We start from the raw sequence: 72,089 nt of genomic DNA on the forward strand, positions 1-72,089 counted from the left end.
CATTCTGTGAAACTGCCTGGGATAAAAATAAAAAGAAACTGGAATTAATTGATGGACTGTCAACGGATGTGGAATCAACGGATGATGAAAGTTATCCGTTGAAGGAAGAAAAGGAACATCCGTTGAAGGTTCCTCAATTAAAACAGGCAGATGTTTCTAAAAGAGAAAATCTAAAGAAACTCAACAAAAAGTTTGGTTCAACTTCAAAGAACTTTGTCAAAGAAGGAGCAAGCACATCCAAAGATGTCAGAAAGGTGAATGTAGGGCACATGACCTTAGAACAGTTAAACAATAGGCTCAAGATGGTTGAGGATAAAAAGGAATCCAAAAGGAAATCCAACAGAAATGGGAAGGTAGGAGTTAACAAACATAACAATTACACACCTGACAAGTATGCTCCTAGAAAAAGCTGTGTGCATTGTAGTAGTGTTAATCATCTATCTGCTAACTGTAAATCTATTAAGAAATCTCCCATAACTGTACCCTCTTCCATGCCTAACATGTCTGTATCACCTCTACATGCTATGCCTGTTATGTCTCAACAAAATCCTTATGCACATTTTGCAAACATGCCATATTTTTTAACAATCCTTATCTTGCTGCATTCAGTATGCCTCAAATGCCATACAATATGCCAATGTGGAATAACATGTATGCACAATCCATGCCTAATAATTCTATAAATGTGATGGATAATGTTGTGACTAACCCTACACCTCAACCAACCACATCTAAGACCAAGGTTGACTCAAACTCACCTAAGTCTAAAGATGCAGGAGGAATGAAGTCTAGGAGAAAGGCTAACAAGAATGGACCCAAGGAAACTTGGGTACCAAAATCAAATTGATTGATTTTGTGGTGTGCAGGAAAATAGAAGAAATCTATGGTACTTGGACAGTGGCTGTTCAAGACACATGACTGGAGATTTCTCCCTGCTCACAGAGTTTAAAGAGAGAGCTGGCCCCAGCATAACCTTTGGAGATGACAGCAAAGGGTTTACTATGGGATATGGCTTGATTTCAACAAGGAATGTCATCATTGAAGAAGTTGCATTAGTTGATGGTCTCAAGCACAACTTACTGAGTATCAGTCAACTATGTGATAGAGGGAATACAGTTTCCTTCAATTCTGAAGCCTGTGTTGTCACTAGTAAGGAAGACAACAAAGTGGTTCTAACTGGAGTTAGAAAAGGAAATGTGTACTTAGCTGACTTCAACTCTACAGATGCAGAATCTATTACTTGTCTCTTCAGCAAAGCAAGTTCAGTTGAGAGTTGGCTATGGCACAAGAAGCTATCCCATTTGAATTTCAAAACAATGAATGATCTAGTCAAAAAGGACTTAGTAAGAGGAATTCCTCTTGTTGAATTCTCAAGGGATGGTCTGTGTGATGCTTGTCAGAAAGGCAAACAAAGGAAAGCATCATTTCAGAAGAAGCTTGAAACAACAATTGATGAACCATTACAGCTGCTACATATGGATTTGTTTGGACCAGTCAATGTATTGTCAATAGCAAGAAAAAGATATTGCTTAGTGATTGTAGATGATTTCTCTAAGTTCTCATGGGTCTGTTTTCTTGGATCAAAGGATGAAGCAAGTGAAATCATTATCAATCACATCAGGCAAGTCAACAATCATCCTGACTTGAAGGTTAGAAATATCAGGAGTGACAATGGAACTGAGTTCAAGAATTTGACATTAAGGCTGTTCTGTGAAGAAAATGGAATCATGCATGAGTTCTCAACTCCAAGAACACCTCAGAAAAATGGGGTTGTTGAAAGAAAGAACAGATCTTTAATTGAAGCTGCCAGAACAATGCTTGAAGAATCAAAGTTACCAACATATTTCTGGGCTGAAGCTGTTAATTGTGCCTGGTTCACTCAGAATATTTCTTTGATCAATCAAGCTAAAGGCATGACTCCTTATCAGTTGTTCAAGAGAAGAAAACCAACTCTAAACTTTCTTCATGTCTTTGGATGTAAATGCTTTATACTGAGGAATCAATCTGACCATAAAGGGAAGTTTGATGCAAAGGCTGATGAAGGAATATTTGTTGGTTATTCAGCTGGAAAATCTTATAGGGTCTACAATCTAAGAACCAACATTGTTATGGAATCTGTGCATGTTGTGTTTGATGATAAAAAGATTGATGGACTAACAGATGAGGGACATAATGAGAGACTCAAATTTGACAATATTGAGATATATTGTGATGATAGTGAAGAGGAGACTGATGGAGATGACACTTCAAAAGGGATTCAAAACATGCCCCTGGATAATGCACAAAATACTGCATCCATTGATAGAAGCAATGCAGTATCCGTTGAAAGACATAGTGCACCATCCGTTGAAGTACAAAATGAAGCATCCGTTGATCATAGTTCATCAACGGATAATCGATTTACATCATCAGTTGATAGAACTCCAAGTTCCCTGCAAAGGACCAACAACTCAGGGGGAGTTTCAACTAGTCAACACTCTGTCTCACATCATGACAATACTGAGGCCACCTCATCTAGAGCACATCTTCCACCACAAAGGAAATGGACCAAGAATCATCCCTTTGAACTGATCATTGGTGATGCATCATCTAAAGTGCAAACAAGAAGAGCTACTCAAGATGAATGTCTGTACAGTAGTTTTCTATCTCAGGAGGAACCTAAGAAAGTGGAAGAAGCTCTATTGGATCCAGATTGGATATTAGCTATGCAGGAAGAGCTAAACCAATTTGAGAGAAACCAAGTTTGGAAGCTGGTACCCAAACCAAAGAACAAGAGTCCTATTGACACAAAGTGGGTATTCAGAAACAAGATGGATGAAAATGGCATTATCATAAAGAATAAAGCCAGACTGGTTGCTAAAGGCTATTCTCAGCAAGAGGGAATAGATTTTGATGAAACATATGCTCCTGTTGCAAGACTTGAAGCCATCAGAATATTTCTAGCCCATGCAGCCCATGCCAATTTCAAAGTCTATCAAATGGATGTCAAGAGTGCATTTCTAAATGGGAAATTAGAGGAAGAAGTCTATGTAAGTCAACCTCCAGGATTTGAAGATCCAAATTTTCCAGACTATGTGTATTATCTGTTGAAAGCACTCTATGGACTGAAGCAAGCACCTAGAGCCTGGTATGAAACCTTATCAAAATTTCTTTTGGAGAATCACTTCACTAGAGGTACTGTTGATAAAACTCTCTTCTTTAGGGATGTTAATGGCTCTAGTATACTTGTTCAAATTTATGTAGATGACATAATATTTGGCTCTATAGATGATAAACTTTGCAAAAAGTTTGCTAAGCTAATGCAAAGTAAATATGAAATGAGCCTAATGGGAGAACTAACCTATTTTCTTGGTTTACAAGTTAAACAAGTTAGTGATGGAATTTTCATTAGTCAAACTAAATATATTTATGATCTTTTAAAGAAGTTTGACTTAATGGAATGCTCATCTGCAAAAACTCCCATGGCCACTGCCACCAAACTTGAATTAAATAAGACTGAAAGGTCTGTGGACATTACAAGTTATAGAGGCATGGTTGGTTCACTTTTATATTTAACTGCTAGCAGACCAGATATAATGTTTGCTACATGTCTGTGTGCTAGATTTCAAGCTGATCCTAGGGAGTCTCACTTAATTGCTATCAAGAGAATTTTCAGATATCTCAAGGGTACACCAAATTTAGGAATTTGGTATCCTAGAGAATCTGGATTTGATCTAATTGGTTATTCAGATGCAGACTATGTAGGTTGCAAAATAGACAGGAAAAGTACAACAGGCTCCTGCCAATTCCTGGGAAACAAGCTTGTATCATGGTTTAGCAAAAAGCAAAATTCAGTCTCTACTTCTACAGCTGAGGCTGAATACATTGCTGCTGGAAGTTGCTGTTCTCAAATGTTATGGATGAGGAATCAACTCCTTGATTATGGACTTCATGTTGATAGAATACCTATCTTTTGTGACAACACAAGTGCCATAGCCATAACAGAGAATCCTGTACAGCACTCAAGGACCAAGCACATTGATATCAAGTACCACTTCATTAGGGAGCATGTCATGAATGGTACAGTGGAACTACATTTTGTTCCAAGTGAACAACAAATTGCTGACATATTTACCAAGCCACTTGATGAATCAACATTGACAAGATTGGTAAGTGAGCTAGGTATGCTTAATTACTCTTAAAATTCATGTCTTCTTTGCAATTTGATGAGAAGCCTGAAATATATTAGTTGCTAGAACAAATTTGACTTTTAACAAAGTTTATTCCATCAACGGATGTTCCCTATCCGTTGAAAGTCAAAATTGCTCTATCAACGGATATTCATTATCCGTTGAAAGACAAGTATATCTCTGGAACTTTTATCCGTCAACGGATAAAGCTGAAGTACCTTTCAACGGATGACAATTTACATTATCCGTTGAAATGTCACATCAGACGTTTGAGGTGTTTCACAGCCGTTGATTCTATTTTCTTAACCGTTGATACCATACATACATCTGTATGTATTGGTTTTAAAGGTAGTTATTAGAATACTTACAGTTTATTCTTAAGCGGCTGAAATTCACTAACACCTACTTATTGATTAATCCTTTATTTATTTCTTTTTCTTTGAAAGCATATAAGCCCTTCTGATTGTTCATTATTACTTTACGCTTTCTTAGAATTTCAAGCATTTACCATTTTCTCTCTGCAAAACCTTCAAGTTATTCTCTGCAATTTCTACTCACAACAATGGCACCAGTCGTGAAGATTATGTCTCAATCTGGGTTCATCTACGAGAAGAACAATTTCATAGCTCTGGTAGAAAAGAATGAAGCCCACTCAGATTATCACAAAATGATGGACTTCATCAAAAACTGTAAACTTAGCTATGCAATGCTGGAAGCCCCAACGATTTTCTGTGAAGTAGTTGAGGAGATTTGGACAACTGCTGAGTTCAACTCCATGGATATGACTATCTCCTTCACTCTCAAAGGTAAAAATCACTGTATTAACTGTGATGACTTACAAGCATGTTTTAAATTACCTGAGAACAATGCCATGACACCACACACTGATAGTGATGTATCCAGCATGTTAGATTCCATAGGTTACTCTCTTAACTCTGCTAATTTAGGGGGTATTAGACGAAAAGGCCTTAGGAAAGAATGGAGTTTTCTTGGGGATGCCTTCATAAAGGTTTTCTCTGGGAAAATTAGTAATTTTGATGCCATAACTTCATCTCTTGTTAATATGTTCTATATGCTTGTTTCTGATAGGTACTTTAACTTTAGCAACTATGTGATGCTAGAATTAGGTACTAGATTAGGTAACAAAGCTAATAGACCTAATAACATCTATTATGCTAGATTCTTTATGTTATTGGCTAACCATGTTGATGAAGGTTTAGTCATAATCAATGAGAATAATAAACTCAAGTGCTGGGCACAAGAGAAAAGAGTTCTTGCAGACTTGAAGAGAATGGATCTAAACAGCAGTGTGCAATTGGTATATTTACCAATCATGAATGCACCCCAGGTAGGTGAGGTAATTGCTTCTACAACTCCTACTTCTTCCAACCCCTCTATTTCTTTATCTTCTAGTGTGGCCATGAAATCTGTGTCAATGCCCCAACAGATTTCTACCAAGGTCACCAAATCTAAACTTTCAAAATCCAAGACAAAGAAAACCACCTCTGTTGTTTCTCAAAAGACAACAGTTGTAACAACAACCATTAACCCTGAGGGAAGTGAACAGGGTGTGAGTGGTGAGGGGAGGGGTGAACATCAAAGAAACCCCCAGGATAAGGAAGGAGAGTTGAGTGCTTCCCAAGCTAGCCAAGCCCCAGTTTCTCAAAAAGCTGTGGTGGTTGAAAAGGTTTCTAGCACATCCCTAGTAGCATCCTCCCAAAAGGATGTTACTATTGAAAAGAGTTCCCAACCAGGAACACAGAACAAAAGAGGGAGGGACACTAAAGCCAAACACTCACCTACAAAAGCTTTTATTAGAAGGAAGAAGGCTAGAACCCAATCTTCTACACAGGGTGCACACACTGCACAGATACATCCATCTGTCTCTGTGCCTTCTCAAACTCAGTTTGATGTGACTCCAATAAATGTGGAGTCACAGCCCCATTCTCTCACAATAACTACACATCAATCACCAAATACTTCTTCACCATCTCTGGATGTGGATATGTTATTCCCATCAATTCCTGATTCTCCCTCTTTACAACTCAGGGAGGAGCCCCACTCAAATACAGGTGATCATCATCTTTTAGATGATTTGTTGGATCACCCGCAAATTCTTTCAGATATAATTGAAGGATCTGTATCAACACATATCAAATCAATCTATACAGATTCAACAATTATATCACTTTCAATTTCATCTTCTTTTCCCTCTTCAACGGATATCACTCATCCGTTGACAAGTGGTTGCTCTTCAACGGATAAGCCTAACAGCAGTTATCCGTTGATAACAACAGTTTCAACTTCAACGGATATTCCACATCCGTTGATAGTCTCTACACAAATAACTGAAATGATTCCAAGTGTAGAAGACATGAATACTGTGCAATCACTTTTAGGATTGAGGGCAGGGAGTGAAAATTTGAGTGAGAGGCTGGGTTGCTCCCAGGCAAAAGGAGAGATTGAGAGCACAAAAATGCATGCTATTTCTTCCAGCATGGCAAAAGTCAGTGAGTGGAGTACCACCTTAGAAGGTGAAGGTGAGGGAGTGAGATGTGTGAGCCAGGGGGAGCCCCTGATGCAAGAACATAGAGAAAAAGAGAGAAAAGCAGGTACAGTTGATACAAGGGTGGAACCAGCCATTGCTCATGAGTCAATGATTGTGGATGATACTGAAAAGGAAAGACAATTTCAGCAACATTACAAAGCTGTAATTGATAACATTTCCTTGGATGCTGACACTTTTACTCATCCTGTGACAGCCTATCAACTGTTGGCTGCTCAGGGCAATGAGGAGGCAGAGAGGACACTACATCTAGTGCACTCAACAGAATCTCTTCAAAGGGATAAAGCTGCTATTAACAGGATGCCTTCTACAGCTGGTGAGCCATCTGAGGAATTTGGAGTAAATTCTGATGATGATGACTCTATTTCTTCTAATGGAAGCATGAACATAGGGGGAGATGAAGACCCTAATTCCATTCCTAATCTACCTGAATGGGCCTTGACTAAGGAGCATAGAACAGGTGAATTCAATGTCCACTTGGTCAAACAAATCATCACTATTCAACAGGCCATTCAGAACACTTCAAATGCAAATATCAAGGCTATCCTCCAAGCTCACCTGGACTCACTGCATCTCATGAAGTTGCAGAAAGTAAAGCAAGATATGAGTCTAGATGATCTCAGGAAAGATATTGCTGACTTGAAATCCTTCACTTCAGAAAAATTGGATTCAGTCATGCCCTATGGTACTTTGCAGGACTTGGTTTCGAGATTGAAAAAGGAATCAGTTACTGAACAAAGGCTGGCCAAGTTGGAAGACAGAGTTCAAGGAATTGAAGATTCTGTGGCCACCCTTCTTCTCAACCAACAATCTCAAACCAATCTCCTAATGCAGCTGGCAAAAGCACAAGGCTTGACCCCTCTCCTTGATGATAACAAAAAGGGGGAGAATAAAAGGGAAGGGGAAGGAGAGCCCTCTACAAAGTTTCAGATATCTAAAGTGCTAGTTCCTTCCATCACTACCTCTCCAATCATTCAAATCAAGGGAAAACCTGATGGAATTGATTTGATTCAGCTAGCAGCAGCTGAAATACAAATGAAAGAACAATGGAGGAGAATTGATGAAAGGTTGCAATTGGTGTTTGGTTCTACACAAAATAAATCAACATCTGTGAAATTTAGCACAAAGATTGAACCAATCAACATGGAGCTCAAGCCAGTAGGGAGAAATAAGGTTGGAGAGACTTCTTTCAAGAATTTAAAACCTATGGTTCTAAAGCCTAACACTAGATCCAGTATGAACTCCACAAAGAATCCCCTAGACTTTGCTCAGATGCAGGAAGTAGACTTTCCTCTTCCAAAACCTGATGGAGACAAAGTTCTAAGTGCAAGCATCATAAAGAAGAAGGAGACCAAGGACAAGGGTGAGAGAATGGACATGGCCTTTATCTATAGAGAGGGAAAGAGTATCTGTGTGATGCAAGGACATCCCAAATTTCTAAAGGCCAAAAGGGAAGAAACCAGAAGGTTGAAGAAAGAAGCTGTAAAACTCAAGGCTGACAAAAGAGCACAAGCAAAGCTTGAAAAACAGCTAAAGTCAAGCCAAGTTGTAGAAATGAAAGGAATTGAAGTCAGGGGTGAAGAAAAGATTGCTAACTTAGATGAGGTTCTTGGGAGCATATTTGGTGAAAATATGGAAGAAAGAGAGGAATGGCAGAAGGGAAACAGAAGAAAGGCCAAGGCACACAGAAGGAGTGAAGATAACCCTGAAGATACCAAATCTATATCTAAACCACTACCTTCCATACCTAAACCTTTTGTTGCTGATCCCTCTATAAATATCCATGGTGAACCAATCATTCCAAAAGAGGAACCTATTGATTGGGACAACATCACATTGCCTACCTTTTTAACCACTCTACCACTACCAAAGAAACAGAAAAGAAAATCTAAATCTACACCTCCCCTAACCTCTAAGAAATTCACTCAAAAACAAAAACCTAACCCTAAGCCACCCATTTCTAAAGATGATTATGTTCACATCTGTGACATAAAAGAAGCTTCAGACATTAATCTCTATCTGGATGAGCTGGAGGAAGTAAGGGGAATAGCTGCCTACAGACAGCTACCAGAGAGATTGGTTTTCAGATATAAGGGAGCTGGGGAAAGAACATGGCCTCTCTACAGGATTCTAAATGAAGGCTACTCTACCTTGATCAGAGTCTTTTCAGCCATCAAAAAGGATTCTGGCTTTACCAGAACAGCCAAGACTGAAATTCTCAACAAGATTGCCAACATAAGGAAGACTTGGAGGGAACCAAATGCTTTGCCCAGAACCTTACTCATACAAGAAAGGGGAACTAAAATTCACAAATCACCTCATTGGTTGATGGAATTTAGAGATGACAAAGGAGTCAGAAGATTTTTCAGACTTGAAGACCAACTCAAGATTGCCAGCAATGAAACTCTCAAAGAAATGCAATCTAAGTTGGATATCAGTGATGAAGATGAAGCTGAATTCTTCAGACAACTCCAACTCCAATTTGAGGAAAATGACAAAGGGCTAGGAAAGAAAACCAGGGAACAAAGAAGAAAATAATGATTTGCTCAGGCTAGAGGAGCACCCTTGGAAATACTGTAAATCTTCAATTACCTCCTAGTACATACACTTTTGCAGCACTTTTATATTTCTACTTAGTTTCAATTCAAATATTTGTTAAGTGTTTTGTTATCATCAAGTTAACCCTGAATTTATGCCTACAATTCTTATAGACATAAACAGGGGGAGATTGTTAGGAATATATGTGCATTAGTTTGATGATATGTTTAACAAAATACTTAAGTAGAAATTTAGTGTCAGTAGCCTCAACGGATAAGACCACTTTGGCTATCCGTTGATGGTGTAGCTTTACTTAGAAATAAGTCTAGTATTGTAGCATATTTCAGTCTCTGTATTTAAAATGTAATTCTTAGAAGTTGAGAGAAACTATAAGTCATGTTGACTACTAGATGATATGCAGATAGGAAGGCCAATTGTAAATATTTCATGCCTTGTAATTTTGTATAAATGAAGTGGTATCAACGGATGACTTAAAGACCTTCAACGGATGAGAAGCTAAGCTTCAACGGATGTCTCTAAAGCTTCAACGGATAACATCCTTCAACGGATGAGAGCATCAACGGATAAATGCATCAACGGATGAAAGCTTCAACGGATAACATCCTTCAACGGATGAAGTCATTAACGGATGAAAGCTTCAACGGATGTTCTGCTAATTAGCCGTTGATAAGTGGTAGTTGTACCTACAGACAGAGGCACATGGGTTGACAGAGAAAACTGAGATGTGGTAGCCGAATTTCAGGATCAACAGAAAAAGCAGCCGTTCTTCTTTAGTACAAAGATGCAATAGTCAACAAAGTACTGGAGTGAACAGGAAAAGAAGCAAGTGAAGAACTTATTTTACTATTGTAATTTTATATTGTTTTTCACTTGTACACTTGGTAATATATAAACCAAGAAGAAGCTAGTAATTAGAGAGAGATTTTCCAGAGCTGTTAAGAAATATCTTGAGAGAAAATTCATCTAGTTTGTACTAGGATGCAGCTGTGATCAACATTGTTGAACACAGATTTTCTAATATACCATCTCTGGTGGAACAACAAATCCACCAGAAAAGTTTTTAAAGTTTGTTGTGTTCTTTACATTTTGTGTTTGAATATATATCTGTCTGCATTAGCTCAAAGCAATTCATACACTTGTTCATCTAGAACACACTGCTTTAATAAACTTCTCAAAACCTGAAAAAGTTTTGAGATTTACATTCAACCCCCCTTCTGTAAATCTCATTGTTAGTCCTATAGGAATAACAACTTCCTTGAGTGAACCAGGAATAGGAACAACTCCTGAAAGATTGAATCAACTGGAGTCTGTACAAATGGTTTACCACTCTGTATTGAAAGAAGATATTATGTTATATTTCATGACAGATGGGAGGGTATTCCAGATTAGAAAGAATGCTATTCGTTTGAAGTATTTTGAAGAATTACAACATGTGTTATTTCTACTTCAAGTGAAAAACACGTCAACAGATGGTGCTGCCAGTTACTTAAAATCTGATATTGAAAGGCAGAAGAAACTTTACTCTGTAAAGTCTAACAAACCATACTATCCTAAGTACAGAGCTCATAATGGTGATATAGTTGAGATGAAGCCTAATACCGCCAAAATAATCACTACATTTCTTGGTATTAAAGGTCTTGAATTCAATCTAAAGTCTGATAAAGCCTATATCATCAGACTAGATCAGGATATAAGGAAAGCAAAAATAAATGATCTCAGGGCTGCTATCTTTCAAATAGGTGAAGATACAGTTGAACTTAAAGATGCAAAAAGGAGGATGAAGAATGAACTTGAATATGCTGAGAGAAGTCTGTTGAAGAATTATCTCAGAACAACTCCTGATATTAAAGAGATTACATATTGAAGCCAAGTAAAGAACTACAACTGTTAAATTCTGAAGGATATACAGGTTAAAGCTGATATCAGACTTTAAGGATGGTAAAAGCTATAAAGACCGTGAGTTGTAGTTACTTAGTCAAATTCTCATATGCATTTGTACTTGATGTTTTTGACATCATCAAATATCTATTGAACTTGTATATTATGCTAATTTACAAGTTGGGGGAAATTGTTAGATATATTTGTGATGTCATGTCTAATAATGATTTGTGTTTAGTTTTCAGATCTTAACTAACAGGACAAATGAGGACTTAACTGGAAATCAATACTTATACTGGAGTCAGAACTTAAGATATCAGAACTTAAGTTATCAGAACTTAAGTTATCAGAAGATATTTATCAGGAGATAATATCAGGACTTAAGAAGACGTTCAGATAAGGAAGGTGACTGATTGAAGGAAAGAAGATTAAGGCAAACACAAGAAGAGATATGCATGGAGAAGAATTCTATGAAGAATAGAATACTTGAAAGAAAAGATAACTAGTTGATATATTTTAGGATGCAGACTTATGTTCGATATCAATTAGAAGATTATCTTGTAACCGTGTGTCTATATAAATACAACATAAGGTTTACACTATAAGTGTTATCTTAATCGAGAATATTATTCATTGTAACCCTAGTAGCTCTCGTGATATTTGTTCATTACTGAGAGAGAACGGTTCCATTGTAATACTGTTTTATTAATAAGATTATTATGTGTTTCATACTTGTGTTCTTAATTCGATTTGATTGTACTAGACACTGTATTCAACCCCTTTCTACAGTGTATGTGACCTAACACTAAATGTGCCTGTAACACAAGGATCCAAAATATTGTGATAGAAGTTTAATATAGCTAGTGTAATTTAAGAGATGCGTAAAATAAGAGTAAAGTTAACACTAGCAGATGAACTGAACTGCAGTTCTGATACAAGCTTAGAGACTTGAGGTTAACAAAATATAAAAGAAAAAGGACCAGACATACATGCATAACCAAAGCATTGTGAATATTAATCCAAAATGCAAGCTTCTCTTCATTTGTCATCTTCATTGGGTCAGCCTTTTCAAGATTGTTGATCAGTAGTCTGCACAAACAAAACAAAATGGAGAAGGATGTCTCAGATCTTCTTTGTGGACCAGTGTTTAAGATTCCTGGGGTTGTACGGTTCCAGAATGTCAAGTGACCTTACTGGTTTTTTTTTATTTTGAGTAAAGATAGGTATTTATACCCAAGTTTAGTTGCATTTCCACATATAATATTTTCATAAAACTCGTCTAAGAGCTTACAGTCTATAGGCTTTAGCTCTCAGCACAATACAATTGTTGAAGTCGGGACTAGCTATGAGTATGTATAACTGGAATAAGTAACCAAATTTTAAAGACAACACATTAGTAAATTTAAAATTTTTATTAGGCTTCTAAATTATTAGACTTTAAGTTACTAGACTTTAAAAGAGTACATTGCAAAGTCTATAAAATAAAAGTTGCAGGGTTATAAAGCTTTAAATATAGTATAAGTAAAAGAAATTTATACATGCGCATAGAAAAAAGGGATCAGCATATGCCTTGTGCAAAATAAAGAGAAATATCGCATTTAGTTGTGTCAATATTTGAATAAAGAGCAGTCGTGCCAACACGTTAAGAAAGATACTTTATTGAATTCTAACTAAGTGTAGTTGCTAATCACATTTAACAAAAGATGATTATAAAGTTGAAAGAATAGCCAATGCAGATTTTCTTAGCTGTTAACAATACTTAGATTTAGAACTAATTATTCAAACCTTGGATATATCATCTTCCAACTTCTGTATTAATAATTGTTGTTCACTAAGTTTTGTGGTAACATCTGTGATTTTCCCTTTAGCTGTCTCCAAATAAGACTTGGTTTCAGATAGCTTGACCTGAGATAGATGGGAAGTAGGAGTTACTATCTAATAAAAATTATTTAATAGATAGCTTGTTAGAAGTTTTTATCCTTAGGGGAGTGTACCTACAGATAGAGGTATTGCACTAGTAAATTGTACTATCTGTAACAAGATAATACAAAAATTAGATAACAGAGTATCACAATAAGTGATTTTTTCAATCTCAGAAGCTGCAGAAAATAGCAGAAAATATGTACAACATATTTGCACTAGTAAATTGTACTCCCTGCAACAAGTATCACAATCCTTATTCCCGTCTGCTTTCACTTGGCATGGTGTATCAATAACAGAAAATATGACAACATAGATACATCTTAATAACGAGCTGGCTAAGCCAAATAATGCAATTCATCAATAAAATAACATACACGACATAACTTAAATGTAGCCCAGAGTTTTCCTTGAAAAGATGACTTTTTAGACAAACAAGTATATGTTAAACATACAATGCAGCATTTGATTTCATCCAAGATTATAACAGATAAGTGACTAACCAAACTGTGTTGCAAGTATTTGCTATACATTTTAATACTACAAAATCATTAACAAGAAATAAAAACACACAAATCAAACCCAACTACATGAAAATAAGAGAAGAAAATAAGAGTATACCCGACTAAATATTGAACCCAACAAGAAGAAAACCCCAAATTACAAGCTCGATTAAGAAGAAAGCCCTAGTTATAAGCCCTAATCTCTGTTGAGGAAAACCCCCCAATTTTTTGAACCCAAATTCACTTCAAGTCTCTAAATACTGGAACCCTAATTTCTTCCAAGCTCATAATTACCCAAACCCGACCGAGAAGACTAAAAACACTGAACCCCGAAACTCCATCTTTTTTATTAGCTCTTGTTGTGTATGTTTTGTGTGTTTGTTTTGACGAGAGAATGAGTTTTGATATATTAGAGAGTTTTGTTAGTGTGTCAGATTTAGTTTTTAGGCAAATAATTGAGCGGGCTCTAATTTAGTTTTTGGCCGCGCAAATAATTGGTCAAACATTGACCGCCACAATCAACCGCCTAGATTTTGACCTTTATGGTAACACATATTCCTGCGTCAATCCTAACACTTTTTTATGTTACAGTAGTAATTTTCTCATGTCTATAGTAACATCGGCTAACCTCTACTATAACGCTAAAAAATGTGTTAGCTCAGATCAAATTTTAGTGATTTAAGGTAACATTTTTGCTTGTAACACCAAAAAAGTGTTGGTAGAGGCCATATATGGTGTAGTGGCTAAGGTAGTCAACATCTGGGCCGGTCAATCAAACTCTTCCCTGTAAACTACTTATTTATAATGAAAAGTGGCTAATGGTAGATGTAACACCCCCAAATCCGGGGTCAGAGGATTTGGTCGTCACTATAAAACCTCAATCCAAAATAATCTATTAAATCAATAAATAAATGCCAGCGGAAGATATTTAACATAAATGACCCCAAACTAATCCAAGATCTTTTAAGGTTACAGTTCTAGAAACAAGATATCCAAATTCCACAATAATTTTTTTTTCACTTTCTTTCAAAACTCTTTTCAATAATTCTCAATATCCAAACTTAACCCGCTAGTATAACTTCGAAATGAAGTATACTAGGCCTAAATAAAATACACAACTATAATATAATATAATATAAACAACTTTACATAATAAAACTTACACTAGTCCGCAAACCCTGGACCAACCACCTTCGAAAAGCTTCTTATTTGCTTCCTCGAATTACGCAGCTAAACAGCGCAAGCTAATCCTCACTGGAGGTTAAATTTGAAAACAGGCAAGTATGAGCGAAAGAAATGCTCAGCAAGTTAATTATAGCATATATAGGGTCGTTTTGATATAAAAAAAACTAACATCTGCATCAGTGCAGATCATTTAGAAATCATAATTGCTGAATCATAAAACTCTTTTGGATACTTTCCAGCGAAAGGCTTCAGCAATACTTTGAATCTTGACGAGAGCAAAGCTCGTAAAACAGTGTTTACGGAAATATCGTAAACAACAACAACAAGAAGCAATGATCATGGAATGAATCATAAACTTTACTCAAAACCGAACTTTTGAAATTAATACTTATTTTGTTGTTATATCAAATTAGATATAAATACGAACTTTGATGCTCACAACATTCCATACTGAAGTCAACATCAATCATCTATACTAATACCACCTTTGATATTTAACAACAACGTAAGTATCAGCATAAATCAAAATCTGAATCAAAACTGCATTTCACCGTTAATCCAAAACATTTACAGTTAATAAATCATTTATTCTATGAATATCAAAACAATATCATAATTTAGATATCTATTTAGATTGGAACCAATTATGCACTATGCTGTTCCTGATGATCAGTCACGAAACAACACAGGTATCCCGCAGCCATACCGTAAATATAGGTACTACCCGTATCCCGAAGACATACGGTACCTATAGGGCGCCAGAAAAAGGCATAACTAGCCTTGTAAGATATTACACTTCCGTATTGCACTTCTGTATAATAGCTCACGCTGGACCGGTGCCTCGGCCTCTTACGCTACCAGTAACCATCAAATCTCAAATCCTTTTATTGAAAAGGGGTCATAATACTCGACACCCGAAATAATTTTATTCCCCCATTAACTTGGGTAGGAATATTCACAACCAAATCACTTTTCTCAAAATCCAAAACATTTATAAATCCAGAAATTGGATAAGTAAAATCACTTGACTATTCTGAATATAGTATAGCAGATGAGTATTTGCATAAACAGAATTATTTAATTCAGCGATATGTAAAACATTTATCTATTCCGAACAGAGAATAGGGAAAACAATACTTGCATAATATAATTCGAAATAAACGTCACTTGAATGATAAGTGAAGTCAGGGGTACTTGCATAATATGATTAGAAATGAACGTCACTTGAACAATAAGTGAAGTTAGGGGTACTTGCATAATATGATTAGAAATGAACGTCACTTGAACAATAAGTGAAGTTAGGGGTACTTGCATAATATGATTAGGAATGAACGTCACTTGAACAATAAGTGAAGTTAGGGGTACTTGCCTTTGGGTTTTTAGCAGTTAGTCACACTCGCAAACACGCATCTATTCTGAAATTCTGTCTTAAAACATCACCGTCCTTCTTTTCAACACTTGACTGATATGTTGCTCCTGCGATTGCTAGAAGCCAGATACCCAATATCATTCCATCTCATTCTTTATCCAACGTCTTGTCCCGATCAACTCGAGAGATCCGCATCTATAATTAAAAGATACAACTTTAATTGTCTAAATGATAATCACTCGACGAATTACGCGTCAAAACCCTATCGTCTACCCATACGATAGCCCACACATAAAGGAAACAGTCAAACACAAGACTCTTGACCCACGCACACACATAATTCACATAGCACATAAGCACATAACTCATGTATCACTTAATTCATATCACATATGACTCAGTTCGTCAAAAGGGTCGACTCGATATGTTTAAAACTGAAATCAGGTCAAAATATGATTTTTCGATCAATAATCGACTCAGAATAACTTTTAAAACAAACGACCTTTCGAAACAAAAAGGATTTGGGTCTCGAAAGTATTTTTAATGAAAGCGGAATATTTTTCTGAGTCTGTACGCGTTTGTTTCGTATTAAACGGACGAACGGTTTATTTAATATGAATTTTTGAATATTTTTCGGAATTAAAACAAGTCTCCGAATCATTTATAACTAAATAATAGTGCTCGAACACTCGAAATAATTTTATAAGAATTATTGAGCCTGTAAAATAATTTAAAATAATATTTTCTTGGAAATTGGACAGCACCTCCTCTATTTCTCGGACTGCCAGTCGATATCATATCAACACAACCAACAACAATCAACACAATACTTTATATTTACGCGTATAAACACTCCAGAAATAAATAACACAGCTGCCAGAACCAAAACTCGGACCAAAAGTGACTTCTCCAACAATTTCTAAAAATTATGAAATAAATATATAAACACTAACATGCTATAATATACACAAGTACGAAGGCGGAATTTCGGAATCGTTATCCAAAATAAATTCTGATCACCCCGAAGAGAAAATCTGATGTCCGGAAAATATCTCCAGAAAAATCCGAAATTAATAGCGATAGATATATACACGCTGAGATGCCATGTGGAGTAATCACCACCTCCAAACTCTTTTTCCACGCCCCGAAAATAAATTAAAACGGAAATATAACGGAAATATGCCCCGCAAATTTTCTTCTCAAAACCTTGCAATATATATACCTATGCGTAGGTATCGAAGCGCTGATCGTTTATATATATAATAATTAAAATTTGGATGAACGGTTTGTAAGATATGAATTTTTGAAAATTAAAAATTATAAAATAGGGGAGACAGAACAGAGAAGAGCGTAAAGAGGGAGAAACAGATTGGGGAAGGGGGGTCGCGGTAAACAAATAAAAGGGGGGGTTGGTTTGCCAGGTGGGGTGGGTGGGGGGTGTACACGTTTTCTATATATATATATATATATATATATTTTAACCACTGTACTATTTCCGGTACTTATCAACATACAAGCCTAATTTTGTCCCGAAATTTAAAATTTAACGAGTAGACTTATGGGTACAATTAACCCGAAAATTACCAAATAAATTTTAAAATTCTCGGAATAATTAAAAACTAATACAATAAAATTTTCATAATTTTTAAAGCATTTTTGGCTTGCGCGTTATACCCGCATTACACATTTTAACGAACCGAGCTGCACTTGAAACAAATTCAGAAAATCACAAAAATAGTCTTAAAATATTACAAATATCCCGAAGTTTATAAAAACATAAATTTTGAAATTTTAAAATAATTTTTGAAACGCAATTTATACCCGCTTTTATCAATTAAACGATTCAACGCGCGGTTAAAATTAATCCTAAAAATTCCCAAAATAATTTTAAAATTCTCAGAATATTCCAAACTTAGATAAATATGAGTTTCATAATTTTTGAAGAATTTTGGAATTAAATATGGATTTTACAAATAAATGCAATCAGAAAATCATACAGGGCTAAATAATTGATGAAATATTGATTTCTAAATTTTATAAAATCCCAAAAATAATTATTGTAATTATAAAGTCATAAAAATATTTTTTAAAGATAATTTAAATATTTATGAAATTAGATTTTCAATAAAATCACTTTTAAAGACGAAAACAAAACGATACGACTCTGTAATTAATAATACAAATAATCCTCAATCACAACTGAGTCCCACACAATTAATATTACATATAACACATAGCAGACAAAATATCCATTCAATCCCTAATATTACTAAACGAACTCAATTTACCGATATCAATAAATGATCGGTTTTCAAATAAACTTTTGAAATTAATACATTTAAGGAAATATTTTCAGATATTAACAAGGACCGATATAACACTCAACAATTAGCACATTACCAATTAATAACACAAACTCGTCAAATAGAAATAAAATATCCACCATTTTATTCTTTCTAAATCAGAAAATCACATAAACATATTCAAATATTAATAATAATAATTCTGAAAATACGGGATATTACAATCTACCCTCCTTATAAGGATTCCGTCCTCGGAATCAGCAGAAGACAGCACTTAGGGTTTTCTAACCAACTTTCCATTTCCAAATAACCTCAATTTTCCATAATCTTAAACAAATCTTGTATTCCTGGTATAATAAAACTTTTATAGGAACTTTGTTGTGCACCACTGTTCCATTCACACCTCTTGATCAATTCTTCAATAGAATCACTTTTACTGATCGCGAGAAAGAAGAATAGAGAAAAAGATAGAGGGAAGATAAGAAAGAAAGATAGAGAGAAAAATAAAAGAAACAGATCGACTTCGTTGTATGCCACTGATATTATAATCGCATCGCAGTCCACTGTCTTCCTTGATAATTCCATCACATCGCCTTACTTTGACTTGAGATAACTCAGTTTAACTTAATTGACATACCTTCGAATATTTGGAATGATACAATCATGGAATTTCAAAAAGAAAAGTATTTGATATCATAACGGAACCAAAATCTGAATTTGAGAAAAAGTATTGTTGAAATAAAAGAATAACTGAGAGATCAATATGATCAAACGAACTTGGTATTGCGTGTCCAAATTAAGACACTACTAAAGGTTGTTAACCTTCATGTATTCACAACACACACAAGTGATGGCGTCCCATCCAACTCCTATCACACAGACAGGTATACCTTGTGTCCCCTACAGTTAGGGTTGTTCATCTCAGTCAAAATAAAAGAATATCAAAGTGATCGAAAATCAAATGAATAAAACTGAAAAGATTTCAAAGCTGATATTTCTGAAGGAATGAAATCCAGAGAAAAAAATTATGGCACCAAAATGAGCAAGTGGTGTCACATCATCAAGAAACTATCCACCAAATAAGAAAAGTGGAAGTTAAATTATCATAACTTGGCAGAGCTATCAAAACCTGAAAAATAGGCTTCATGACAGCCTCTGACACATTTAAAACACAGATAGGATTGAAAATGAGTGTTAGGGAATATATCCTCTAACAATCACTTCTTTTGAGAAATGTCAAAAGGAATTATAGAAAGAAAAGGTATTGCCAAAGTCTTAATATTTATCTTCAATTTGAACTCTCCAGTTGACTCGCCATCTGATTCTAGACGCTTCTTCATGTTCCAAGGATATCGATAATCTTCATCGTCGTCGAATCGTAGTAGCCTCGGAAGATTCTACAATAGAAGTTTGCAACTTCCCGGAGTTCCGTCCAGCTCAACACAACCATCTCGAACGAATACGCCTATCTTAACTTACTCGTTGGCACTATATCTGATAGTCCAACAGGAACTCGATATGAGCTCAAACGTCCTCACATAGCTATACACACTCCTACACACTCTCGTTTCTAGTTTACTATAACCTCAGCTCTGATACCAACTTGTAACACCCCCAAATCCGGGGTCAGAGGATTTGGTCGTCACTATAAAACCTCAATCCAAAATAATCTATTAAATCAATAAATAAATGCCAGCGGAAGATATTTAACATAAATGACCCCAAACTAATCCAAGATCTTTTAAGGTTACAGTTCTAGAAACAAGATATCCAAATTCCACAATAATTTTTTTTTCACTTTCTTTCAAAACTCTTTTCAATAATTCTCAATATCCAAACTTAACCCGCTAGTATAACTTCGAAATGAAGTATACTAGGCCTAAATAAAATACACAACTATAATATAATATAATATAAACAACTTTACATAATAAAACTTACACTAGTCCGCAAACCCTGGACCAACCACCTTCGAAAAGCTTCTTCTTTGCTTCCTCGAATTACGCAGCATATATAGGGTCGTTTTGATATAAAAAAAAACTAACATCTGCATCAGTGCAGATCATTTAGAAATCATAATTGCTGAATCATAAAACTCTTTTGGATACTTTCCAGCGAAAGGCTTCAGCAATACTTTGAATCTTGACGAGAGCAAAGCTCGTAAAACAGTGTTTACGGAAATATCGTAAACAACAACAACAAGAAGCAATGATCATGGAATGAATCATAAACTTTACTCAAAACCGAACTTTTGAAATTAATACTTATTTTGTTGTTATATCAAATTAGATATAAATACGAACTTTGATGCTCACAACATTCCATACTGAAGTCAACATCAATCATCTATACTAATACCACCTTTGATATTTAACAACAACGTAAGTATCAGCATAAATCAAAATCTGAATCAAAACTGCATTTCACCGTTAATCCAAAACATTTACAGTTAATAAATCATTTATTCTATGAATATCAAAACAATATCATAATTTAGATATCTATTTAGATTGGAACCAATTATACACTATGCTGTTCCTGATGATCAGTCACGAAACAACACAGGTATCCCGCAGCCATACCGTAAATATAGGTACTACCCGTATCCCGAAGACATACGGTACCTATAGGGCGCCAGAAAAAGGCATAACTAGCCTTGTAAGATATTACACTTCCGTATTGCACTTCTGTATAATAGCTCACGCTGGACCGGTGCCTCGGCCTCTTACGCTACCAGTAACCATCAAATCTCAAATCCTTTTATTGAAAAGGGGTCATAATACTCGACACCCGAAATAATTTTATTCCCCCATTAACTTGGGTAGGAATATTCACAACCAAATCACTTTTCTCAAAATCCAAAACATTTATAAATCCAGAAATTGGATAAGTAAAATCACTTGACTATTCTGAATATAGTATAGCAGATGAGTATTTGCATAAACAGAATTATTTAATTCAGCGATATGTAAAACATTTATCTATTCCGAACAGAGAATAGGGAAAACAATACTTGCATAATATAATTCGAAATAAACGTCACTTGAATGATAAGTGAAGTCAGGGGTACTTGCATAATATGATTAGAAATGAACGTCACTTGAACAATAAGTGAAGTTAGGGGTACTTGCATAATATGATTAGAAATGAACGTCACTTGAACAATAAGTGAAGTTAGGGGTACTTGCATAATATGATTAGAAATGAACGTCACTTGAACAATAAGTGAAGTTAGGGGTACTTGCCTTTGGGTTTTTAGCAGTTAGTCACACTCGCAAACACGCATCTATTCTGAAATTCTGTCTTAAAACATCACCGTCCTTCTTTTCAACACTTGACTGATATGCTGCTCCTGCGATTGCTAGAAGCCAGATACCCAATATCATTCCATCTCATTCTTTATCCAACGTCTTGTCCCGATCAACTCGAGAGATCCGCATCTATAATTAAAAGATACAACTTTAATTGTCTAAATGATAATCACTCGACGAATTACGCGTCAAAACCCTATCGTCTACCCATACGATAGCCCACACATAAAGGAAACAGTCAAACACAAGACTCTTGACCCACGCACACACATAATTCACATAGCACATAAGCACATAACTCATGTATCACTTAATTCATATCACATATGACTCAGTTCGTCAAAAGGGTCGACTCGATATGTTTAAAACTGAAATCAGGTCAAAATATGATTTTTCGATCAATAATCGACTCAGAATAACTTTTAAAACAAACGACCTTTCGAAACAAAAAGGATTTGGGTCTCGAAAGTATTTTTAATGAAAGCGGAATATTTTTCTGAGTTTGTACGCGTTTGTTTCGTATTAAACGGACGAACGGTTTATTTAATATGAATTTTTGAATATTTTTCGGAATTAAAACAAGTCTTCGAATCATTTATAACTAAATAATAGTGCTCGAACACTCGAAATAATTTTATAAGAATTATTGAGCCTGTAAAATAATTTAAAATAATATTTTCTTGGAAATTGGACAGCACCTCCTCTATTTCTCGGACTGCCAGTCGATATCATATCAACACAACCAACAACAATCAACACAATACTTTATATTTACGCGTATAAACACTCCAGAAATAAATAACACAGCTGCCAGAACCAAAACTCGGACCAAAAGTGACTTCTCCAACAATTTCTAAAAATTATGAAATAAATATATAAACACTAACATGCTATAATATACACAAGTACGAAGGCGGAATTTCGGAATCGTTACCCAAAATAAATTCTGATCACCCCGAAGAGAAAATCTGATGTCCGGAAAATATCTCCAGAAAAATCCGAAATTAATAGCGATAGATATATACACGCTGAGATGCCATGTGGAGTAATCACCACCTCCAAACTCTTTTTCCACGCCCCGAAAATAAATTAAAACGGAAATATAACGGAAATATGCCCCGCAAATTTTCTTCTCAAAACCTTGCAATATATATACCTATGCGTAGGTATCGAAACGCTGATCGTTTATATATATAATAATTAAAATTTGGATGAACGGTTTGTAAGATATGAATTTTTGAAAATTAAAAATTATAAAATAGGGGAGACAGAACAGAGAAGAGCGTAAAGAGGGAGAAACAGATTGGGGAAGGGGGGTCGCGGTAAACAAATAAAAGGGGGGGGTTGGTTTGCGGGGTGGGGTGGGGTGGGGTGGGGTGGGTGGGGGGTGTACACGTTTTCTATATATATATATATATATATATATATATATATATTTTTTTTTTTAACCACTGTACTATTTCCGGTACTTATCAACATACAAGCCTAATTTTGTCCCGAAATTTAAAATTTAACGAGTAGACTTATGGGTACAATTAACCCGAAAATTACCAAATAAATTTTAAAATTCTCGGAATAATTAAAAACTAATACAATAAAATTTTCATAATTTTTAAAGCATTTTTGACTTGCGCGTTATACCCGCATTACACATTTTAACGAACCGAGCTGCACTTGAAACAAATTCAGAAAATCACAAAAATAGTCTTAAAATATTACAAATATCCCGAAGTTTATAAAAACATAAATTTTGAAATTTTAAAATAATTTTTGAAACGCAATTTATACCCGCTTTTATCAATTAAACGATTCAACGCGCGGTTAAAATTAATCCTAAAAATTCCCAAAATAATTTTAAAATTCTCAGAATATTCCAAACTTAGATAAATATGAGTTTCATAATTTTTGAAGAATTTTGGAATTAAATATGGATTTTACAAATAAATGCAATCAGAAAATCATACAGGGCTAAATAATTGATGAAATATTGATTTCTAAATTTTATAAAATCCCAAAAATAATTATTGTAATTATAAAGTCATAAAAATATTTTTTAAAGATAATTTAAATATTTATGAAATTAGATTTTCAATAAAATCACTTTTAAAGACGAAAACAAAACGATACGACTCTGTAATTAATAATACAAATAATCCTCAATCACAACTGAGTCCCACACAATTAATATTACATATAACACATAGCAGACAAAATATCCATTCAATCCCTAATATTACTAAACGAACTCAATTTACCGATATCAATAAATGATCGGTTTTCAAATAAACTTTTGAAATTAATACATTTAAGGAAATATTTTCAGATATTAACAAGGACCGATATAACACTCAACAATTAGCACATTACCAATTAATAACACAAACTCGTCAAATAGGAATAAAATATCCACCATTTTATTCTTTCTAAATCAGAAAATCACATAAACATATTCAAATATTAATAATAATAATTCTGAAAATACGGGATATTACAGTAGACCTAAATATACTTCATATTCATCATTTTTTAAAGTGGGGGGAAGGGATCTTTTTTATGCAAAGGAAAAAACGGAGCAGATTTGACTCGGCACAACCTAACGATACATCCAATACCAAGATCATGATAGAGTCCCTATACTTGAGATTCTATTAGTTAATCTCTAGCGTCCTACAACTAGTATAACAGAGAAACCATCTTCGAATAACATATCGGACTCTACTAGGTCCAAAGCCCGTTGGTGATGCCCCTGTGACATGAGTAGTTTGCACCCTTCTGTATAAACTATTCACATTAGTGAAGGTATTTTCCATTTTGTTACAAATTCTCCTTGTGGCATCAATAGCTTATCCTGTCTGATCATATCACCGGTTCCGGCATCGGGAGTGGATTCGATAAGAGTCATAGCGGAGTCGAGAACTAACAACTACTGTTGGAAGATGGAATTGGGCAATCCTAATATTCAATATAGCTGGCTAACACTTCCCGACCGTTGATAGGGAAGGCGAGTGTCCCGATTAGTGAGCAAGCATCCAATCTCATAAGGAAAGCCTTAAGGCTTGGTTGCGAGGGAGAAGGACTCTAAAAAGAGCTAAGTTAAGCTCAAATCAAATTCTAGTTGGGTATTTTAGCTGCCTTTAACACGTGTTGCTCATCACTGTTATCGCGAGAGATGACTTGGTCAACATAATTTTATTTTTAGGTGTGATCGGTCTAATCCTTGGAATAATTAATTCTCTTTGAAATAATTAGGATTTTCTCTTTGAACTCCGCATACTCAAAACTAAGAGGGGATGCCGCTCTAGTTTTTTTTGGTACTTGGGAATCGAATTTGAAAGCAGTGTCTTTAACTTTTTCATCTATCGTTGCTCGCATATCAATTGCATCAGAGTAGTTTTTAGCTCGTAAGAGGGTCCCCTTGGCAATCTTAATATCTCCCTTCCTTTGGTCTCAATGGAGAGTGCTTTACATTCTCTTCAATGGTATAGAGAGGCACAACAAAACCATTCTTGTCAATCACAAGTAGAGTGCACCTGGTGCTTGTGAGTGACATAGATAAGTGCACGTCCAATTAAGAACTTTTTAGAATTCGAAAACTTGTTTCTGCCGCCATGCTTAACACATGCAACTTCTATTGTTTTCAGTCACAAATTAATTGAATCTCCCGCGACAGGGAATGAATCATTGGAAAGCGTTAGTGGTTGGGTACAAGAATAACATTTTTATTCCCACTGAATGCCTGTTTTGTAAAGCCAGTTAAAGGCCAGCAAATGAAATCTATGAGTATAAGTAAATTGCTTTTACTTTACAACGGTGTGAGACCCCCTTTTCTTCTTGACAAATTCAAGGATAAAGAAAAAGCACAAACATTGGGTTTTTCAACGAACCTAAACACCCTTTTTCTTTATCATTCGGAAGAGAATCGGAACAGACCAATTACCAGATCCACCTATCATCGCCGGTATAACCATAAAAAAGATCATTAAAAAAGCGTGAGCCTTATTAAAACATTATAAAGTTGATGATTCCCACCAAGAATTTGATCTCCCGGTCGTGCTAATTCCATACGAATCAGTACTGAGAAGCATGTGCCCATCACTCCGGCAATGGCACCAAAGATGAAATAGAGAGTCCCTATATCTTTGTGGTTAGTTGAGAACAGCCATCGGACCAGATTTGTCGTATAATTGAGATTCTTTTGTTTACTTCCTTATCAGAGAAGGGTCCCTCTTAGGGAGATGGGGCTTATTTTTTACAAAAAAAGGTACATTGGTGCGGGCAAAAGAGGAGAAAACTTGCTCACTCAAGAACTCATTCTTTGCCTTCTCTCTTTGAGCGGACTCTCACTTGCATAGACAAAGAAAAAAGAGTGCTCGGCCGGAACACCGGCCTTGCTACAAGTTACTCAATATTTGAAAGAAAAGACGTAGGACGTGGATCGATCATGACGAGAATGTACTTCTTCGTAATATAATAGACGAGTCACAATCCAGTTCCCCGGGCTTTTTCACGTGTTGTTGCTTGAAAGGGGTGGAATTCCGTACGGAAACCCTAATTTGATGAGCCAAGACGGTTTTATTGAAACCTTAACGGAATGGATCATTTTACCTAGAAAGGCATATTAAAGGCACTGGTTCTTTCCCACAAACTGAGACTCTTCTTCTATGTCACTTCCGGTTCTCAAGCAGCAGATTCTGGGCATTCATCTGCAAGGGTACCATTAACTTCCCCGCCATTCTTGTAACCACCCGGGAAGATATACGAGCGATATATGCAGTAGATGTAGCTACTTAGTCAGACCCATTTTCTTCTGCTTTAGATAATCTTTTGTTGTAATCTTACTTGGATTAAGTATCTAACCAACAACATTGCATTCTATACGCTATTTCTTTTATCGTTACTAATAGGGTCTGGTTAGGCATGGGACATATATGAAATGGAATAAAGATGGACCAAGCTACTTATGGATGTAACCACAATATGGAAATTTAGTGCCTAGCGTATAACCTGCTGCCCCATGATCACCAATAGCAAGTTCTATGGCTAATAGTTCGTAAGCTAGCAACAGAAGCAGAAGATCCTAAAGGAACGCTACTACGCTTGCTCGATTTGACCCCATAAGCGGGATGACTACCCAATAGAATGTTGCCTCCTTATTCTTCTACTCGCAGGCAGAATAACCTTTGTTGAAAGAAGGGCTGATGATATTAGTATTAGTTTGACAGCATAGAAACAGGCCTAACTATTCAAGATGAAAATGCCTTTTCTTGGCACGCCTCCCCTGGCTGTTCCCAAAAGGTCTCCCCGACTTCTTTTTATAACTACTTTACTTTAGGTCGAGGTTCTGAAAGAAGAGTAGAATCTTTTTTTTAAATAGTATTCGGATAATGTATTTCAAGTCCTGATTTGTGCAGTCTTTTAAGTCATCATCCATTTTTTTGGGTTTCTAGAGTCCTCTCCCAAGTCGGATAAGGGCGGGAGCGAAGAATATGCCATTTTATCCCGAATAGTTCTTTTTCTCTTCTTTCTTCATTTTTTTGTGTATCGCGCCTCACCGCAGGCACTGAATGAATGAAATGAGCGGGACTAATTCCTTCTGCCTTTCCTTTAGAGGCGCTTTGGCGGCGGATAGCAGAACCCGCTCCACCGGGTCTCCAGCAGCCCCTTTAGTTTATGAGCTTTTATGAGCGGTCCCCAGGATGTGATGAGTCGACATCGAGGTTCTAAACGACTTCAAAGACTTCTTTCTCCCGTGATATGAGATACTACCCCTTGATCACTTATACTTTTTATGAAGTGTGGGACAAATGGCGCCCTCTACTTCTACTTTTGTCAAATACTCGACAAGCCGCTACATTAGCGGCGCATAAACCATGTTCGCCAACCTTGTTCAGTGGTCGTAATTAGTGCATGTGCCTGCGCTTGTGCTTGTGCCTGCGCCTGCACCGGTCATTCTTTTACCACCAGTAGCGGATAGGAGTACCAGCGCTTTTACACCTCGGTAGAGGAGCCGTAGGGAACACACATTGATAGAAGGCCACAACAACATCCTCCCCGAAAGCAACATCCGTTATTCTCCACCAGCAAGGATTATCCGTCCTCGTTTATGTACCCTCACTTGCTTCTAGTTGTTCAGTTTTGACGATCTTCAACGAGAATGTTGGATATGCACTTTTGGAAGAACTAGAGTGTAAGTTACTCCTGGTTAACTTATCACGCATAAGTGCCATATCCCATATAATCCCTGTAATAATTACATTATTAACTGAATAAAAGGTTAAAACTTCGATTACACTCTTTTATTGGTGTCCTGGTGTAAACTCTACTCTGATAACCCGCATGCGATGAGCAAACCGGTAAGAGGTACTAGAATCCGATGAGAATTAGCCAATGTGTGCTCTTAAAGTTAGAAAACGTCCCGACAAGGGCTGTCATTCATTTGGATCGACGAGCTTTTTTAGCCCAAAAACTAGAAATCGAGTTAAGTTATTTTCATCATATTTTTAAAATGAAAATATATCAAATTTATATTTATTACTATTTTCTTTATTTCTTTTTAAAAACTTGGGAACACAAATAACAGGTGAAAATAAAAATATTTTACTTATCTTTCACTTTTTTTCACTTTTTACAAATGAGAGTAGGGTGTTAAACCGAGTTCTATTATTAGAAATAAATTCAGACCAAACAATATTTCAACAATTGTCAAAGGGGTCGATACTTGGTCGTGACCGTGGACGTCTTAGTAGGTTGAGAACTTTCGATCGTGATCGTGGATACTTGATCGGCTGAAGGCATTTCCGGCAGGCTACTCAGCCTCTTCTTCAATGACCTTTGGTCGTGATCGAGGAGGTTCCAACATGGCTATGGTTGGCGAATAACTCGAGTCTTGAGTATTTAAACTTCATCTTTTTACTAATCTTGACGATTAACGCAGTTAATCTTTAATCAAGGTTAAATTTTGAGTTTTTGGACAATATGTCTCGGTCATATTCGTGATAGACCTTGATCATGAATTACCACGTTCGTGTTCGTAACGGGCCTTGAACTTCATATAAAATTTCTTTATGTCAAACTCTCTATAATTTTTCAATCCAGAAGCCATTTTCGGTTCTAGTTTGCTAAGATGTCTGAATAAGTTAAACCACCTCTAACATTTGTGGCTGAGATGATGACCCAACGAGACAAGACTAGGTCAACCGAAGGTAGAGTTCCTGTCTCGCCTTTGTTTCCGAGACGATAAAAAATCTCGGACTTGGAAGAGTAGGCTCCAGCGGAGCCCATATCCCTCCGTTGCGGAAACGATGGAAAATCTCAGAAGAGTGCACTTGGAAGAGTAGGTTCTGGAGGAGCCAATATCCCTCCGTTGTTAAGACGATGGAAAATCAGCTCCCCCGCTGCGACCACGAACGAAAATTTTGGTCCATCAAGGCAAACGCGGACAAATTTTTTTAATGATTTTTCGTCGAAAAATTGAAAATTTCAGATTTACTAATTAGCCCTAATTAGAGCTAATTAGTGAAAATTAGACAATAAGTAGCCCCGATTAAGGCCGATTAGTCGCGTTTAAGGCCAATTAGCGTAATATAGTTCATAATTAGCCTATATTAAAGTTAATTAACAACTTACACTCGATAATTAGCCTCGATTAAGGTCAATTAACCGTGTTTAACGCCAATTAACATAGTATAGTTCATAATTAACATATATTAAGGTTAATTAACAACTTACACTTAATAATTAGCCCCGATTAAGGTCAATTACCCGCGTTTAAGGCCAATTAACGTATTATAGTTCATAATTAGCCTATATTAAGGTTAATTAACAATTTACGCTCAATAAGTATCCCCGATTAGGGCCGACTAGCCGCATTTAATGCCAATTAGCGTAACAAAGTTCATAATTAGCATATATTAAGGTTAATTGACAACTTACGCTCAATAATTAGCCCCAATTAGGGCCAATTAAACGCGTTTAAGGCCAATTAGCGTAATATAGTTTATAATTAGCCTATATTAAGATTAATTAACAACTTACGCTCAATAATTAGCCCCAATTAGGGCCGACTAACCGCATTTGAGGCTAATTAGCGTAACATAGTTCATAATTAGCATATATTAAGGTTAATTGATAACTTACGCTCAATAATTAGCCCCAATTAGGGTCAATTAACCGCCTTTAAGGCCAATTAGCGTAATATATTTCATAATTAGCCTATATTAGGATTAATTAACAACTTACGCTCAATAATTAGCCCCGATTAGGGCCGATTAGCCGTGTTTAAGGCCGATTAACCCCGATTAGGGTCTTTTATACACATCTTTTCTGAAAAAACCCATATTTCAGGGGTGGTCTAGGTTTAAGGAATGGAGTTTAGAAAAAAATATCTTACCATACATTAGGAGTTTAGAATAAACAAAACTCATACATGATTACGGAAACATCTGATACAGTCTCTTGTATATAAAAAACCCATATATTAAAGAATGAGATTAAGAAAAAAAAAACTTAATACATATATGAGTTTGAAATGAACAAAACTAATACCTTATTCGAGCTCAAATCTCAAAGCAAACAACCCTTAACACAACTCTAAGTATCAAAGCAGTCAACTTTTGGTACCGAAACTACCCCTGCACCCTAATTAAATTAAGAAACAAAATCTAAATAAACACACTCACCTAAAATAAGCACTCCCCTCTCTCCAACAAAGAGAGAGACCCAGAGAGACAGGGAGAGAGAGAATCTCTCCTCCCAGCAAACTCCGATAAAATCAACATTCATTTTCCCATCTACACACACAACTCCTCTGTAAGTATAATCTCTCTCCCCCTCTTCTCTCTCTCCGTCTCTCTAATCTCTCTCCTCTCTCTCTCTCTCTCCCTACATCTCTTTATGTTCACTATTTAATTTCAATTTTCGCGCCTTTTTCCACATCTCACATTTGACTTTTAATCTAGGGTTTTGTGTGTGTTTTACTAGGTGAAACGCTTTCTTTCTAATCTTTACTCTGTTTTTCTGTATCTATGTGGGTTACTGTTGAATTTCAATTTTGGCGCCTTTTTTCACATCTCACTTTTTGACTTAATTCTAGGGTTTTGTGTGTGTTTTACTAGGTGAAATTCTTTCTCTCTAATCTTTAATATCTACCCTGTTTATCTGAATCAATTTTGTCGCCTTTCTTCACATCTTGCATTTGGCTTTTAATTCTAGGGTTTTGTGTGTGTTTTAGTAGGTGAAAAAATATGTGTGTCTATAATCTTTACTCTGTTTATATGTGTCTATATGTGTTACTATTGATTTTTAATTTTGGAGCTTTTTTTCGCAACTTACATGTGACTTAATTCTAGGGTTTTGTGTGTGTTTTAGTAGGTGAAAGGTGAAAAAATGCCTTTGTATAAGCGAAAGCCTTTTGCTCTGGTGGAGAATCCTACTGATTTGAGCTCCGATGAGCTCGTGTTTCAGATCCGTTACACGAATGAGATTTTTCGAGATTATTGGTAAATCGTAGCTCCCTCTTTGCACATTTTATGTGTATCTTTTGGGTTTATCTGTTTTTGTTATAGTGTTTGAATGTGTGTGTGTGTTTGTAGTGAGTATGCGGAGAGGATTAATTTGTATCGACAGAGAGTTTGGACTTGTAAAGTTACTGGGAAGAGTAATTTGACGTATGAAGAGGCGCTGGTTTCGGAACAGAAGGTGATTGAGAAGGTTCAGCAGTTTCCTAGTGAATTAGTTGGCCCGGTTCTTCGGGAGGTTCAATTTAGTATGTGTTCTTCACACTCTTTCTGTTTTATGTTTGCTTTTTTATAGATCAATGTTGTGTTGGTTTGGTGTATGCTTGATTCGTAAATATGGGAGTTAGATTCTCATGTTCTTTCCTTTTTAATTTTTAGGCTATGTTAAATCTGCATTATCAGGTGGATTGTAATAAAATGTAGGACTGTCTTTACCTATCTTATGCACTTAAAAACAGTGACTGATGGGGTTAAGTATATGGGTTTAATACTTTATTCAAATGTGCAAACTTTTTGAATTGAGTTCATTGCGGAAATAATCGAGTGTACATGATATTGTTGGGTCATGTGTGAAGTTGACTTCATACTAATATCAGACCTGTGTAAACTGTATAAGTTGCTCAATCTTATATTCTTATTTTAAAGCAAAAGCTGTTAGGAATTTCAGTTTTATTAAGGCTGTTGTGTTTTGAACCTGATATAATATCTTCTGTCCATATCAACCTTACTTCCCGGTGTTCTATTAATATCCCAAAGACATGTATTTTTCTTGTGGGTTGCAGTAACTTTACCCATTTCTCAGATTTAATCTATTGAAGGTTTAAAACTTACTAAAAATTTACATCTATCCTGTAAGAAATATGTATATTTTCTGTTCGTGAAAAGGTTAAAAAGTGAAGATGTACCTAACAATAATGTAGGATACTCTGTATGATAGTAGATATATTAGATATAATGCTGTTAGCATATTCAACTTTAGTGTCAAAACATGACAACATAGGCCTCACCCACAATTTCAATTTTTTAAATATGTTCAAAAACATAATCTATTAGAAAGTTGTAGGTTTTTTCGACTACTTTAACAATAAGTAGTAAGCTGTACGTATGTTATGTTAGATTTTTATTTTTTAGTGATGCATGATATTCAGTTCCACCCTCTTAATTATATGTAAATCCTAATTATCTCTTCATCTTTATTGCAGGCATGCTCAAGCTAAATGACCTCGTCAGCAAGATTTCTGGGAAGGTGCAGGAAGGCATGCTAGTGGGTAGTGAATTACATGGGAGGAAAAACAATCGCATTTATCCATGCAAAATAATGAAAGTACTTGCGGAGGACGCTGACAAAACTCAGTATCAGGTAGCTTGGCTTGACAAGGAAAAGAAGGTAACTGGCAATGCTGTCGTAGATGGCGATGATTTAATAAAGAAGAAGTTGCCTTACAGCAGAGATGTGCTGAAGGCTTTCATTAAAAAATCAACTTATCGAAGTGCTCCATGGGTGCTGCATGATGAATTGGCACGGAAGCATGGAATCTCGACAGATCCTCCTGAAGACGTAGTTTCTAAAATGTCTGTCACTGATAGAAAGAGGAAGAGAAAGGACGAAAATAAACTTGACAATCTGGTATAACAGGATGATTCTTTAGTTTTTTTCCCCTATATAAGTGTCGCTATTCTTATTTTATATATCTATTTTCTAGCAGGGAAATAAAAAAGCACCTGGGAAGAGTAACCAGGAGCATTCTGCAACAGGTAAGACTGAATTACATTGTACCAAGTGAGGCACTTTCTTATTTTACATTAGCACTTGCTTATGGCACTTCAGTGACAAGGTTGTGGACAATGTTAACGCCTTGTTTGGTTAAGATGATGAAATGGTAAAAACTTGTGAACACAAAATTAAAGTTGAAAGAAATAAATTGAGTGGGTAAGGAAATAGTTAGAGAGTGCAAAATATTTATTATGAGATGCGAAAAAATAACGAGTAGGCACGGGGCATTAATCTCCCAAACATGTGGAAATTCACTCATTTAAATTTGTATGAATAGATTGGAGGACTGAGGATGGAAGAAAATTGATAAATATTTGCTGAACAATCGTACCTTACTTCATTCCTTTCGACCAAATAGGGCATGAGATTATTTCATCCTTGACCACTATAATTTAACTTACCTTGTTTATTTTGCTTTCTTTCTGTATGTAACATGCAGAGATTGATGGTAAACATGTTGAGCCCAAGTACCCTATTGATGATCTACTGGTGCATCCTGCTGTGGATGATCCTGACTTGGCTCAACGTCCTTCACCATCCAGAAATTTCAATATTCCCATAGATTGTTTTGGAGATTTTTTGATGGTTTGGGATTTTTGCTGTTCGTTTGGGAGGTTGTTACAGCTGTCACCATTCTCACTTGATGATTTTGAGAATGCCCTACGCCATAAAGAAAGTTACGTGGTTCTCATTGTTGAAACTCATGCTGCTTTGCTTGGCATGCTTATGAATGATAAAGGAGAATATCGTTTAGTAACACAACGGAATAATCGAAAACCAAAGGTTGAACATTTCAAAAAGTTTCAAATATTTCCCCCATTTGCTGATTAGTCTGTATCGTACAAGTAAATACAAAGGATTTTTCCTTTTTACAAAATGACTAACACAGCACTTAAAAATTAAATTGGTAGCCAATGTATTTCCTCACTATTGATTTCCGCTAATTTTGCTCGCAGATCTCATTAATCAGGTGGGCCGAGTATTTGTGTGATTTCTTGGCACTGGTTGGAACCGCTGAATTTTCCAGTCACCGATCAACCATTAGGCGTGGTCATTACGGGCTTTTAGATGTCGGTGCTAAATTGGAAATTCTACGGGAATTGGTTGCTCGAGTCATTGAAACATGGCATTTTAAAGAGAAGTTGGATGAATACATCAAAGAATGGCAAGCACCTGTTGCAACTAACAGGGAGAAAGCAAAGGCTGAGGGTTGTAAGAAGAAGGAATTTGATGACCGCGATATGCTTTATAATGGTATTCAAGAAACTGAAGGTCATGGGGTGGGCTTTCAAGGCAGCAACTCAACTGAGATGGTGACTAAACAGAATGGGGCTACTGATCATCGCGCAACTGCATTGAGGTATAGGTTTTTCTGCCAATTAATTATCATTTATGCACCTATTTTGGTCTATGCTATGATTACGGCTTCTTCAAGTTAATTTATATTTTGCATTGACAGTGAAAAAGAGAACTCTACGATGAAGAAGGTTGATAATAGTGAAGTTGTGGCAGGAGGCATGAAACATTCATCTAAAAAGGGAGTTCAGAAAGAGGATACAAATGATAACAAAGATGTAAATGAAGAAAAGATCTTAAAAGAGAGGGTAAGGTCTTATCTCTCTTCTTTTAGGCGCCTGTATTTGCTCGTTGGTGTCTGCGAGCGAGCATCACACTCTCTCTCTACAGGCATACACAAATATTGTGTTTTTTTCCACATGCTTTTGTCTTTGTTATAGCTTGTCTATGTGTTAACCAGAATTAGCTGATGTTTGTGATTGTCCTCTACGTATGTATACAGATTACATACTAATTTACTTCTTATCTTCTTGCAAAACTTAAGAACAAATATCTTAGACGGGAGATGGAGAAAAGAATCATCCGCACCAACCCACTGGGAAAAGACCGATATCACAATAGGTATTATTTTTTTCGAGGTGATAGTAGAATATTTGTTGAGAGTTCTGACTCTACCCAGTGGGGCTACTACAGTAGTAAAGATGAGGTATTACTATTGTTTCATTTAAATTAAACATTTTTAAGCTGTTAAGTATTTGGTGAATATATCATTCTTTTCTTTAACAGCTTGATTCTTTTATGGGCACACTAAACTGTAAGGGCATACGGGAGAGGGCTCTTAAGAAAGAGCTGGGACATTACTATGGGAAAATATGGTGAGTTTTTTTTAACCTTTTGTTAGTCTCTTTAAGATTGCAGCTAAAGTCTCCCTTTATTACTTTGGTACTTTGATGTTCTTGGTCTGTAGTTACATAAATGAACCATACAGAACAACAATACTTGCTACATAAAGATCTTTGTTGCCTTGTTTTTTTGGGGGCAAGAAATTACCGTTAATTAGTGTCATGAATCATGATACCCTATCCTAAAAGAGGGAGCCATCTACCAGTATCTTGCCACAATAAAAAACTTTCTTGTTAATAATATTTTTCCATACAAATGTGTTTTTGCAGTTCGGGAATACAAAAAAAGCTAAAGAATGATAGGGCTACAGTGGAAGAAGCAGATGTCCGGAGATCAGCTCGGATTCGTGCACCCCCCAAGGAAAACCCAGCCCTTGCTTTCCTCAAATATGTTAACAAGTTGAAATAAATTAATATATTCAAATGCTCTGGTTGGTTCGAAGGAATGAAATTGGAGGGAAGATGGAAAGCAATTTTGTAGATGAATATATCTACCCTATGCTTCATTTCATTTTATGCAAATTATGATTACAGCTCAAACCTACGAATTTTGTTTTAGAGTTCTCCCTGCTCCCAGCTCTAGTTTATCTCTCTGGGGAGCAAGTTTTACTGCTACCTTGGTGGGATTGGGTCATCTAAACCCTATATTAGACATTCAAAACTCGTTTTTTTTTGCATTGCGACTTCTTGAATTAAAAATCAAGACATTTGACTATGATTTTCTGGTGTTCTAGTAAGCTTTGCTCTGGCTTATTGTACTTCGTGGTCGTGATGTTAATGAATTACTATTTGCAATTCTTTATTTTTCAGTTAAAGTGTTTGCTGGCCAATGGGGGAGCCTGATGGCTCAGTACAGTTTGCTGGGAATCGAATTTATTTTTCGAAGCAATCGTCAATAACTCCTCTGGTCTCCCCCAGCTTTCGTAGTTGGTGATCAGCCACTGGCTACTAAATGGGAAGAAAATTGTTCAGCAGTGATGCACCTATTACAAATTTACCTGTTTTGGGTTAAGGAAATGGAGGTGGCCTGATGCCTTGATTGTTTTGTAACCCGAAGAGAAGGAACCTCAGATTTATGTAATGAATATTGTTATCGGGCGAAAGTTTATAGCTCTTTAAAGTACCTGATTCCTGAATGTTTACGGAAACGAATAAGATTACCAAAAGTTGGCTACTTTAAGCAATCAATCGTCACTTTAGTTGGACAAATGGAACACACAGTTGGTAAACTCTTGGTAACAACCATGTTTAGAACAACAATGCTATAATCCCCAAAATATTTTCTAGTGAAACAGTTTAATATTCCAAAATATCGAACAAACATATGGATGCTAAATTCTAAATTTGACTATTTTTTATTTCAATATTTTATAGAGAAAACTGGACCCGAGGAGAACCTGGGATCTAGTCTGAGTTTATAAGAATTTTGAGTACAATTTTAAGTGGGTATTTTTGTAATTTTAAGTCAACCCTCTGTATTGAGTATAATTTTAAGTGGGTAGTTTTGTAATTTTAAGTTAACCCCCTATATCTACAAAAATACCCCTACTAGTATATGATGAAATCTTATAATCGACACCCTGACAGGCACATCAATCCCTATTCTATAAAGCTTTTCATTTTTTCGCCTGTTTAAAATTTTAGTCACCATACTAGAAAAAATGACAAAAATAATCGATTTTTTAACGTTTTTAACAAAAACATTTATTCTGAAAAAAGTGGCCAATTTTAGCCGATTGAATATTTCATTGTCAGTTGGGTATCCCAATATGTAATCAGATACTCCACGGGAAGTTGGGTATTTCATATATAGGATATTTCACTGTATCTCATATAAAGTGGTGTATCCCATCGGTCAAAGTTGGCTAACTTTTTAGAAATTGGTCATTTTATTAAATTTATATAAAAATAGGCTAAATTTGTCGTCTACCCCTACACTATATGTAACGTAACAGATTAAAACAAAAAAAATGAAAGAAAATATAAAGTATGATTCAAGACAATTTATAAATAATAATCAAATACCTTTTATACAAAGATAAACTGAGGAGATACATTCAAATCGTAAAATCTATTATTATTATATAAAAGATGAAATATTAAAATTTTTGATACAGTACCTGTTTTTTGATATACACTGAATTTACCTAATTACCCTTATTTATTAATTTTTATATTAATTTATTAAAATCCAGCATTAAATTAATGACACAACTCTCATTAAATTAATGACACAACTCTCACGCAACAAAACATTACCATGAAAAAAAGACGTAAATGTGCTGTTTGAGAACACATAGCCACCAATATATTGCTGAACTCTATTCTTCCGTGATATCTATACTATTATATTAAAAAAATAAATTAAAAGTTTGGTTGTTTGTCCCTTTATTTTGTTAACTTAAAATTTGTAATTATATTTAACATAAAACACCTTTCTTAATAAATTTATACTCGTAATATAATTATATAAATACAAATAGGATTAAATATGTATAATAGTTTCTAGCAGGAAAAGAATAATATATATTATATTATTATATTAAAAACGGAATATTAAAAGTTTGGTTGTTATTCTTGATCACTCAATCTAGAACTGTCAAGTCAAATTGATGAGAACTATTATATATCTTTAAAATTATTATTCAAGTGATATAAGATCGAATCCTACAAGCAACTTATTATTAAAATTTTAATTTATAATATATAATGATAAAAATAACCGTGCGATTATGCACTAGTTTTACTCTAATTAGGATAAACATACAAATCCAAAACTTGGGTTTTATTTGTTTGCAGAAAAAAAGACAACGGGAGAAATTCATTTTGAAATATAACGACGCCATGATGCGTTTTTGCTTGAATTTGCTTGAATACGTCCTGCTATCTATTTAAGATAATATCAATTATAATATGAAATATTACAAATTATTCTATATACAGGTTTCCATAAGCGTATTCAAAGTATTTTATTTATATATGAACATATTATCTCACTTAACATGAAAAATTTAAACAAAAACAAATTTACTTAATGTATCCTGGTTATAAAGTACACCTAGGAGAGTGTAAGATATATGTAAATTTTACATTGGTTCACGGTATAAAATATAATTTTTAAATTAATCTTTTGTATCCTTTTTATAGAAAATTTATCGAAAATTCATCAATGATGGTATTTTGTATAGTTTTCGTATGACTTCGATCAACAAACTTGTAACCATCATGTGAAAGTTTAAGATGGTAGAGGAAGTTGCCAACTAAATCTCATAATATTACTTTAATAATGCACCAAAATACTTATATGAGCATGCAAAACAATGAAGAGAAATAATAAATTAATAATATAGACCATAATGTTTAAATATGTTTCCGATTTTGCAATCAAAATAATTTAATATTTAAAATCCGCGCGTAATATTTTTGTCGTTGATATATATTGGTAAATGGACGTTGTATTTGTGTTTAACGTATCAAATCTAGTTTTAAATATTCATCTGTAATCGTATATTGGTATAACTCTTTTACGAGACGAATTGAATATTAACAACTTTTTGGCCTCACGATTTTAGGAAATATGATAAGGATCAATTCAAATTCCTGAAAAAGAAAAATAATACTTTTTTCCAACTGTATGACATCTTTATATTTCTTGAGAGAGCACGTCAAAATCAATTATAAAAAGATCTATAACCCACAACTCTAATCATATTTCACCCAATATTTTATATCATTGCTTAGCCTTCGGAAGACGAATCATGAGTATTCGTTTTCTTTCTCAAATTCTATGAATTACTCTTATCATGCTATTCCTATCCCAAATTCAATGGGCTACTCTAATCCTGCTATAATTAATAGCGAAGAACACCACTTTCAACCATTTCCAAACACTCAAATTTCTAATCCAGGAGTTGGTAATGATATAAGTAATATGGGCCAGTCTGGTGGAAATGGTATTGTTGCGTCTGGTGGTCAATTTTCATGGTCCAGGCCACGAGGACGTCCTCGTGGTTCAAAAAATAAAGCGAAAGAAAATACCATCGAAATGACTTCGTCAATGAAGTCTATTGTTCTTGAAATCCCATCTGGGACAGATGTCATTGAATGGCTGAAACAGTTTGCTCATTCAAGAAATATTTTTATGAATGTTCTGGGTGGTTCTGGAATGATTACACAGGCTACCATAAGCCTCATCTCGTCGGAACATTCAACAATATTTTTTGAGAGACTTTGTTTACTTTCTTTGACAGGACCCGTGGGAAAAATATCTCCTTCGGAACCATCAGTTCCTTGCTCTTTGAACACTATATTTGCTAGGACGAAGGGTGATGTCATTGGTGGGACGCTTTGAAGGCTTGTTACCTTCAGGACGATGCATGTGACTAGGACGATGCATGTGACTGCTCTTATTTCCAAAAACCCAGAGGTCTTGGTTGTTTGTCATGCGAATTTAGCTTAAGGACGCTTACAGATTGAAGATTTAGAGAAAGCGTTATTCTCCATCTATTTGTTGCATTTTTCAATAAATTTTCAATAAAAGGATGTAATGGCCCGACTATTTTTAGTTAGAGTTCTGCTACAGTCTATTCGTTAACATTTTAATTCTGTAATTTTCATATTTTAAATTTGGAGAACTTTGTTCGAGAGATTTAAGACTCTAGAATCTATTTAATTTGATTTTATTTATTATTTTTTATGGTGTGTTTTACATCTCTAAAATCTATTTATTTCGGATTTGAATATTTTTACTTGCGATGCACGTCTTCAACGACTCTAAATTCTTTAGAAATCTGTTTTAAATGTTGTTTTCCTTAACAGTTAATGTCTTTCTCTTTTTATTCTAGTAGCAACCTTTTCTCAATATGTCGATAATTTTATTTGATTTTCTTGTATACTCAACTCGAATAACGGGTTCTCTAGCTCTTGTATATACATTTTTTTTATTTCTCCGGTGCTTGTTTTCTTATATTCGAGACTGAGTATCTAGAGTTATATACTTGTTGGACTGTTATTATTGAGTTATCGGAGCATGGTAATTTGCTAGTTATAAAAAGATTTTTTTAATATTAAAGAGGTCTTCGATTCGTTTGGCAATGTGCAAATGTGATTTTAAGCTTTATCCTACAGAAGTTCTAAAAAAAAATAAATATGTTACAAATGGTACACTGTGTAAAGAATTAGAGCATTCAAAGAGAAAAAAAACATGAAAATTATAACTCTAATACTTATCTCGAAAGCCAAAAATATAGATATAATATGTACGTACAAATGAAATCATTTTTTGTTTGTAAGCCCAATTCATTTATCTCGAGACCCCTAAATTCAGAGCAATTGCAGAAATATTGGGCTTGTAGCCGATCCATTCGAAATCTGTTTCCTAATCCAGTTATCCAACCCACCTCAACTACCCATAATCCAAAATATTTTGATAAAATATTACTCCTTCCGTCCCACTTCTTTATCGTTCTCACCTTTGATTCAAAAAGTTATCAAAATATTAAATAAATTAAAAGTTATCAAAAAATTAATCTACTTCTCAAAAATATTAACATAATTAACCCGTAAATTATCATAATAATTAAAAGTGAAATATAATTTTGGAACAGAATCAGAAATAGCCACAATGAATGGGACGGAGGGAGTAAAAACGTGAAATCTCAGATTTGTTTGATAATATATATTACTCCCTCCGTCCCACTGGATTCTTTACATACTTTTGCCTCATGCTTGGCACGCACTTTAAGGCTACTATAAAATATAGTTTTATAATTTTTTTTAGAATTTTCTTTTTCTGTATAAAAAATTAAACATTATATTTTTAATTAAAAGAAAAAATATTTAAAATTATTTAGGGAACCATGTTTTACGGGAGTCTTAAAGTGCGTGCCGATCCCCTGTCCCCAACGTAAACAACCCACCGGGACAGAGGGAGTATTAAATAACTTATAACATAAAACTACCGATGAAATCCTAAATTGTGTATTCAGTTTAAATTTTAGACAATTAATAATAATAATATGAATTTTAAGTAATTCGTTGATTTTGGAGAATAAATAATAATATTAAGGGCTGAGTTCTATGGAGTCCACCATTTTGTCGGAGTCCTCGGAGTCCATTTACATTCTGCAAATAAAATATCTTGTAAAACGTGTTATTTTACAAAACATGTCACACAAATAGCATAACTTTAACAAAATCATGCAAATCTCATATATTAATATTAATATAAATTCATTATTGTTAATTTTCATTTTACACAGACCGCATAGAGTCTTGTCTTAAATGGTGTTTATCAAAATTTGTTTATACAAAAAAGGTGTGCATGAACAATTTAGAGGGGTGTATTCAAATAAGATTTTTAAGGATTTTTAATATCTATGGGTATTTAATTTAGATTTTGAAAAATCATTCAAAATATGGAGGTATTCAATTTGGATGGTAAAATATCCATTAAAATCTGAGTGTATTCAATCCAGATTTAAAAAAATCTATCAAAATATTAGGTTATTTAATTTGGATTTTAAAAATTCCAGACGGTACTTAAAAGTCCATAATTTTTTTTATTTGAAAAATATGTGAGTTTTGATGAATTTTCTAGTAAAATTTTATATGAATGAAAATGTAAATTAGTTCAAATTATTTCATGTATAAGTTTTCATAAGCGTATTCAAAGTATTTTTATTCTATATACAGAGATGATCGGACTTAAATTGAAAAATAAAAAAATTACTTAATGTATCCCGCTCATGAATTAGACTCAAAAGAGGGTAAGATTTATATAAATTTTACCTCGATTCTGGAGAAGAAATATATTTTAGTCATTAACCTTTTTTAACCGTCTTATAAAAAATTCATCAAAGATTCATCTTTGATGGTATTTATGTAAAGTTTCTGTAAGACTCAAGAACAACCTTTTATCCTCATATTTGTAGACAATATTATTAAAGCGATCATTCAAATATATTTAATCAAAAAGGGAAACGTAATAATAATTTTTGCTATTGTATTATATTTCGAGGGAGGGTAAGATATCTGCAAAATTGCACATTTTGCCCCTTTTGAGTCTGTTTCTGTAATAATATGCAGCTTGAACAATGAAACTCAGTAATGAAAGATAGATCAAATAATACATAAATATTAGAATGTTATGCATGTTTAGTAACCAGATCATCTAAAATTTTAAGATATTAACTCTAATGGATCTTGTAATATTATTAGAACACCCTCTCACTTGAAAGCAAGAATTTGAATCCGGGTCCGACCGGGATCTGTTACATTGTCAAGTAACCAGCTCATCCGAAAGTTTAAGTTGTTAAAGTAAGGTACCAACTAGATCTCATAATATTTTTCTAACAAAACACTAAAATTAATGATACGGTACGCAAAATATTGAAGAAAATAGTTTAAGATTTTTTTTATTTTAGAGGCCACAATGTTTAGATATGTTCTCGACTTTGCAATCAGAAAAATTTAAATATTTAAAAGCCGTGCTAATATCTATCTCGTTGATATCTATTCGATTTTAAGTAAATGAATATTGTATTTATGTTTAATGTTTCAATTTGAGTTTTAGAAATTCATCTATAATCGTATATTGGTATAAATATTTCACGAGACAAATGTTAGCGACTGTTCGGCCTTTTTAGTAAATATGATATGAATTTATTATTCAAATTCATATTTCTAGGAAAGAAAAATAAAACTTTTTTGCAGTTGTAAGACATCTTTGTTTTCCTAGAGAGAGCACATCAAATTTAATTATAAAAAGGGTTTCAACCCACAACTCTAAGCAATTTCACTCAGTATTTTATATCATTGCTTACCATTCGAAAGATGAATCCTGAGTACTCATTTTCTTCAAATTTAATGAATTACTCTTTTCCTGCTCTTCATATCCCAAATTCAACGGGTTACTCTAATCCTACTTTACCCAACAGTGAAGAACACAACCCTCAGCCCTTCTAAAACACTATAATGTCTAATGTTGATGTTGGTAATGGTATGAGCTATGTTGGTCATCTTGGAGATGGTAACGGTATGAGTTATGAGGGTCAGTCTGGTGGAATGGCTCAGACTGATGGAAGCAATGTTGATCAGACTGGTGAAAATCGTGTTGGTCAGATTTCTGGGTCTAGGCCACGGGGACGTCCTCGTGGTTCAAAGAACAAGGCGAAAGAAAATGCCCTTGAAATGACTTCGACAGTAAAGTCTATTATTTCCTGAAATACCACTCGGGACTGAAGTCCTTGAATGGCTGAGACATTTTGCTCAGTCACAAAATAATTTTATGAATGTAACGGGTGGTTCTGGAATGATTTCACAGGTGGCCATAAGCCACATGTCGTCTGAACAACCATCAGTATTTTCTGAGAATTTTGGCTTGCTTTCTTTTACAGGAACTGTTGGCAAGATATCTCCTTCAGAACCATCTGGTTCTTGCTTTTTTAGCGCTTCATTTGCTAGGATGAATGGTGTCGTCATTGATGGAAGTATTTGGAGGCTTATTACCTTGGAACCTATGTCTGCGACTGCTCTTATTTCCAAGAGCCCGAAGGTCTTTGATGCCGGTTATCCGACCTCAGCTTTACATAGTCTTAAAGATTGAAGATTTAGATAACATTATTCTCTATCTATTTATTATTTTTCAATGACATTTTATGTAATGGTTATGTAGTCCTCAAGCTGTTTTTAGTTAGAAATTTACTACATTCTAGTTATTTACATTTTCGGTAATTTTCATATTTAATTTTGGAAAACTTTGTTTAAGAGTTTTACAACTCTGCATCTTATTTGATTCAATTTTATTTGGTACTATTCCTTACGTGCATGTCTTTTACATCTCTGTATTCTATTTGTTTCGGGTTGAACTAGTTTTGCTTGGTGCACGTCTTTACCAGCTCTAAATTTTATTTGATTCGGTTTGAAATTTTGTTTTCCATATAATGCATATTTTTTTGTTGAAGTAGCAATCTTTTTAAAATATTTCATTTACAGCACATAATCCTTTTTTAGGTATCAAGATCCCATTTATTTTGGTCTATTGAAATGCTTGCATGAGATATCTCTACATGTTCGATAATTTCGGGGTCTTGATTTATTTACGGACCATGCTGAAAGGCCAGCTGTCCCAACACTCACGTCATCATTTACATGGTGTAGCTAGTTGTTTGTACAATTAGAAAAAAAAATACCTAATCTTTACAAATAAATTAAAGAAAACATTTTTTTTAAAAAGATCATATAATAATATGGATGATTGTGAAAATTAAAAAATTCAAATTTTTTTACAAAAACAACAATTTTCCTATGGACAACCAAGACATAGGGAATATCATTTCATGTAATCATTATTATTAATAAATCAATACATATTTTCGAATATTTGTTCAATATATAAAAATTTAATTAAACAAATATTTATTTGAGTAAGGAATATACCGTCAATGACAAATGCAAATATAGATCAACGCCGTGAACTTGGTATAGGTCTATCCAGTTTAGATTCGTACAAAATCTATAACATCCATCTTGCAAGATCTTATTTTCTTGTTTAACATCAAGGACCCAACGGGCATTGATAATAACATCAACATAATCGTATGGTCATTTTTCGATTTAGTCAATTGTTTTTCCAATTTCTCGGTACCAAAATCCTACATATTAGAAATAAAGCATTATAGTGAAGTTATTTTTCAGAGATAATAAGCGAGACCCAAGAACTGTCATTGATAGTGAAAAGAAATTTAAAGTCATCAGATTCAACGTATAACTTGCGGGCAATTATTGTGCACAATTGTTGTTCCAAATAACATAGATTTCAGGTAAGTCTCATGTGAATAAAATTATTAGTTAAGGTACTGTCTCGTTTACTTTACAAATTTTATGATCAAATATATGTTAGTTAACTTTTACGTATTTTTTATATATCACTGTATATGATCAAATACACTCAATTAAAGGTAAGCCTCGCGTGAATAAAATCACGGGCTAATGTATCATCTCGAAACTATCACATACATTTTTTTTATGTATTATGCACTAAACCGGGGTTATTCACATAAACAGACTCCCTACTATCACGATAGTCACAGGACTGTGTACATCTTAACCTCCCAGACCTCGCTGTAAAATGGTTATACCGAGTACGTGTGGTTTGGGTTATCATATTGTCAATAGAAAGAAAATTAAACATTATGACATGATACTTTTAAGAGCATCGCGGGCGGGCCGTGGACATCTCTCCAGTTGGGCCACACAAAATTGGTCTACCTTTCATTTTTATGGTTGATATTAACATTATTATATAATACTTTTTAGAGCATTTCGGGCCGTGGACAGCTCTCCTGTAGGGCCACACAAAAGTGGTCTATCTTCCACTTTTATGGCTGAAGCAGATTGAAATGAAAAGATTCAGGGACATCTCTCGGCCCATTTAAAAGAAAAGTACTGGTACTATCAACTTATTCAGTTTCTTTTATTTGCAGAAATTAATTTATTTCTTTATTTGTACTTGTTAATATACATTCATCATTGACAAATATTTTCTGCTGAAATAAATCACTTTATAATTTGTTCTAAATCATTTGAATATTTATGTTAGAATTGCAAATCATAATTTTTTTAAAAAAAGTCATTTCAAATCGAATTTTAAGTGTATTTTTAAACTGTATTGTATTTCAGTTATTTGGATAATACTTTTATTATTTTAATATTTTAATTATGTTAATATATAGTACCTACTATTTTGGTAAGATAACATGATAAATATTGATTATGTTGAAGACTTATAAACAATTTAAACAGAAGTTGTAGGGTAAAACATAAAAGTGTCCATATGCAATAAGACGTGGGTGCTCTAAGCCGCAGTGAAATAAAAGTCTATAAGGCCCGTAAAAATGGATCAGTCCGGATCAATTCAGATGCGATTTAAAATATGAATTTTGTTCAGTTAGGCCCGTAAATAAATAAGTTAAATTTTATACATAAAATATTAGTTTATATTCTGTGCCTTAGCTGTGTTGAGTGTTTTAGATATCATGAATTACTAGTTTTTCTCAAAGAACTACTATTTTAAACTATGAGAAATGATTTAATACTAAAACAAATATTTTTTTTATATTACATTTAACTATCTCATTTATTAACCTTAAATTCTAATATTTAGTGTATTAAATTGACAACTAACAAATTATCGAATGTTATTCGGGGTATCAAATTGACAACTAATAAAATATATCGTATTCAACTTCTAAGTTCTAATAATATAATATATATTTAAAAATTTATCAAAAAATTTATATAGATAAAGAATTTTATAAAAAAACTCAAATTTTTATCCGGGCCAAATCATGCTTCTTTTAATCTGGCCTACTATACAATTTTTTCAAAACCAGACTTTTACACGAATTTTTAGTTTTTAGGTTGGGTCGGACTTTCAAATAAAAAAAGACTCGTTGAAGGTCACTATCTCGGGACGAGCCATATCGTACTTTTTTTTCCGGACCGGATCCGACTTGGTCTTAGATTTCGAAGGCTCTGAGCTATAGTTCACTTTATTTTTTGGACAACTAACTCACGGAGATTATAAATCAACACCGTTATTCACGGTTTAAAGATGAATTTTAATCCAAAAATTGACATTTTTCTATTATAATTTCTGAAAAACCTACATATTTATTTTATTTTCACGATTCTAAAATTTTTCTCAATTGCTCCTCTTAAAAATATCATGCCCAATTGTTCAAATATTATTATACTTAGTTTATTTAGAAAAATGTTATTTCCAAAACAAACTTTTAATTTTTAGAATAGATGAAGTATAAAATGACGAAATTACCCTCACATTTCTAAAATTAACATTTCCCCTTATTTATCCGTAAAATTGAAAAAATAAATAAAAAAATTAAGGTTCTTTAAAATAATGAAAGAGGTGACAAGTGTACAGTTACATCACCACCTGTCAAAATCTTCAACACCAAGTCTTTAACCCCTCGTGGAAAAATGACTCACTTTGTTTTGTCAGCTTGTTCACATTACATCTCTTCATTATTCAAACAAACCTCTTGTTTCTTTTCACACTTGCTTACAGTTTTCTTGTATGCATAGCAAGAGTTCTTGTTTGTGGTTGAAGTGATAATTAGTTAAAGAAATGGAGCGTTATGAAACTATAAAAGATATTGGGTCTGGGAATTTTGGTGTGGCCAAGCTTGTTGTTGATAAGTTTACTAGAGAGTTGTTTGCTGTTAAGTTCATTGAGAGAGGCTTAAAGGTTTGTTTTTTTAATTTTTTCTTATGATCAAGAATTCATAATTATTTGTGAAAGTTTGATTATCTTTTGTTTTGAGTCCGTTTACCTGAATTATAATATAAAATTAAAAAGTATGAATTTTTATATATTTATTTAGTGTGTTCTTGGTTTTGGTAGTTTAAGAAGTTTTTGGATGTTTGATGGTTCTTTACTTTTGCAGATTGATGAGCATGTGCAAAGAGAGATTATGAATCATAGGTCTTTGAAGCATCCTAATATAATTAGGTTCAAAGAGGTTTGTGATTTCTTTTAATTTTTCAAATTAATGTGAATAGCTAGAAAATCTTGTTTGTGTGTTGTATGAGTGTGATTTCTTTCTGATTTAGAATTTTGTAGATATTTTTGGTGTAGTAGTGTGTGCTGGGTAAACTGTGTAGTACAAGTACTAATTAAGTTATTATACATGGTTTTGATTAGTTGAAAAGCAAATTGTTGGTCCTTAATCAAGGTTTAAGTCTTTCTTTCCAGAGGAAAAGGGCTCAGGGAGTTTAATTTACTGCCTCGATACGGGTAACGCGTAGCTCACTAGCTGAGAATGAATGCAGAATTTCTTACTGTTTTGTTTTTTTTCAATTGATAAACATGCCTCTGTGACCACCTGTACTCCAAGATAAAGATACATTTTCGTTTGAAGTTAATATGAAAAGATTAAATTGAAGAAAAAGATTATGATGTATTTAACATTAGGCTGAGCCGCTGAGGGATCAAGTCTGTATAATACTGAAGCCAACTAATAAATTCAGAACCTAACCGAGTTCATATTACTTCAACACTTTTTTTATATGTCACATTTTGAGTAAACAACTTACTAGTTTTTCAGCTTCTTTAAATTGCTAATGGTAAGTAAACCATAAACAGTTGTAGTAGTTCAGTGATACTTTAAAGCTCTTAGGTAGGGACCCTCTGAATTTTTCACTTCGATTTGGTACCAAAATGCATAGTGGTGGAAAGTAAGGAGTGATGCTGGAGCTGGTTTAGTGAGTTGAAGTCTTTAAATGTTTGTTCTTTATTCTTTTTAGGTATTGTTAACGCCAACTCATCTGGCTATAGTCATGGAGTATGCTGCAGGCGGGGAACTTTTTGAGAGGATATGCAGGACAGGAAGGTGTTTAGAGGACGAGGTAAGTATGGAAGTTTAACAGAAATGATATAGTCTAGTGTGGATCTGATAATAAAACTTTATCTTGCACTTTAAGTTCCAGAATTTGACACCACTGACATTTTTTGCTCTCATTTTCCTGTATGCTTGTCCCCCCACCACTTCATTGTTTGGTAACATACTCCAAATATACACCAGTTCTTATGTAATGTCTGGCTACCATTCATTTAAGTCAGAAAATTATGTTTTGACACGGTTGACGACATTTAAGCATAACCTTCACTCCTGACACTAACTATAATGTTGCGCTTTACTAAATAATAACCATATGTTACACGCTTGCGGCTTGCTCGTTTCTATTCTTCTGCTCCAGTTTCACAATTTTCATCATTGTTTCATACATTACATTAATTCCTCGGCCCTTATCTTATTAGCTTCACTTTTGTATTCTATATCTACATTCCAGAGGAATATATGAAGGGAACCAAATAAAATCAAGTTTTCAGTTGACTAATTAATCTCCTTGGTATTAATTATTATTAGGTGGAAACTAAAATCCTGCATGTCTCGTGTTGCTGTAAATTCAAATTCAAGTTATATGAACATGTATTAGTGGATCTTGTTGATAGATGGTTATGGTGAAATATGTCAGCTGTCAGGCCCAAGTTTCCTCCTTCCTAGAGAACGAACTAATCATTAGACTTTTTATCCAGAAATTATTTACAATGGCATCGTTATAATTGTTAATAGGTAAATTTTATGTACTCATTTGCACTTCCTGTTATATTTGGAACCAGGCAAGGTTTTTCTTCCAACAACTAATATCAGGAGTTAGCTATTGTCATTCAATGGTATGTGTCTGTGCTTTGTTTTTGGTATCAGCTCTGAATTTCACAGCTTTAGTTTTTAGCGATCTATGATGTTGTACAGCATATCTGCCATAGAGATCTGAAGCTCGAAAATACACTGTTAGATGGAAGTCTAGCGCCACGTGTCAAAATATGTGATTTTGGGTACTCCAAGGTAATAATTTTACAGATTACTCTGGGATATATACCATTACAAAAATGTTCTGTCTGCTAAATCCACTTCCCTCCTCTCTTTTCTTTGGGTGGATTTGCGTACTGCCAGTCATCAGTTTTTCATTCTCAACCAAAATCTACCGTGGGAACACCAGCTTATGTTGCACCAGAGGTTCTGAGCAGAAAAGCGTACGACGGAAAGGTGATAAGTTAATTTCTGTTGATTTCCTAGGTGATGTACTAAATTTTGCTAATAGCCATATGTTCTATCTAATTATCGAGATAATAGATTTCAGATGTTTGGTCTTGCGGAGTAACTCTATATGTGATGCTTGTTGGGACTTATCCCTTTTCGGATCCGAATGATCCAAATGACTTTAAAAAGACAATTGAGGTTAGTGTACATGAGAGTAGTTTGCATATGAAGGGGAAATAGAAGCTAAATTTTAAATTGCCTGATTTCAAATTGGGAGCTATACGCCTTCGTAAACGTATGTACAATTGGCTTTTGACAGAGAATACTGAAAGCCCAATTCTTGATACCAAACTGCATTCAGATTTCCATGGAATGTAGGCATCTATTGTCTAAGATTTTCATCACAAACCCTGAAAAGGTAATAATTTCTGCCCTGAATTATATCATACAATTTTCTGTCATAATTCATAATTTTCTTTTCTTCTTTGATTTACAGAGGATAACGATTTCTGAAATTAAAAGACATCCTTGGTTCCTGAAGAACTTGCCTATGGAGCTAATGGAAGGAGGAAGCTATCAATGCAATGATGTAAACATCCCATCCCAAAGCATTGAAGATGTATTAGCGATACTACAGGAAGCAAGGACTGTGCCTTCTGAGGCAACTAAAGGTGGGAAATTTTCACTTGGAGGTAGTATGGACTTTGATTATATGGATGATGCAGATGTTGAAGACATAGAAACAAGTGGCGATTATGTGTGTCAATTGTGAAAGTGCGCCGCTTATTCAGAATTATCAAGTGGATAATATGTTCAGAAACAGCTTACAAGATCTCAATATGGAACTTCTCGCGTCAATTGTGGAAGTGCATCACTTATTCAAATTTATCAAGTGAATTATTCAGAAACAGCTTACAAGATCTCAAAATGGAAGCGTTGGCAGAACTGTGAACAACTAGAATGATGGAAAACGATCAGACCTCTTTCATAATATCTTCGATCAGTAGACTTTCATAATAGCCATGTTTTTTCTTCAAGATCTCAAGTGGCATATGTAAAAAATGAGAACAAGATCAAATATTTCTGATGATCTTCTTGCTTATAAGGTTTTGTCTATTCTGATAGCTAGTTCTTGTGACCGAGTTGAGTATCAACGTATCGTTGTCGTTGGTATATCTGTATCTGTTAATGAAACAGACTCCTTAATCTTCTAGTAGTATGCACTCTGTAGTTTCTTTTCTGCGTAATGAACTTTTACTACCTAGATTACTTGATATACAGATATGAACAAAGTTGAGAACACAATTGTTCAACCAATAGTACTGTAGAGTTACTTTGTCAATTGCTACGGTCGGGGTCGGATTCATATAGGTTCAGCAGGGACACCTGCCCCTCTGCCCTGCCTAATAACCAAAAATTAGCGGTTTTTAAAAAAAAAGTATCAATATATATTTTTTATAGTACCCCACTAAAAAATTTAGATTTTCTATAATATTAATAATTTTTTCATAATTTGAGTCATATTTGATTTTATTTATAATTATATGATTATCAATAAATTGGAGAATAATTGGTTGAAATATTAATTTTCAGTATCAAAACAAATCTGTCTTGATTTCTTTACTATGTCAGGTTTCTAGTGAAAATGACCAAAAAAGAATTGAATTTAGACCACTAAAAGTAACATGGTCACTTAAGTATATGGTGTCGCGGAGAAATCGGGTCTGAATCCGCCGTTGGCTACAGTGTATTGTTTCCAAGGGCGAAACCATAAATTTTGGCTTCACAGGGGTGTCTTAAAACATGATAAAAACAGAAGCAACATATATCCATGGTAACCAGGAAACGCTGACATAAATCCAAATGTAAATTTTTTCAAAACTATTCTTAAACTCCTGATAAAAACTACAGTCTCATAGAGAACACCTTCCAAGTTCTGAACTCCTCGTAAAACCTACAGTATAACACAGAACACCTTCCAAGTTCTAGAAAAGTCTGTACTTGGTAAAACTCGAACAACGTCGGAGTTTTCCGGCATGAAGATCATAAAAAAAACTACAACACTTACGAAACTACTCTGAAGCATAAACTCCAGATGGCCCCCCATTCGAACCTGTTCCACCATCGCCACTGGACAAGCCCATCTCCCCACTACTGGAACTAGAACTCAGGCTATCTTCACCACTGCTGACATCATCACCGTCCACACTCTTGAGATCTCCTTCTTGCAGCGCTAACTCTCTGCGCCGCTTCCTCATCTGCCTCTTACCCTTGGGTATGTGGCCAATGAATGATTCCACAATACTAAGACCCTCAGCATCGGACCGGCGGGGCTTCCTTCCAACATTTGACTAGTGCAATAATTAAAAATCAATTTAACATACTTTATAACAATTGCGATAAAAAAAGACATTTAAAAACAAGGGGCATGGTGAATGAGTATACATAAAAACGTATAATTCTATAAACTTTAGTGAACAAAGTAATATTAATATATAGCACTTCTTCCATCTCTTATACGGGCCATGACTCGTTTGTAATCATTGATCGATATTTAAACAAGAGTGAAACATCAAACAGTGTTCCTGCTGATTTAAGCAGAACTAGAAAGCAGAACTAGATATTGTTGCTAATGATTACAATGGCATACCTTGGGACCTCGATCAACAAGGCGGGCCCAAGCTTTTCTGCTCCTCAGACAGTCAAGGACCGCCTGTGAGTGGCTGGAATAGGCATAACGATCACCGTTCTTCTTCCTCAAGTGAGGCCAGTGCTGCACAGAGAATCAGAAAGTTGAGACTGTATCTTTTTCACGTTTAACGTGAACAAAGACATTTCACACATACCGGTAAAACAGCATCGCAAAGCTCCTTATAAGTCATGGGCTTGGTTACAATCTCTGAGAGCAATCCTATAGACAAGGATTCATGCATGAGGAAATGAAGAAGAGAATATCATAGACCGGATCTATTTTTATATTTATCTAGTGGTTTCCTTTTACAGTACTTCTTTTTCTTATTCTGTACGTTGCTATATCTTTCTCAAACATGTGAAGAATCTAGAACTTAAAGCAATAACCTGGTAAGGTGCGGTAGGTCACACGGTTTTCAGTGCCAGAGTCATCATCAGAGGCAGTTTGAGTCGATTTACATCTGGAAGACACATGCTGCTTGCTAGTTGCAGGAGGATTACTCTTGTTAGCAGATTGTATGGCTGGTGCTGACCCATTGTCCAGTACCCTCATGGTAACAGAATTTTCTGTGCGAGCCGAGTCATTGGTCCTCTGAACTGGCAGCAGTAGTGATCTCTTCATACTCTTAGATTCATCCTGGAGCTCTTGAGAATTTTGAGTTCCCTCTGTTGCTACACTTTTTCCTTTTCTTTTGGAAACCTTTATTGTTAAAAAGCAACAACAGATACTACCATTAAGCTAAGTCGAGCACCCATTATCATTTATAAAAGAAAAAAAAGAACAATTGAAAATTTTAAACTGTTTTTACTCATCCTTTTCCACTATAGCTTTTTTCGATTATCGGTCATTTACAGAAAATTTAATACACAAGGTCAAAAGGCCCTTAATGCCACATGTGACACATTATAATATTGTGTTTTTCACATCTTGCCATTACAATTACAATTTAGTAAAACCGCTACGTGACGTCTTCCAAACACGCCACTGTGTATCACATTTTTGGAAACGCATACTTATGATGCGCATTAAAGTTTGTTTCTTAAAAAAAAAGTGACTTCAGAGTTATAAATATAAGAAACGTTGCACGCCTTTGCGTTTTAAAAGAAGACATGTCTAAGACTCGTTTTTCTGTGCCATAAAGGGCCATATTTTTCCTTTTATGATATTGGGTGCAGTATTTCTCAAAATTTGCCATAAAAGGCCAGACATAAACATTGATAAAAACATCAATAAAGAATGACACGTAATCGATTAATATCAACCAATTGGAAGGATGAGATAAACATTTATGGTGTCAACACTACCTAGTTTTAACTATGGAAACATAACTAAAACAGTACTTTGTTTTTTATCACGTTTATGGAAACGCATACTCATTATGCGCTTTAAAGTTTGATTCTTAAAAACAAAGTGATTTTAAAGTTATATATCTAAGACATGTCGCGCAAGATATTACAGTTATATAACCCAATTGAGGACGCCTCCCAACACCTTAGGATTTTAATTATAGATGGTTACTTAACACCCTATAACAGTACTTATCACGTTATATTTAAATCAACAAGGATATAAAAGGAAAAAAATCAGTACACAACTAACTTAACAAGGACGGGCCTTACCAAGGGCGAAATGAATATTTGTATTGTTTAAGCACAACGATTAATGTAATTGAGAAATCACTAGTATAAATGAAATTAAAAGTGACATGTGCAACTTACCGAACCACGGTCTTTTCCCACAGAATTAGATGGTGACTGCTTCATGAGCATGCTTGCACCAGTCGGAGAAGCTAACTGGGGTAAACTACCAGCATGCCGCATGCGTGGCACCCGCGAGACTCTTGCAGATCTGTTAAGCTCCTGATGCAATAATAATGCAAGCTGCAAAAGATGAAACAGAAATTAGCAAAACATTAGCAGAGGAACTTCAAGAAAACATGACAACAAAACGCCAGCTTGACTCAGACCTCTTCATCACTTATTGTGGCAGGAGTGTTTAGAGTGCTTGACTGATCCTCCTGTAGTGTGAGGTTGACCTTCGATGATGGTTGATAATCTAAATGGTCAACTGTCTTACTTCTATGCATCAACTTAGAAGTGGTAGTTGTATTGTCATTAACTTCCTCGCCTTCCTCGCCTTCCTCCCTTTTCTTTTTATTACTTTCTTCATCTCTTGTTCTCTTCCCCGCACCAAAACTTACACTACCACCAACACCCCCCGCTTTATAATTATTCAACAAAGACAACGCTCCCCAATTACTACCCTCACTACCAAGCTCATTTCCACCACCCTCATTACCACCAGTCTCATTCCCGTCATTCCAATCAAACTCCTTATACTGAAAACCAAACTTCTTATGTACATACCCGCTCGCCCTCCACAACGCCGACCCAAAAATCCCCGTTCCCGCGCTTTCCCCACCAACCACTCCTTGCACATGCGCCCTCTCCTCCCTCGGAATCCTCCCTGTCCAAGTCGTCCTGCTAGACCCCACATTCTCCCCACTCTTATTCGCCATTCCAAGCAAACTATCAGCAACCTCGTCCTCAATATTCTCACCCCTCTTACTCTTCCTCCTACATTTCTCACACGTAAACACTTTTTCGCTCTTTACGTACCTCGAACACCTCGTGTGCACCCACACTCCACACTCATCGCAATTCACCATTTCCTCTCCATCATCGAAATTCACTCCACACGCACAATCCACCGTCCATGATTTGTTTCCCCAATCTTCCGTTGGCTCCATATCTGTAATCATAAACCAGTTATATCACAAATTCAAACCCAAATTTACATCATTTAACCAAAAATGGCTTAAAAATCAACAATCACATAAATAATTACATATAAATCATTAGATCAATTTAATTTAATGTCCGGTTCCCTTTAAAACATCACACCCAACTAATTTGCACAGACAATCTCAGTTTTCCCCCTCCGTTTTAAATTGATTTTTCCCGTTAAAGGGTATGTTTTTTTTTAAATCCGAATTCACTGTACTTTTCTCCATCACTCAACGATCAATTTGCATACCATATTTAATATATTTCAAAGTAATTTAAAAAAAATATTATTCAGTTTCTATTTTATATTCTAAAATTGGTTTTTATTAGAGTAGTCTCATGATTATTATTATTTTCAATTTGTTTTTAAAATTAATTTTGGTTATTTTCAGTTGTAAAATTGTATAGCTCGTCTTTTTCTAAAAAAAAAAATTGTTTTGCAATTTTTTTTAAAAATTTACGTTTCTTACAAAAAAATTAAATACCTATATTTAAAGGCCATAGTGCTACCTAAGGCTCAGCGTCCGGTCGGTTCGGTCAGAAACCGAACCGAACCGAATTAACCGAAAATCGAAGTGATAATTTTTTCGTAATCGAACCGAACCGAACCAAACTTATGCACAAACCGAACTGAATTATTTCGGTTAATTCGGTTTGGTTTCTGAAAACCGAAATATTTGAAAATTTTATCAAAATAATTAAAAATGGAAACAAAAAATAATTGGAAATGTTAAAAGAATACATATTATATTATATATGTAAAAAACTGAAGATACATACATTCTAACCAATTGAAAATACATACAGTCTGTTTTTTGTTTATATTTACTATATTACATTATATATATATATAATAATTCAAAAAAATATATATTTTGGATTTCGGTTATTTCAGTTAAACCGAATTTATTTTTAGATTAACCGAACTAAACCAATATTATTTCGGTTCAAACCGAAAAAACGAATTAACCGAAATTTTTGAAAAACTCAAACCAAACAGAACCGAAATTATATGATTCGGTTCAGTTTCTCGATTTCGGTTCGGTTTTACTCACCCCTAGTACTACCTTGAGAAGAAATTTTTTGGAAATTTGTGATTTATTGTGTTTGACAATGTGTGCCCATATCTGTTATGTTGGTGTAACGTATTATGTAGATTAAATATTTTCTTATTATTTTTTTATGAAAAAGTATAGGAAAATGTTTTTGGCGAAATATGGGTGTTTGTTTTCTTGTGAGATGTGTTGTTTAAATTTTCTAAAATTTCTATGAAGTTTATTTATTTATGAATTATTTAAATAAAGGAAAATGAGCAAAAGTGCTAACTTTTTAAAGTTTTTTTTACGATTTTGCTGTTTTCTGTAAATATACGCAATAAAATATGGTTTGTAACTCGAGAAAATGAGACTTTTGTTTCAGCAAAATAATTAAAACTATTTTTGATTACATTTAACAAGGGTACATTTGATTTAACAAATCCAATATTAAAGGCAAATCCCAACCAAAAACTATTACATATACAAGATTTTGTAAGGGTGTAACCTTAAATCCAATTTTGAACCACTTATTATTATTCCTAAATTTTCAATAAAGTTGATTTGGTTAATTTCAATTGTAAAATTGCATACCTTTTTTCCCAAAAAAGTCGTTTTGCAAAAAATAATTAAAATTTATATTTTTACAAAAGCAAAATTGTATTTTTTTTTGAAGGCCATAGTGCAACCTAAAGTAGTGATAAGCCGCTCGAAAGAAGTGTAAAGAATGAGAGTTGTTGAAATCAGAGAGAAGGCGAATATAAGCTAAAAAAATTCTCAACTAAAAGTAGAAAAGTGCAAAATAATATCATGAAAAACATATTTTATTACAATTATATGTTTTCAGCGCTCCCGTCTACACTCCGGACGTTTGAAGTACATCTTCAGTTTTCACGCTTAGGAAAATATAACGCTCAATATATATTATCAATAAATTATTTAAACATTTAACCATTCGTCCCCTATCATGTTACAAACTATTATCACTTATCCGTTTTTGTTCACTATTATCACATCTCTCTCGGTCACATCTCTCTTCTCTTATCACATTTCTCTGTTTTCTGAATTTTTCATTGATGTGTATGTGCTGATGCGTGAGTTTTGTGAATGTGTATTTTTTGGGGAACTTTTACATTGGGCTTTCTTAAAAAAACAATTTGGACCAATTTCAGGGAGGGTCCAAACCTTCCCTGGTGTTTTACTCCCTCTGACACAGGTTAAAACTAGCATATTAGAAAATCAATCACCAAAATAACATGAGCGGTTAAGATATTATAAGTTTCTTCCTCTTATCTGAATCTTTGAATCTGTAGCCTTCATTAGCATATTCATTTTATCGGTTTTCTTGATCAAAATAGAAGTTACCAATGAGTTATGCGTAGCGCTAAATAAGGAACCGCCAAATACACAAGTTACACTTAATATGTAAAATGAGTGCATGCAAATGTTGTGCTCAGCCTGAATTACAATCATGAAGTACTAGATGATTGTAGAGGTATACAGTCGTAGATCAATAAAACAGCAGTAGCCAGGAGCTAAATATGTAACACAATCCAAAGTCACATATTGAGATGGAAATTAAGCTTCCACTTATGACGTTAATTCATAAATACCACAGTTGTATAACCGTTCATCAACATAAGCCGCTTCCAAAGTATCGTATAAGGGGGGGGGGGTTGAATACGATACCTACAATCTTTTTCGATTCGTTTCAAGTTCTTCGTTATAAGTACGGAATTAAAATAGACACAAAATAATTCGAGAAATATATTATTTTATTAATATAAATTCAACAACACAACTTTGTGTTTACAAGCTTAATAAATGAAGTCTTTAATGGAGCTCCCGTAAAATACTTTCTGTTGGCTGAGGAAGATTACCAAATGAAATTGTATTCATTTTCTGCTTTTTCGACTTCAATTCCTTAGGGAAGGTGGCACATTTCTGTCCATTCAAATCATTGAATTGCTGCATTTATAATTCACAATAACACAACCAAGTAGTTACTTGCGACAAGAGAGAGTTCTTTGGTTGCTACTTAACTTGCGACCACTAGTAGCCTTTTCTAGTCACTTACTTGCGACCAGAACATCACAGGTGGTTTTGCCTTAGCAAATTTCTCCTTTAGCATTTACTTGCGACCTAGTTCCCTAGGGCAAAGTTACTTGCGACCTAGGGAGACCTGTGTAAGATTTTTCCTTAATTTCATCTCTAATACTTACTTGCAACCTGTTTTTCCCTGTACAGGTTACTTACAACCTTGTGCTTCTAGGAGGATGCATATTTCCCAAGTCACAAAGTTACTTGTGACATGTAGCTCCCTGAATGAGATACTTACGACCAGGATAGTAAGCTATTTTTCCTTAGCCAATTTTTGTTTCTTGCAACTTACTTGCGATCTAGTTGTCTTGGCAGTGGATCTTTGACTTAGAAAAATTCTTGACTCTAATAATTGTATCAATATTGATCTTTCTGTATAACTGAATTAAACCTTCTCTAATATGCTGATGCTTGGTGCACTGGTCTGGTTCACAAACAACTAACATGAATTGATTTAATTCAAATTCTTTTATAATGCTGAGCTGATACACCTTGGTTGATTATTCAGTGCTTCAATCACTGAACCCTTGATCTTCAATACTTCAAATCAAATCATTTCACTGACACTAGAAGTCCTTCGACATCTTATTCTTTGTGGAGGCTTGAACATGTTAATGAACTTCTTCCCATGACTTGATTATGAACTTAAAACATCAATTCCATCTTTTGATTCTTTGTATATATCCAGTCTTCATCATTAGGGTTCCTATGTTTCATAATTTAATATTGTTTATCTATTTCTGTTTCATGTTGAGTTATAATTCCTCGATTACATATTACGTTACATTATGCTTTACAATCTCCCCCTATTTGATTGTTAGAGTTTGACAAGCAATCCCTAAGGATAACTCAAATGACAATATGAAAAAGTACAACCTCAAAACAGATTAAGATATTAAATATATTCTGGATTACATATTCAATTCCAGATTTCTTAAATTACAAATTACAAAGAAGTGTTCCTCTAGCCTGAACGGATAATCTATGTCTTCTTTGTTTTTGTTTTCTTGAGCTTCTTTCCTTTACTACCTTCTCCTTCTTGAATGGATTGAGTCTGATCAGGCTTTCTCTTGGTAGCTTTCTTTCTAGGATCTGTTGATTTTGTTGAGTGTGGGAGAGATGATCCTTTACTTCTATCCAGAAGGTCATTCAGTCTAGCTTGGACTAAATCACGAGCTTCTATTTCAAGTGCTTTAATGGGAGGTGGATTATTCAGTTAATTAAGTATCAACTAGAGATACCTGATTTTGGAGCACTTAGGAATGGGTTCAAACAACATGGTAGATCTTTTTGACATTATGAAGACTGTTATCCTTTTAGGATGTCCTCGTACTCTTTTGGTGTCGTTAATCGATTCTTCTTCCACTACCTCATCAAGTATTCTTATGATTGAAATCAAAGCAATCTTGTCCTTTTTACATGTGGATAGTCTGACATCCATCAAGGCTTGATGTAATGATTCTGATCCGCTTGTTCTGAAATTATTGATCTTAATCTTTGCTTTGTTGATCTCAAAGACTAGATCCCCTTCACTGTCAGTGCTGATGATAGGTTCACTATCTTTAAGAAGATTAATTTATGGCTCTCCATTTATGAACACCATATCATGATAATTTCTTTTAATTTTCTTCATGTCCTTCTCTGTATCCCTGATCATTTTATCATTGAGCTTGTAAACATATAGAACTTTAGCAGCTCTAAAGCCTGCTACTGAATTTTTGACTCCTGGTGCCTCCAATTTTGCTCTTTTGCTCCTGAGTTTACTTTCCAGGAAAGTGAGTTATAGATAACGAATGGATCTTATAGGTTGATCATACATGGTGATGTTCTGCATTCTGCAATCTGCATATACTTTGATCACGAATGGATAAAAGAATGCTTGAGGAGACACATCCATCATCATCTTCTGAAGCTTATCTCTGAAGTATTCATTCTCATTTATTTTCAACCAAGGGATTTTTGATGCTAAGACAAACAGTTCCACAATATTTAGCTTCTTTAATACACTAGTAGAGATCTTTATTTGAAGTCCATCTCTGTGATCGACAGTGATTTTCCATCCATTCTTTAGAATATTCACAGCGATACCAGTGATTATCCTATTAAACTGATCATAGAACTCATGAATATTGGGATAATCCTCTATGTACTTCTCCACAGTGTTTAGAAGATTCCGGTTGTCAGGTTGTAACTTATAATAGTTTTCAGATTTGTCCATTTTCCTTTTATCTCATCCCATTCCTTTCCTCTCCTGTTTGCCCGAAGATATGATTCTTTTGCTTCTCTTGCTTCCCTTCTCTATATGGCTCTTTGCACTCTAGCTCTTGATATTTCAATCTCTCCTTGAATTTCTTCATAAGATCGGTTGAATTTCTCCTGTAATCCATAGAACAAACAGTCATCCGAGAAGGCATCTTCATCTTCATATTCCTAGTCCTCAGAGATAATCTTTCTCTCCTCCGTGACCACTTCTTCAAATCTAGCTAGGTTCATACCCCTTAGGAACATCACTCTCGTCTATCTCTCCTTTCTCCAGTTCATACTCTGAGAATAGGGGCTTTGGAGGATATATCTCCGACAGAAGATTCCTCTGAGTTGTAATGACTTTGCTCAAATGATCTTATTTTGATGTTGATTTCTCCCCCTGAGTCGTAGAACTCTTCTCAGCAGTATGTCTTAACTTTAGTAACACCTTTCGATCAATCCTCTCCTCTTTTTCTTTCTTTTCTTCTTGAAGCTCATCTCCAAATGCATCATATCCAGAATCAGCTGCTTGAAAAGCATCTTGAATTAAGTTCGCAACAACAGCTACTTTTTCTTGCTCCACCCATTTCTCCCCCTAAGTTGTGTTATCCTTCAGAGCTGGGGTTGATTGAGCAGGCAAGATCAAGACAGGGATCTCTTGAGTAGGTGATTTTGAAACAGACACTTGCTTACTGACTGAGGTCTTTGGCCCAGTACTGGAAAAATCTATTCCAGAGGAGACAGGGATTGGCGCTTGCTTGCTAACTGAGATCTTTGGCTCAATATTGGCAATTGCTTTTCCCTTTCCTGAGTGAGAGAGAGATTGCTCCACGAATTCCCGTAAACTAGCAAATGATGCTTGTCGAAGGTCAAGTTGTTCGGAAAGATGTGCAATCTGGTGGATCCTTGATAGACAGTTCATCTTTGAGATATTGATCCTTGAGAGCCAGTTGTTCTTTGAGATAGCTATCTTTAAATGCTAACTGCTTTTCAAGGTAAGATTTGGTTACATATTGTGACATGTCTATAGGTGTAATTTGGGAGGTAGGTGTCTCACGGGCTTCTCGTAGTGTATCACTGAACACTCCATCACTCGGTTTAGGGATTTGTGTTTCACTCACCCTCACGGATACACTCCGCTCATAGCTCCGAGATCCAGAAGATGTACCTGCAGAAAGCACTGGAGCCATCCTTAAGGAGGTCAACAGTGGTGCGATGGGAGTTCGCGAGTTCCGATCCTTGTTCAAGACAAGTTGCATGTCATCATGAGACGACTGGTCAAGAGTTTGAATTTCTAGGAGGATCACTGAGGCTGTCATATTTGACATCTGTTCCTCAGCTTCCTCCAGTGTCGGTAAAGACACTTTTCCCGTATGCTCACCAGTTGAATCTGGTTCATCGCCAATGGGTTTCCGATCTGCACCAATGTCGGATCCCCTATCCACAGATGTATCCAAGGTTTTTAGTCCTGGGGAGGCACGTGTTGTGCTGGATGTCGCAGCGATTACAACACTCTTTCCTAACACCTGTGAAGGCAGTTGATCCATTGAAGGACCTCGAACATGATATTATAACCATAATATGGTTGAATTCCTTGTTTTCGTCAATACATCCTCACCAAATAACGCTCTTCTAATTGACTCATGTAAAACTTCAAGAGCTTGAAGATTTGAGAGTGTGTTTGACTCATTACAGGATGCCGTGGCTAACGGGCGAATTTCAATAGACCCACCTTGTTGAGAAGATGGATCCGATAACTGTTTATGTGCCTTTTCAGCCATTGTATCCTTTTGGGAAGATACATGGGAGGTTATAGTTGTCTTAGCGGGGTACTATTTTCCTTCGTTGGAGATAGAGTTGTGGGTTCACTCAAAGTACCTTCCTTATTTTTTGTATCATGTGCAGTTTCTCCCTCTATACACAAAGAATCCTTATACGCCAGGGATTGGGCTAAGAGAGTTTGAGATGTATTTATGGGCTCTAGAGGGTGGTTATAAATTTGTGGGAATACAAACTCACTGCCTCCTGATTGTAATCGCTCTCGGGAAAGTTGTGTGTGAAAGTCACCAAGATTATGTGAATCAGTGTCAATAAAATCATCAAAAGTAGTACTCATAAAAGATTCCTTCATACCTGTGAATTCTAGCCTTTAAACATTTTTCTCTGGTTGATTTGGCTCAGTTTCTTCTTGATGTTCAGCAGCTTCAGGTTGAGAAACCTCTTCTGGCTGTTCAGCAATTACAAATTCTTGGTCAACATCCATTAGTTGAGCGTTAGGATTAGGCTGAAGATCTGCTTCATATTCAGCCTCTGCCTCATGATCATCCTCATTTTCAGCATCAGGTTCGTGATCATCTTTAGTCTCAGAGACAGGTTCCTGAGCAATGGAGTCAAAGTATTTTTGCATGAAGTCCGTCACATGAATGGGGTTGTTATTGGAAAAAGGAGTTTGTCTGAACAGTTTACCCACCATTTTTGAGGACACGACTTGTGAATTTTCCATATTGTCTGTGTGAACCAAGGCCTTCTGAGCTTCTATGAGCTTACCATTGAGAACAATCTGGAGGAACCTCACATATAAGATGTAATCTTGTTTTTGATCTTGGTTCTCCAATATCTTTTGCATTATCAGACATCCAAAGTTGATTGGAAGATTATAAGCAATAGCCACTCCGACTAGCCTCATGAAATGTGTTAGTCCATGAAATCCACCAGTCTTGGGAGACAGACAGAAGAACAGAATGTTGAAGAATAAGTTCCAAGGTTTGGGTAGATGACTTTTGTTGAAGTGCTTTGGATACTTGTCATTAGACATGGTGCTTCTTATGGCCTTGAAGAAGCTAAATACTTCCTAGTCCCTTGGTAAATCATCAAAATCATCCCGAGGAAAATGAAGATGTTCATTGAAATCATCCTCAATGATTTCAATTATCTCATCATTAATGGGGAACATGAAGCTTAGTTGATCGTCATCTGATGTGTCTATAGATGAGGTGTGAATGTTTCTGAGAAGCTCAACATTTAATTAGACATTAGTAGTTAAAGCATAATGCACAATCGGGTGCTCGTCTAAAAAGCGAATCCTATTTTCAAAATAGCCCATGTGAGATGGATTGCGATTTATAACCAAGACATAATTTATTTTAGGTATCATAATATTATCCACCATTTTAATTAAAAATGTGAATAACATTTTGACCGTAAAAGAAATTTATCGTGCACTTGAAATAATAACACGAGACTAATATGCAAGTAACTCTGTACTTAAAAAAATTTCCGTACTTCACAATTTTATTCATAATAATACAACTATTATCATTAAACTTGATAATATTATATTTTTATGAAATAAATTATGCTGCTAATTACTAGTTAACTTTAATGAACCTCTTTAAATATTAAATAATTTAAAGTCCACTAAAATTAACAAATAACAACTTTGATTATTAAAATTGAAACTTTTATTATTGAATTGATAAAGTCTCAAAAATTAAATCAAGATTATGCTACTAAACTTTACTCATAACTGAACCAATTATGATTAATTTATTTTTAAATAATTTATCAATATAAGTGTGCTAAAATATTTATCAATTAGGTACAAATGCACAAATATTTGAACTACAAGAAATAAATAATGACACATAAATTCACATGTCCTTATCATATTGACATTGAATAACAAGTGAATTTATTTAATGTAAATTATAGTTATTGACTTCTAATTTATTAATTAGAAAGATTTAACATCCGAAGTTCACTAACCAACTTAGAGAAAATGTTTTCATCATGTGGTTTTGTGAACATGTCTGCAATTTGATCTTCTAATTGGGTTGTTTGAGATTGCTATGACACTTGTATTGTCATAAAATATTGGAATATTTGACAACAACATACCATAATCCCGCAGTTGGTTCCTCATCCACAAGATTTGAGCACAATAGCTTCCAGCAACTATGTATTCAGCTTTAGCAGTTGATGTGGATACTGAGTACTGCTTCTTGCTATGCCATGATACCAACCTTCTTGCAAGAAAGTAACAGCTTCCTGAATTACTTTTATGGTCAATCTTACAACCTGCAAAATATGAATCTGTATAGCCAACTAGGTTAAAACCTATACCTTTAGGGTACCAAATTCCAAGATTTGGAGTCCCCTTAAGTTACCTAAATATCCTCTTAACAACTATAAGATGAGATTCCTTAGGGTCAGCTTGAAATTTAGCACATAACCATGTTGTAAACATAATATCTGGTTTACTTGTTGTAAGATAAAGTAATGAGCCTATCATACCTCTGTAGCTGGTGATGTCAACTTTCTTACCAGTTTTGTCATGATCAAGCTTAGAGGCTGTTGGCATTGGAGTCTTTGCCGGACTTGAATCTTCCATATTATACTTCTTGAGAAGCTCTTTTATGTACTTGGATTGACAGATGAATACACCATCTTTCCATTGACTCACTTGTAATCCAAGAAAGTAGTCCAACTCTCCCATCATGCTCATTTCATACTTACTCTGCATTAGCTTAAAAAATCTCTTACAAAGATCATCATTAGTAGAACAAAATATAATGTCATCAACATATACTTGAACTAATATCATATCAGATTTATGCATTTTATGAAACACAGTTTTATCTATAACACCTCTAGTAAAACCATTTTCAAGTAAAAATTCTTGGTGAGTGTCATACCATGTCCTTGGAGCTTGCTTAAGACCATAGAGGGCTTTGAATAGAAAATATACAAAGTCAGCCATATTTAGATTTTCAAAACCTGGAGGTTGTTCCGCATACACTTCCTCTTCAAGCTCCCCATTTAATAATGCACTCTTCACATCCATTTGATAAACCTTGAAATCTGAATATGCTGCGAATGCCAAAAATATCCTGATTGCCACAAGTCTGGCTACCGGTGCATAGGTTTCATCATAATCTATACCCTCTTCTTGAGAGTAACCTTTAGCTACCAGTCTGGTCTTGTTTCTGTTTACAATGCCATCTTCATCTAACTTTTTTCTGAATACCCACTTAGTGCCTGTTACCGACTCGCCCTTTGGTCGGGCACCAACTTTCATACCTTCTGCCTCTCAAACTGATTGAATTCTTCTTGCATAGCAATAACCCAATCTAGATCTTCGAGTGCCTCATCTACTTTCTTAGGTTCCATATCTGATAGAAACCATGAAAAGTGACATTCATTATGAGTGGCATGTCTACTCATCACTCCTGTGTCAGGATCACCAATGACAGTTCAAAGGGATGGTCTCTGTTCCAAACTCTTTATCGAGGCAGATAAGATCTTGATGTTTCCCAATGGCATCGTTATAATTGTTAATAGATAAATTTTATGTACTCATTTTGCACTTCCTGTTATATTTGGAACCAGGCAAGGTTTTTCTTCCAACAACTAATATCAGGAGTTAGCTATTGTCATTCAATGGTATGTGTCTGTGCTTTGTTTTTGGTATTAGCTCTGAATTTCACAGTTTTAGTTTTTAGCGATCTATGATGTTGTACAGCATATCTGCCATAGAGATCTGAAGCTCGAAAATACACTGTTAGATGGAAGTCTAGCGCCACGTGTCAAAATATGTGATTTTGGGTACTCCAAGGTAATAATTTTAGAGATTACTCTGGGATATATACCATTACAAAAATGTTCTGTCTGCTAAATCCACTTCCCTCCTCTCTTTTATTTGGGTGGATTTGCGTACTGCCAGTCATCAGTTTTTCATTCTCAACCAAAATCTACCGTGGGAACACCAGCTTATGTTGCACCAGAGGTTCTGAGCAGAAAAGCGTACGACGGAAAGGTGATAAGTTAATTTCTGTTGATTTCCTAGGTGATGTACTAAATTTTTCTAATAGCCATATGTTCTATCTAATTATCGAGATAATAGATTTCAGATGTTTGGCCTTGGCGAGTAACTCTATATGTGATGCTTGTTGGGACTTATCCCTTTTCGGATCCGAATGATCCAAATGACTTTAAAAAGACAATTGAGGTTAGTGTACATGAGAGTAGTTTGCATATGAAGGGGAAATAGAAGCTAAATTTTAAATTGCCTGATTTCAAATTGGGAGCTATACGCCTTCGTAAACGTATGTACAATTGGCTTTTGACAGAGAATACTGAAAGCCCCATTCTTGATACCAAACTGCATTCAGATTTCCATGGAATGTAGGCATCTATTGTCTAAGATTTTCATCACAAACCCTGAAAAGGTAATAATTTCTGCCCTGAATTATATCATACAAGTGGATTATGTGTGTCAATTATGAAAGTGACTGCTTATTCAGAATTATCAAGTGGATAATATGTTCAGAAACAGCTTACAAGATCTCAATATGGAACTTCTCGCGTCAATTGTGGAAGTGCATCACTTATTCAAATTTATCAAGTGAATTATTCAGAAACAGCTTACAAGATCTCAAAATGGAAGCGTTGGCAGAACTGTGAACAACTAGAATGATGGAAAACGATCAGACCTCTTTCATAATATCTTCGATCAGTAGACTTTCATAATAGCCATGTTTTTTCTTCAAGATCTCAAGTGGCATATGTAAAAAATGAGAACAAGATCAAATATTTCTGATGATCTTCTTGCTTATAAGGTTTTGTCTATTCTGATAGCTAGTTCTTGTGACCGAGTTGAGTATCAACGTATCGTTGTCGTTGGTATATCTGTATCTGTTAATGAAACAGACTCCTTAATCTTCTAGTAGTATGCACTCTGTAGTTTCTTTTCTGTGTAATGAACTTTTACTACCTAGATTACTTGATATACAGATATGAACAAAGTTGAGAACACAATTGTTCAACCAATAGTACTGTAGAGTTACTTTGTCAATTGCTACGGTCAGGGCCGGATTCATATAGGGTCAGCAGGGACACCTGCCCCTCTGCCCTGCCCTGATAACCAAAATTAGTGGTTTTTAAAAAAAAAAGTATAAATATATATTTTTTATCGTACCCCACTAAAAAATTTAGATTTTCTATAATATTAATAATTTTTTCATAATTTGAGTCATATTTGATTTTATTTATAATTATATGATTATCAATAAATTGGAGAATAATTGGTTGAAATATTAATTTTCAGTATCAAAAAAAATCTAGAGTGTGTTGTCTTGATTTCTTTACTATGTCAGGTTTCTAGTGAAAATGACCAAAAAAGAATTGAATTTAGACCACTAAAAGTAACATGGTCACTTAAGTATATGGTGCCCCGGTGAAATCGGGCCTGAATCCGCCGCTGGCTACCGTGTATTGTTTCCAAGGGCGAAACCATAAATTTTGGCTTCACAGGGGTGTCTTAAAACATGATAAAAACAGAAGCAACATATATCCATGGTAATCCACGAAACGCTGACATAAATCCAAATGTAAATTTTTTCAAAACTATTCTTAAACTCCTGATAAAAACTACAGTCTGATAGAGAACACCTTCCAAATTCTGAACTTCTCATAAAAACTACAGTATAACACAGAACACCTTCCAAGTTCTAGAAAAGTCTGTACTTGGTAAAACTCGAACAACGTCGGAGTTTTCCGGCATGAAGATCATAAAAAAACTACAATACTTACGAAACTACTCTGAAGCATAAACTCCAGATGGCCCCCCATTCAAACCTGTTCCACCATCGCCACTGGACAAGCCCATCTCCCCACTACTGGAACTAGAACTCAAGCTATCTTCACCACTGCTGACATCATCACCGTCCACACTCTTGAGATCTCCTTCTTGCAGCGCTAACTCTCTGCGCCGCTTCCTCATCTGCCTCTTACCCTTGGGTATGTGGCCAATGAATGATTCCATAATACTAAGACCCTCAGCATCGGACCGGCGGGGCTTCCTTCCAATATTTGACTAGTGCAATAATTAAAAATCAATTTAACATACTTAATAACAATTGAGATAAAAAAGACATCTAAAAACAAGGGGCATGGTGAATGAGTATACATAAAAACGTATGATTCTATAACCTTTAGTGAACAAAGTAACATTAATAAATAGCACTTCTTCCATCTCTTATACGGGCCATGACTCGTTTGTAATCATTGATCGATAATTAAACAAGAGTGAAACATCAAACAGTGTTCCTGCTGATTTAAGCAGAACTAGAAAGCAGAACTAGAAATAGTTGCTAATGATTACAATGGCATACCTTGGGACCTCGATCAACAAGGCGGGCCCAAGATTTTCTGCTCCTCAGACAGTCAAGGACCGCCTGTGAGTGGCTGGAATAGGCATAACAATCACCATTCTTCTTCCTCAAGTGAGGCCAGTGCTGCACAGAGAATCAGAAAGTTGTGAGACTGTATCTTTTTCATGTTTAACGTGAACAAAGACATTTCACACATACCGGTAAAACAGCATCGCAAAGCTCCTTATAAGTCATGGGCTTGGTTACAATCTCTGAGAGCAATCCTATAGACAAGGATTCATGCATGAGGAAATGAAGAAGAGAATATCATAGACCGGATCTATTTTTATATTTATCTAGTGGTTTCCTTTTACAGTACTTCTTTTTCTTATTCTGTACGTTGCTATTGTTGGAAAATAATTTGAACTTGTATTTTGCCTGTATGTTCTTTACCCCAGATAGCAGTAGTAGCCGTTAGGGAAGTAGTCAAAGAGTGGTTTCAGTGTTTTTAGGATCAGGAGAATAAGTGGAAGTAGTGGACTATATTTAGGAGTTTGTTGCTGGTCTTTAGGAGTTAGTTGTTTTGTTTATTTCCAAGTACTTTTAATATAAATGTACTGTGTTTGTTTAATAAATAAGAAGTGGAGTTCTGCATTTCCTCTGTTTTAAACGAGTGTGTTGTGTGTGAGTATTGCATCTGTAATAAGCTTGTTGCTGGTGGTTTTAATCTGGGACCAACATCTGGTATCAGAGCCCCGGTTAATCTAGTGGATGCCAAAGTTCATGCCAAGACCGCAGACAATGGAAGGGATGAAGGGCAAAGACGGAATGGTGACGCTGAGTTACCCGATGTTGAGTAAAGCCAATTACACGGCGTGGTCACTCAAGATGAGAGTCTATATGTTGGCTCATGGGATTTGGGAGGCTGTCGAGCCCACAGACCAGAAAGCTGTAATTGATGACAAAGTGGACAAGGTGGCATTGGCTACCATTTACCAAGCAATACCTGAGGATGTTTTGTTGGCCGTTGCTGAGAAAAAGACTGCCAAGGACGCGTGGGAAGCAATTAAAACAATGAGCCTGGGAGCGGATAGAGTGAAGAAGGCTCGAATTCAAACACTGAGGTCAGAATTTGAGAATCTAAGTATGAGGGAAACAGAAACTATTGATGAGTTATGTATGAAACTTAACGGGTTGGTAACAAATATCCGCACTTTGGGAGAAACTATGGAAGAAAACTATGTGGTGAAGAAAATTCTGAGAGCAGCTCCGGCAAAGTTCATGCATATCACATCTGCCATAGAATCAATTTGGAAAGTTGGATGAGATGACAATAGAGGAGACCGTGGGCTCACTCAAAGCTCATGAGGAGCGACTTCGGGGACAACCGGAGAATAACAGTGGGCAACTAATGTTGACTGAGGATGAGTGGATGAAACGAGAAAATAATGAAGGAAAACTACTTTTCACTAGGGAAGAGTGGCTTAAGAGAAAGACTCAGAAAAACCGTGGTTCGAGTAGCTATCAAGGAGTGCGTGACAAGAGTAAAGTACGATGTTTTAACTGCCAGAACTACGGCCATTTTGCAGCCGAGTGCCGTAAGCCCAAACGGGAGAAAGAGCAAAGATCAGAAGTGAACCTGGTGCAGAGTCAAGATGATGAGCCAGCACTATTGTTGACCGAATGTAAGACGAATACACTATTACTAAATGAAGGAGAAGTCGTGCCAAGGCTGAATCAAAACAAAGTCAAAGAAATTGAGTCTGATGTGTGGTATTTGGATAATGGCGCAAGTAATCATATGACGGGGACAAAGTCGAAGTTCAAGGAGTTAGATGAAAAGGTAACAGGAAGGGTTAGGTTCGGAGATGGATCGACTGTTGAGATCAAGGGGAAAGGTACAGTGGTTCTCACGAGTAAGAATGGTGAAAATGTGGCTTTTCATGGCGTGTACTACATCCCCACACTTTGCAATAACATCATAAGCCTTGGTCAACTGTCAGAAAGTGGAAATAAAGTGATTCTCAATGGAATTTATTTGTGGGTATATGATAACAGGGATAAGCTGCTCATGAAAGTTAAAAGAACAAGTAATCGACTTTATAAAATCATTCTGGAGTCCAGTGGTTCCAACTGCTTGTTGTCCACGATTGAGGAATCTTCAAGATTGTGGCACTTGCGTTTGGGTCATGTGAATTATAGGGCCATGAAGATGTTGTCTGACAACGATATGGTACGAGGCTTACCAAAATTGGTGCAACCTAAGGAGCTGTGTTCAGGATGCTTAATGGCAAAACAAACGAGACGATCATTTCCAAGCCAGGCAGAATATCGAGCTACAAGAATTCTGGAACTGATTCATGCGGATCTTTGTGGTCCAATCACACCTGAAACAAAGGCGGGTAATAAATATTTCTTATTGTTGGTTGATGATTATAGTAGATTTATGTGGTTTTACATGTTGAGAAACAAAGATGAAGCACTAGGGATGTTTAAGAAATTCAAAATGTTTGTCGAAAAGAATACAGATGAAAGGATTAAAATATTGAGAACTGATAGGGGTGGGGAATTTTGTTCTAATCAGTTCAATGCTTATTGTGAAGAAAGTGGTATTGTAAGGCATTTTACAGCCCCTTATTCACCGCAACAAAATGGAGTCATAGAACGTCGAAACCGGACGGTAGTGGCAATGACTCGTAGCTTTTTGAAAGAGATGCACATGCCTTCTAATTTATGGGGAGAGGCTGCACGACATTCCGTATACGTGCTTAATCGCTTGCCAACACGGGCTGTGTCAAACAAGACCCCGTATGAGGTGTGGAAAGGCTATAAACCGGACGTAAGTCACATCCGAGTGTTTGGTTGTGTGGCACACATGAAAGTGCCAAATGTGCACACAACCAAATTGGATGATAGAAGTAGAGAAGTGATTTATTTGGGTACGGAACCAGGCACAAAAGCTTGCAGACTCTACGACCTAGAGTTAAAGAAAATTGTAGTGAGCAGGGACGTCGTGTTTGAGGAGAGCAAAGGTTGGAACTGGAGTAAGATGCAAGATGAAAACGAAGAGTTTTCTAATCAGGCTTCTTTCAATGTGACGGGAAATGGTTCAAGTGCAGAAAATGAAGATCTCACTGAGAATGCCACTAATGAATATGGGGTGAACAATTATGGTCACTCGAAAGAGGTAGTGTGAGCACTAGTGAGAC

General features: G+C 35.1%; 4 protein-coding genes across 6 annotated transcripts; all 4 read left to right on the forward strand.

Moving 5' to 3' along the window:
• The first annotated feature begins 30,423 nt into the window (after positions 1–30,423).
• Positions 30,424–35,968, forward strand: LOC141698336 (uncharacterized). Of its 3 annotated transcripts, none has more exons than XM_074503021.1 (11): positions 30,424–30,571; positions 31,130–31,260; positions 31,354–31,526; positions 32,481–32,905; positions 32,982–33,033; positions 33,492–33,835; positions 34,009–34,412; positions 34,512–34,656; positions 34,893–35,054; positions 35,135–35,223; positions 35,521–35,968. In XM_074503021.1, the coding sequence occupies exons 2-11, from the start codon at positions 31,148–31,150 to the stop codon at positions 35,657–35,659; spliced, it is 2,046 nt and encodes a 681-aa protein (XP_074359122.1). In that variant the 5' UTR covers positions 30,424–30,571; positions 31,130–31,147; the 3' UTR covers positions 35,660–35,968. The 3 variants fall into 3 exon arrangements, with proteins under 3 accessions (XP_074359122.1, XP_074359124.1, XP_074359123.1); XM_074503023.1 differs by having other exon boundaries at positions 32,985–33,033; XM_074503022.1 differs by having other exon boundaries at positions 30,427–30,571; positions 31,133–31,260.
• A 3,108-nt stretch (positions 35,969–39,076) lies between these two features.
• Positions 39,077–39,601, forward strand: LOC141696451 (AT-hook motif nuclear-localized protein 15-like). Its single transcript, XM_074500592.1, has one exon. It carries the CDS (start codon positions 39,077–39,079, stop codon positions 39,599–39,601), a length of 525 nt encoding a protein of 174 aa, XP_074356693.1.
• A 7,785-nt stretch (positions 39,602–47,386) lies between these two features.
• Positions 47,387–51,111, forward strand: LOC141698069 (serine/threonine-protein kinase SAPK1-like). Its single transcript, XM_074502677.1, has 9 exons — positions 47,387–47,518; positions 47,718–47,792; positions 48,577–48,678; positions 49,454–49,507; positions 49,587–49,679; positions 49,788–49,880; positions 49,968–50,072; positions 50,194–50,292; positions 50,371–51,111. Exons 1-9 carry the CDS (start codon positions 47,399–47,401, stop codon positions 50,644–50,646), a joined length of 1,017 nt encoding a protein of 338 aa, XP_074358778.1. The 5' UTR covers positions 47,387–47,398; the 3' UTR covers positions 50,647–51,111.
• Positions 51,112–69,681: 18,570 nt separating this feature from the next.
• LOC141696454 (uncharacterized) lies at positions 69,682–70,206 on the forward strand. The gene has a single exon (XM_074500593.1). The coding sequence runs from the start codon at positions 69,682–69,684 to the stop codon at positions 70,204–70,206; it is 525 nt and encodes a 174-aa protein (XP_074356694.1).
• The last annotated feature ends 1,883 nt before the right edge of the window (positions 70,207–72,089 follow it).

This window comes from Apium graveolens, chromosome 11 (genome assembly GCF_009905375.1).
Source record: "Apium graveolens cultivar Ventura chromosome 11, ASM990537v1, whole genome shotgun sequence".
NCBI classification, from domain to species: Eukaryota; Viridiplantae; Streptophyta; class Magnoliopsida; order Apiales; family Apiaceae; genus Apium; species Apium graveolens.

What these genes read in the sequence shown, in the direction of transcription:
- LOC141698336 (XM_074503021.1), top strand. Translation starts at nt 31,148, where the DNA reads ATGCCTTTGTATAAGCGAAAGCCTTTTGCTCTGGTGGAGAATCCTACT. An exon ending in GAGATTTTTCGAGATTATTG is followed by an intron (nt 31,261 to 31,353) that starts GTAAATCGTAGC and finishes GTGTGTTTGTAG; the next exon opens with TGAGTATGCGGAGAGGATTA. An exon ending in CATTACTATGGGAAAATATG is followed by an intron (nt 35,224 to 35,520) that starts GTGAGTTTTTTT and finishes GTGTTTTTGCAG; the next exon opens with TTCGGGAATACAAAAAAAGC.
- LOC141696451 (XM_074500592.1), top strand. Translation starts at nt 39,077, where the DNA reads ATGGGCTACTCTAATCCTGCTATAATTAATAGCGAAGAACACCACTTT.
- LOC141698069 (XM_074502677.1), top strand. Translation starts at nt 47,399, where the DNA reads ATGGAGCGTTATGAAACTATAAAAGATATTGGGTCTGGGAATTTTGGT. An exon ending in ACTTTAAAAAGACAATTGAG is followed by an intron (nt 50,073 to 50,193) that starts GTTAGTGTACAT and finishes GGCTTTTGACAG; the next exon opens with AGAATACTGAAAGCCCAATT. An exon ending in TCATCACAAACCCTGAAAAG is followed by an intron (nt 50,293 to 50,370) that starts GTAATAATTTCT and finishes TTTGATTTACAG; the next exon opens with AGGATAACGATTTCTGAAAT.
- LOC141696454 (XM_074500593.1), top strand. Translation starts at nt 69,682, where the DNA reads ATGGAAGGGATGAAGGGCAAAGACGGAATGGTGACGCTGAGTTACCCG.